The sequence below is a fragment of the Scomber scombrus genome, chromosome 17, assembly GCF_963691925.1.
Source record: "Scomber scombrus chromosome 17, fScoSco1.1, whole genome shotgun sequence".
NCBI lineage: Eukaryota > Metazoa > Chordata > Actinopteri > Scombriformes > Scombridae > Scomber > Scomber scombrus.
The window spans coordinates 161,785-227,660 of NC_084986.1; the positions used below are offsets into that span (position 1 = coordinate 161,785).

The 65,876-nt window shown below is 43.4% G+C and overlaps 3 protein-coding genes and 2 long non-coding RNA genes across 5 annotated transcripts; 2 read left to right on the plus strand and 3 right to left on the minus strand.

Annotated features, from left to right (window-relative positions):
- Nucleotides 1-9,910: 9,910 nt before the first annotated feature.
- Nucleotides 9,911-19,620, minus strand: LOC133997272 (MAP/microtubule affinity-regulating kinase 3-like). The gene is given in 17 exon segments (XM_062436847.1): nt 9,911-10,656; nt 11,198-11,425; nt 11,512-11,585; nt 11,800-11,978; nt 12,066-12,207; nt 12,209-12,348; nt 12,433-12,532; nt 12,614-12,733; nt 14,364-14,465; nt 15,522-15,656; nt 16,171-16,227; nt 16,302-16,372; nt 16,452-16,517; nt 16,859-16,907; nt 17,874-17,927; nt 18,482-18,655; nt 18,947-19,620. Coding segments are annotated over 17 exon segments (2,175 nt in total). The 5' UTR covers nt 18,998-19,620; the 3' UTR covers nt 9,911-10,223.
- On the plus strand, nt 16,548-16,827 carry LOC133997280 (uncharacterized). Its single transcript, XR_009927283.1, has 3 exons — nt 16,548-16,591; nt 16,635-16,693; nt 16,779-16,827. It is a non-coding gene; the product is annotated as an uncharacterized LOC133997280 (long non-coding RNA).
- Nucleotides 19,621-22,096: 2,476 nt separating the features above from the next.
- On the minus strand, nt 22,097-34,646 carry LOC133997980 (tumor necrosis factor alpha-induced protein 2-like). Its single transcript, XM_062437719.1, has 14 exons — nt 34,617-34,646; nt 33,143-33,266; nt 32,241-32,348; nt 30,659-31,110; nt 29,209-29,420; nt 27,864-27,978; nt 26,822-26,944; nt 26,159-26,253; nt 24,532-24,624; nt 24,336-24,453; nt 24,033-24,158; nt 23,760-23,918; nt 23,405-23,520; nt 22,097-22,286 (listed from the first exon to the last, which is right to left on the minus strand). Exons 1-14 carry the CDS (start codon nt 34,644-34,646, stop codon nt 22,097-22,099), a joined length of 2,061 nt encoding a protein of 686 aa, XP_062293703.1.
- Nucleotides 34,647-37,209: 2,563 nt separating this feature from the next.
- On the minus strand, nt 37,210-45,160 carry LOC133997981 (NLR family CARD domain-containing protein 3-like). The gene is made up of 8 exons (XM_062437721.1): nt 45,149-45,160; nt 43,937-44,207; nt 40,942-42,730; nt 40,667-40,840; nt 40,377-40,550; nt 40,032-40,205; nt 38,554-38,588; nt 37,210-38,322 (listed from the first exon to the last, which is right to left on the minus strand). Exons 1-8 carry the CDS (start codon nt 45,158-45,160, stop codon nt 37,790-37,792), a joined length of 3,162 nt encoding a protein of 1,053 aa, XP_062293705.1. The 3' UTR covers nt 37,210-37,789.
- A 10,682-nt stretch (nt 45,161-55,842) lies between these two features.
- Nucleotides 55,843-56,429, plus strand: LOC133997276 (uncharacterized). Its single transcript, XR_009927277.1, has 3 exons — nt 55,843-55,885; nt 56,186-56,287; nt 56,385-56,429. It is a non-coding gene; the product is annotated as an uncharacterized LOC133997276 (long non-coding RNA).
- The last annotated feature ends 9,447 nt before the right edge of the window (nt 56,430-65,876 follow it).

The following is a 65,876-nucleotide window of genomic DNA, read 5'->3' on the forward strand; positions in this document are numbered from 1 at the left end:
ACTCTCTAAGCATTCTGGGTAATCTGGACTCAGATCCTTCTGCATCTTCTTCAGCTCGTTCTTCACAAACCTGCTGATGTTCTCCTCCAGCAGCTGGAACAGAATCAAATGTAAATGTAACTGGTAGAAGTCAACATCAGATCATCAGTGACAGACTGAAAAGCTGCTGGTCTACAGAGTGCAGCATGGAGACTGTTAGGACCAGAATGATAGTTTAGTATTTAGTCTGTGGCTGTTGTAGTTAGCAGTAGTAGCTGTGCTTTACATTTACACAGCATAAATATGGAGTCCAGCTGTGTTTGATGCTGCTGGACAGACTGACCACTGAGAACCTCTGAGCTCTGCTGATGAACTCTGTGAAGAAAAGATGAAGTCTCAGAATAAATAATGACACTCAGTGTTAAAGGTGTTGTGTTCTATCACAGTGGATCCAGGTAAAACACTCGGCTGTTCTGTCTGACCTCTGATCATTTGTCTCTGTAAAGACTTTGTACCTCTGTTTAAAAACTGTTATACACATAAAGTTTGTGGTTTTAGTAAAGTGTTTGTAGGAGTGTGTGTGTTTGTATTAATGAGGACATTATGTGTAAAAATTGTTTCAGTCAATCAAACTTCTTCTTATGAGAGTTGGATAATAACAGACAAACACTTTACAGTCTGACCTCTGATCAGCAGACTGATGTCCATGTTTGAAGTTAACAGGTCGATCATTAGACCGGTCACTCTTCATGGACACACAGCTGGGTTCAGGAGAATCTGGTCTCTGCTGATGGATCCTGATGGAAACACAAATAATGTCTTTGAAAACCACACTAAAAACAGATGCAGTATCCACTGGGAATAGGTTAAAGGAATGACACCCAGGTGTGATTTGTTGAGAGAAGGTTGTCTCTCTTTATTATACAAAGATGCTGGAACTATGTTCTCTCTTATAATGTGAGTGACAGTTTGATTCCTGGCTCCTCCATTGGTGTGTATTTTTGCAAGTTACTACTTTTGACATGTATGACATCAGAATCATACCACTGTGTTTATAACTGTAATACATTACACGTTGAGAACTTTGCAAAGCCACTCTGACAATGAAAACAAACTTAGAAAGTTCTGTGTAAGCTTGCATAAGAGAACAATTTAAGAAGTCATCCCTTGTCTCATTTTGTAAGGTCATAAGTGCGAGGGGAAGATCTTCTTCTCCATCCTGGCCAAGAGGCTGACCAGCTACCTCACAAGCAACGGGTACATTGACACCAGCTGCCAGAAGGCAGGTGTGCCTGGCTTCCCAGCGTGCGTGGAGCACTCAGCGGTGATATGGGAGCAGATTCAGAGGGCGAAGAGAGAGAGAGAGGTGACTTGCATGTAGTGTGGCTGGACCTTGCCAATGCATATGGGTCCGCCCCCCACCAACTCGAACCTATACAGCAGAGCTCTCTGACAGGCAGATGGGGGAGACGGTGAGGAAGCAGATCGCAGACGGCCTGGCTAAGATCAATCAGAGCCAGCTCCCTGGCAAGTATAAGGTATGGAGTTACCAGTTCATACTGTACCCAAAGGTGATGTGGCCTCTGACGATGAGCGACATCCCCTCCTCAGTGGCAAGCAAGATGGATGGGCTGGCAAACTGGTTCATCAGGAAGTGGCTGTGGCTGCTGAGATGCCTCTCAGATGTAGGCCTTTTCGGCAGGAACACGCTGCAACTGCCACTTCGATCCATCAGCTTGGGGTACAAACAGGAGAAGGCTCGGATGGTGCTGGAGCTGAGGGAATCCACTGACCAGCTGGTGAGAGCAGCGGGCACCCAAATAAGAACGGGAAGAAGGTGGAAAGCCCAGGAAGAGGTCGACATGGCAAGGCTGAAGCACCGTGAGGTAGTTGGCAGGAGTCCAGGAGGGTCGAACAGGCCTTGGGAGGGGCAAGACCCCATTGTTCTGGTCGAAGGCCTCCAAGGAAGAGCGGAAAGCCAAGGTGGTGGCAGAAGTGGCGAGGACTGAGCAGGAACACCTCAACATCAAGGCGGTGTCTCAGAGCCGGCAAGGAGGTTGGACATCATGGGAAGGAGTCACAGACAGACCTCCACCAATGGTTCAGTGCCGAAGAGACCTGTCCCCTGTGCAACAAGATCAATGCTAGCCTCCAGCACATTCTGTCAGGATGCAAGACAGCGTTGTCCCTAGGCCGATACAGGTGGTGATATGATCTTGTGCTGAGGAAACTGGCAGAGGTGGCAGAGTCGTGCAGACAGGAGGCAAATAGCAGACCTTCCGCTCCAGTGAGACATCCCATCCTGTTCGCGAGGGCTGGAGAGAACATTAACCCCCCCTGGCAGAGATAAACAGTGAAACTCCTCTCACCCGGCAGTGAGTGGACCATGAGGGTCGACCTGGGGAAACAGCTCCAGTTCCCCAGGGAGATTGTTAAAACATCGCTCTCGCCGGACCTAGTCATGTGGTCAGAGGCTCGCAGGACGGTCCTGCTGTGGAGCTCACTGTCCCGTGGGAGGAGGGTATAGAGGCTTCCAACGAGCGGAACCAGTCCAAGTATGCAGACCTGGCGGTGGAGTGCAGGGAGGCAGGCTGGGAGGCCATTACGTGCACCATCAAAGTGGGGTGTCGGGGGTTTGTCGCCTCCTCAACTGCTCGGCTACTCCGTGACATGGGATGCACAGGAGGGGGGCATCGGAAAGCCATCAAAGAACTGGCTGAGGAGGTGTAGAAAGGCAGCTTCTGGCTGTGGCTACTGTACTGGGGTTAAAGGAGCGAAACATCCATGACTGGTGGTCCACAGCTGATGACCCGCTTAGGCCCTTAGAGGTGTTCTTAGGAGCAGACCTGCATAAAAGGCACCGGAGGAGGTGCGTCAGGCAGCAATGCCCAGCAGGTAGACCATCAACCTGTATCATGATGATGCTGGAACTTTGTTCTCTATTATAATTTGAAAAAAACAACAAAGTTAGCTGATCTTTTAGGCTTCAGATCATACTGTGTGTCTCTGCTTCTTTTCTGGCTCTGGTGGCTGTGGCTCAAGAGGTAGAGCAGTCATCCACCAACCGACGGTTCGATTCCCGGCTCCTCCAGTCCACATGTCGATGTGTTCTTGGCCAAGTCACTTAACCCTGAATTACTCCCGTTGCTGTGCCAACGGCGTGTGAATGTTTAGTTTCCTCCTGATGAGCAGGTTCCTGCCATCAGGGCATGAATGTGTGAATGAGACGTGTAGCGTAAAAGAGCTTTGAGTGGTCAAAAAGACTAGAAAAGTGCTATAAGTCCAGTCAATTTACTATTTACCATTCAACATGTGCTGCTTTAGGTCCGTTTGGTCGTTTTATTTCTCTGTACAACATACAGCAGTAACAGCTCATCAACATCTATTTTCATTAGTTGCAGACACAGCTGGAACCAGCAGCTGTTTACAGGACGTTATAGTTCATATTGTGGATGCTCACATCATTATTATAGTTTGTGTTGTTTTACACTCCTTCCATATAGCAGCAGTTTTATCTAGTGTTCTGTTCTTCTAGTAAAATCCAAATCTCTTCCAAACTTTGAATTTCAGACATGAAGCTGCTTCATATATTGTGTAGGTGTTGTCAGCAGAGCGCTGTCTTAACCTTACTGTGTTTATGGGAGAGAGAGCTGGAGACACATCATCATTAAACCAGTTCATGGTACATTGATATTGATCTAGGGCTCTGTGTGAAGTTTTGTACTTTATTCATATGTTGACACCTGAGCAGGGTTTATATTCACTGAGGAAGATCATGGATTACAACAGAAAGTTCTGGGATTGTTAAGTGTTTTTGAATATTTACCACAGTTATGTGTCAAGAATTCATTTCTACATTAATTATACGTCTTCCTATGAGAGTTTGTCTGACCTCTGATCAGCAGACTGATGTCCATCTTTGAAGTGAATAGGTCGACCCATAGACCCGTCACTCATCATGGACTCACAGCTGGGTCCAGGTCCAGGTTCAGGTCCAGCAGAGTCTGGTCTGTGCTGCTTATTTGTCCTTCAACACAACACACACAGAGCTTTGAGTGTGAATAATGATGGTGGAGTGATGTGAGTGGAGAACAGTGATGGACAGCAGTGGCGGCTGGTGACAAAAATGTTTGGGGGGGCGCAGTTTGATGGTTGGTGGTCCTAGGGTTAGTGTCAAATAAGCCGTAGCACCACTTCATACCGCAGCAAAAAAATATAAATAAGAAAGAAAAACTAATCTAAAAACAACACAACATACTATAATGTCCCCTGGTTTGTCCCAGTATAGTATCTCAGACCCACAGAGAGAGGAATAAAACATTATAACCAGACATGATAAAATGCCCATTTCACTCACATCAGCTAAAGATACCAGCAGTTAAAGCAGAGTTACCAATAAGGTAATATGCTTAAAAAGAGACACTACCATATATATTTTAGTTATTGTGTCTTCAGTCCTGATTTCACTGTAATCTGTTAGTTGTTGCAATACCTAAACATGACAATAGATGGCGCATTAAGCACTATACACTGCTGTGATGAAGCATAATTTATTTAACTTATTTTAATAATGAAATGTACCCCAAATCAACTGTAATAGTCTAAATTACTTCCATCATTTCTTATCCTGCATTTATGCATTTTAGTTTTTTACACTTTATAGTTATGTCTTTTATAAAGTATTTTTTAACACTTTACAATATTAATAAGAGGAATGCAGCTACTACCTGATCTTTTATATGTCCTGTTGGAGCTGCTAGATGCAGCCGCTGACTGAATCTATGTTCCTCTTCTGGAGCTTGGCATAGCAGAGGTCCACATGTGGCCAGATGTGGTGAAACAGCTGCAGAAAGAGCTCAGCAATGCTAAGTCTGCTAAAAACAACTTAGCTTCATGCTATTGTCTCGATGGCTGCAGCTTTCTGTTTGATTTTTTTCAGAGAGATGTTTTAGGTCTCGTTCCCCTGTCGTTGTCCACAACGTTTCGGTGCTGACACTTTGAAACAGCAAACAGATAAAGCAATAAAAGGAATAACTCACACCACATCCAGCTAGCCAGCTCCGTTTATCATAACAGCAGCAGGAGAAACTCTCAGCTCCTCCATCACCTGCTGCTGCTTTATCCTCTTTCTCTCTTCTAGTGAAAGTCTTGTGAAATTATGTTTTTGTAAAGAAATAACAAAATAATCTTCTTTAATTTCCGCGGCTCCACTTTAACGTCATCTCCTGAACCTACCGTCAGCAGGAGTTTGGGTGACAGCAGCTGACGGGAGGGCGTGAATGACAGCCGGAACTGTCCAATCACAGTAGATTAAAAAACATGAAACAACAACAATTCGCTGCCAATAAAAGTGGGCGTGTCCGTGGGAAACGTGACGCAGGCCAATGAGAGAGCAGCCTCAGGTCATGTGCTTGTCAAAAGTTTGAGGGCTTGCATTGACTCCCATTAGGCCGGTGCCCCGCATACAGGAAGTACATATAGAAATTAATAAAATACCATTTGGAATGGATTTATAATGAATGCTGACAGGTGCTGAGAGGCTAACAGGACCATCTTGCTAACAAATACTATTTATTTCATAATTATTTAGCATTATCTAATTCATTTATGTTTAATATGTTTAAGTAGATTTTGGCCAGATATTGGATGGGGGCGGCGCCCCAGCGCCCCGCATTGACCGGCCGCCACTGATGGACAGTTAGAGATCCTCATCTCACCTCTGAGCTTTGGTCTGGCTGTCATGTTCCCCACACAGAGAGCTTTTAGAGGGAGGGACTCCCTCCTCTCTGTCCTCACACTGATCCATAGCAGAGAAACACCTTCACACAAACACAACAACATGCTCATTCATTACAACCAGCTGCACATCACACACACACACACAGTAGTTCTTATTACTGTCAATTACATGTTACAAATATTCAGTCTGAACTTTGTTGAGTCACTAAAATAACTCCTGAGTTTGTTGAACAGTCTCATTGTTAAAAATGACTCATTAATGATTTTAAAACTACAAATGTCACTGTTACGTTTCCCAAAGCTGGAATTTATACGTCCTAAATGTTTTTCTAACAATCCACAAATTTAGCGAATCAGCTGAAACCAGCCCCAAAGTATTAAACCTCATTTCTTTTAAAATGAAAAATATATTGTTATACATGATCCTAATATTTGAGACTCAACATTCATTTGGTTACAGTCATAAAAATGTAATGATGAGCCTCCAAATGTGATATTTGTTATAATTCTCAGAGTTGTTTTAATATCCAGATTTGGTTCTTTGTTATATCCTGAAACAATAAAATGTGCTGTTGGGATTTAAGTTTGTTAGTGAGAAAAAGAAGGTCTGTGTTTTAAAGCTTTATATTTATCTTTAAATATTTAAACTATGTTCTCTTAGTTTGGGGCCCCTGATGTCTGAGGGGCCCTAAGCAGCCTCTAAGGTCCCTTACAGCTGGCTCTGGTCCATCTAGAAAGGATTCTGCAGCCTTTGACAGTTGAGACATGAACTGTGTTAAATGTGCTTCAGTTAAACAGAATCAGTCTCAGTGTTGTAACATGGAAGTTAAAAAATGAACCTCAGCCAAGTTGACCAAAGCTGTTTAACCAGTTCTGACACTTCCTGTATTTTTCACTGATGATGAGATTAAAATCAAACTGCTGTTGTTTTTCACTAACAGTCATACATGTAAATCTTTATAATATAAATGTAGTTTAACCTCTTTAGAATATCTGGAGAATATTTATACCAGCAAGCATCAAACAGGTATTTTAAACATCCAATCAGCATGAAGAAACATTTGAGCTGTAGTCAAACAGTGATACAACACAATGATCAAAGTGATGGTGTTCATCAGACATTTACAGAATTCTCTGGTAGGATTCTCACCTGCTGAACTCACTTCAGGTCAACTTACAGACACTTTCCACCTTCATGTGTAGAGGAAACACTGGGAGAGAAGAAGCTGCTCATTCTCCCTCGTCAGTCCTGCTGTCTGTGTGCATTTGATCTGATGACGCTGTCACGTCCTCATAACATCACAGTCCAAATCTAAACAACATCAGAGTGACGTGAAAACCAGAGAAATCACACATCACATGTAGTTCTGCTATCTGTCCACTAGATGGTGCTAATGAGCCATGTGATCATCTACAGATCAGAACAGCTGAGCTCAGATGTGATGAAGCAGCAGCAGTTTGATCACATGTGAGTCTCTGATCAGTCAGTCTGAGGTTTGGACGTGTTTTAAATGAAGGATTTTAAAGTCTCAAAAATGTGTTGAGATCATAGACTGTATATATAATGGACGTAACATCCGTGACGTCACCCATTGGTTTGTGGACTGCTGCTCGGAGGCCAATAGTATCGGATCTGAGCAGCGCCATCTTGAAAATTTCCCATTAATTCAGGATGTTTCCTAGCTTTGGAAATTATCAGAATGTCTTCAGGACAAAGGGCAATGAAAATATGATTGTTTTTTAAAAGGTGGTCTTGTGTCTCACTTTACCCCATCTTAGGGGTAAGCTGAGACAGACCAGAGAAATCAAGGGGGTAAAGTGAACCAGTTGGGGGGGGTAAGCTGATCCACTTTAAAACTACCATAACAACACATTTTGTAACAATTGGAATCCTGACAGCTAGATTGACAACCACACATTCCAAAACTAATGTCGGATTAGTAACAGAATCATGAGGATTGGTCAATTAAACACTTGAAAGTAACCGAAAGTACTTCAAAAGTATATAAAATACAACATAATATAATTCAAAATGTTATAATTAACATTCACAGTGTGGGACTCAGAGCAAAGGACCATCAGAACCAGCTAGTACAGAGTCTGGGGGTCAGAGCAAAGGACCATCAGAACCAGCTAGTACACAGTCTGGGGCTCAGAGCAAAAGACCATCAGAACCAGCTAGTACACAGTCTGGAGCTCAGAGCAAAGGACCATCAGAACCAGCTAGTACACAGCCTGGGGCTCAGAACACAGGCTAGACCCACCTGGATTAGAACATCAGCCTCATACTCTATAACAAGGCCTACTCTTCATTCCAGCCCTGAAGGTTACAGGGAAAGGTGAAGAGTTGCTCTCTCCGTGTGGTTCGTCCAGGCCTATTAGGTTGAGGCAGCTTCTTCACCACATCACCTTTAGGAACATGTGCCACATCATTTTCTTTTATAGCAAATGTGGGTCTCTCCCACTCTTTCTTGTATTACAATATTACACTAACCCTAACCACATTAATATTACACTAAAATATGTTTAAGACTCAACTTAACTTGTGTTTCATGGTACAGCCACCTTTTTAGAAAAAACAACATATCTTAGCAATTCAGGCTAATCTTCAACTAGCATCAATCACATGGTTTTATATGTTGGAAGTTCATCAACATGTATGATGAAACATGTTCTACCTGAATCAATTTGCTTTGACACAAGAGTTAATTAAGTTCACAGCAAGAAAATTTACTTTTACATGCAAAAAACACATTTTTATGTAAAAACCTACTTAGCACAGCACCAGCACCAACTTCTCCTCCCTGGCAAGGGGGAAGGGGAGGGGCTTGAAAACATAATGGTCACATGACCACAAATGTGTTCCGTTGCCTAGATACAGGGGGTGTCTCACATTACCCCGCTCTCCCTATATGGGCATCAGGAGGAGCATGAGGCGCCCTCCTGAACCTGTGAACCAATCAACCTGTCAATCACCACGTAGCCACGCCCTAATGCATACCCTGCTTTATCGTCACATATAAAATCAGGGAGGCCAAAATGTCCCAAATGAACATCATACTGCATTGAAGAAGGCTTTAAACTAGCGATTGAGACCATAAACACATTTTGAAAACGTTTACTGAGGTTAGAAATCAAGTGAGAAGTTGGTGAATTCTCCATTGACTTGTAAAGAGACGGAAGTCCTTTTGACACCAAAACGGTCGCCCCCTGGTGGCCTTTTGATAGAATGCAGTTTTAAGTTACTTCCTGGTTGGCCTCATTTCAGAGGACCGGAGCTCCCCACCTGGTTGAGATGGAGTTCACCTTTCCAGACTTCAGCTGCTCCACTACTGACACCTGCTGGCTGACACAAAGCACAGCAGGCAGTGATGAGCCCGGTCCAAACATCTAATAACCTCCTCACTGCTTCAGCAGCAGCGGCTCTGAGTTCAGTTCTGATCAAGTATTGATTGATCATATTGGATCCTGCTGTTCTTACAGATGAAACATACCTGTCACATGTTCCTTCAGGCTGTACATGGGTCAGTGAGGTGTCTCTGTGTCCATGTGGTTTATTTAAATTTAAAGGGTTAAAATGATAAAATAAACGTATGAATAACTTAAACACATTGTTTTTTTGTGGACCCAGCATCAAATTTCTGCTTTTAATCCATTTAGAGAGAATATATTAGAGGATTATGGCAAAAATGTCTAAGTGGTGTAACCATAAAAACTTTGTACCAAATAATTCAACTTGCTTAAAAACAGTAAATTGTCAATAAAACACCATATCAACTAGTTTGGCATGATCTTACATTATAACTTTATATTAAATAAAGGTAATGGAATACAATTGTTCTAAATATTACATTTACTCTGGTTACCATGGAGACCAGGAAACATTTACATGTTTTAAATGAAGTCATTATTAGTATAAGTCCACTTAAACACACTGTAGGTGATAATAATGTAATTCTGCTGTTTAAGAATGATTCATTTTCACTGACACTATAATGTGTCTGTATGGTGCAGCTCTGCCGATCAGCTGATCAGAGGTAAACAAGAAAAACAAAGGTGAGAACAAGTTGAACAAACTTTATTTACAAACACTGACTCCTCACTGTGTCCATGTGACTGATCGCCATGGTAACAGCAGAGTAACAAACACTTCCTGACTCAAAGGTCCATGATGCTTTGCAGCCGTTAGCCATGTTCATACTGAGCTGTGACATCATCAGTGTGCAGAATCAACAACCAATCAGCAAGCAAAGAGAGAGAGAGACGGCTGTTCACCTGTCTCTCTCTCTCCACCTGTCTCTCTCTCTCTGTCTCTCTCTCTCCACCCGTCTGTCTCTCTCTCCACCTGTCTCTCTCTCTCCACCCGTCTGTCTCTCTCTCTCTCTCTCTCTCCACGTCTCTCTCTCTCTCTATCTCTCTACCTGTCTCTCTCTCTCTCTCTCCACCCGTCTCTCTCTCTCCACCCGTCTCTCTCTCTCTATCTCTCCTCCTGTCTCTCTCTCTCTCTACAGTTTGAGTTCATCAGCGATCTTGGAGGCGATGTTTTTGAAGTTGATTGACGTTCCAGAGATCCGTTTGAATCGGACGCCGTTGAGCGAGAGGCGGGGCAGTTTGCAGACCTCCATCTCCCATTGGACGAGGCTGTCGGCGTGGCCGTCGCCATGGACGCAGAGCAACAGGAAGTTCTCGCGCTGCTCATAGTCGCAGTTGTTGGCGTCCAGAACTTTCCGGATCTCCTTCATCATGTCGGCCGGCTCCAGAGACGACGTGGTCTTCATGCTCCATGTGAAGCGCAGGGAGCGAGGCTTCGACTCCTTCTGCTGGGGAGGAGACGCAGGAGACGCAGGAGGCGCAGGAGATGCAGGAGGCGCAGGAGACGCAGGAGGCGCAGGAGACGCAGGAGACGCAGGCTCCTCCCTCTGATCAGACACCGGCCGACTGGAGGAGGAGGAGGAAGAAGAGAGGAGGAAGAGGAAAGGAAGAGGAGAAGAGAGGAGCAGGAGGAAGAGGAGAGTAGGAGGAGAAGGGATGAGCAGGAGAAGAGAGGAGGAGAAGAGAGGAGGAAGAGGAGGAGAAGAGAGGAGAAGAGGAGGAAGAGGAGAAGAGAGGAGGAGGAGATAGGTGGAGGAGCAGAGAGGAGGAAGAGGAGAAGAGAGGAGGAGGAGATAGGTGGAGGAGCAGAGAGGAGGAAGAGGAGAATAGGAGGAGGAGGAAGAGGAGCAATCATAGTGTTAATATAATAATCACACATTCATTCAGAGCGTTTTTTCTGTGACTAAAATCAACTTGATTAAAATCAATCTTTAGTTTCTTTTCTTCTAAATTACAATCTGAACATGAACGTGATGCAGGTTGGTTCTGCTTCCTCAGGGCCCGGTTCTGTTAACTTGTTAGCTTTCTTTGAGTCAGCAGGATGTCTGGTCCCAGTCTATCAGACCTTTACTCATCAACATGGACCCGACCAGGACCAGGAGCGTACCTGCGGCTCAGTCTGGAGGTGAGTTTGGAGAACAGGAAGTTGGCCCCTCTGGCCCGTGACTGGTCATGTGACCCGTTGTAGGTGGCGGAGCGGCGTTCTCTCAGCTGGCCTCCGTGGAACGTGCTGCGGCTGGCAGAACCTCGAGGGAACCGGCCGCGGTCCGGAGGGGAGCTCACACTGTGGGTCGAGGCCCCGCCCACCGAGCGCTGGGGGGGCGTGGCTGTTACACTGGGGGGGGGCAGAGAGAGAGGGGGGGGGTTACATCACTGAACCGGGTCTGAGCTCAGATCCAGACTACCTGTCCCCTCTGGTACCTGGTCTCCTTCCCGTTCTGGACCGCAGAGTTCCTCTCGCTGCAGACGGTGTTCCTCCTCGTCATACCCGAGCTCTGAAACACAGTCTGAGGTTTAAAGCTGCTGCTCCTGGATCAGCTACCAGAACTCAGCTGTGTCCTGGATCAGCTACCAGAACTCAGCTGTGTCCTGGATCAGCTACCAGAACTCAGCTGTGTCCTGGATCAGCTACCAGAACTCAGCTGTGTCCTGGATCATTATATATATATCTATATATAGAGTGACAGCTTTAGAGCGTCTGGTACTCACGGTTGGAGCGGCAGACTTCTTCCTGCGCTCCGGGATGTCGGCCATGTTGGGGTTGTTGGCGTTCCCCAGAAGTGGACTGCCCGACTCCACTGGACTGGACCTCCTGCTGTGACCTCCGACCTCCTGCTTCACCTCCTCTGTAGCGGTGTGACTCCTCCTGGGGGGGGCGGCCGAGGACCCTGCAGGAGAGGAGAGGAGAAGTTAAAAAGAGATCTGCGGTCCGGGTCCCGGTCCGGTCCCGGTCCGATCCGGGTCCTGGAGCTCACCGTGGTCGCTGCTCCTCTTCTGTTTGGAGGAGGAGGCGCGCTGGCCCAGGAGGCGCGCAGGAGACGGGCTGCTGCCGGTCTGCCGAGGCTCCACCTGCGGGAGACATCGTGTTATCACAGCTGATCTACGACAGGAAGCTGAACCGAGCGGTTACCACGGCGACGCTGACCTCAGCAGAGCGGCGTCCCAGCAGCAGGTAGGTGGCCGTGATGTCATCGTACTTCCTGTTGGTGAGCGAATCGTTGATCTTCTCCCTGCTGTAGCCCATCGCCACCATGCGCTCTGTAACCATGGAGACACAAGTTAGAGCGAAGCCGCTTTCTGGAGCTTCTGAGCGTCAGCGGGGACGAAGGCGGGTCTGAGTACCGATGGTGTTCTGGTCTCTGAGGTCCTGCTCCAGCTCCAGAAAGGGTTTCAGGGCGTCGCTGTCGTAGCCGGAGTTGATCCAGCGATCCTTCATGATTTGCTGCGGAGGGAAACGGGAAGGATGAAGGATCAGAGAGTCTTCCTCAGTATAAAACATGCTGCGTGTTTGTCAGGTTCTGACCTCCAGAGTTCCTCGCTTCCCCGGGTTCAGAACCAGGAACCGCTTCAGCAGGTTTTCACAGTCAGTGGACATGTAGAAGGGGATCCGGTATTTACCTCGCAGCACTCGCTCCCTCAGCTCCTAAAACAGCATGACGATGAGGAGGATGATGAAGGTTATTATGAAGCTGGTTTCATCCAGTGTTTGACTGTCAGCACACTGGGTCAACACAGAATGTTCCCTAATGTTCCCTAATGTTCTGTAATGTTCCCTAATGTTCTGTAATGTTCCTAAATGCTCCTTAATGTTCCGTTATGTTCCCTAATGTTCCCTAATGTTCCCTAATGTTACTTAATGTTCCTAAATGTTCCCTTATGTTCTGTAATGTTCCCTAAATGTTCCATAATGTTCCCTTATGTTCCCTAATATTCCTAAATGTTCCCTACGGTTCCCTAATGTTCCGTTATGTTCCCTAATGTTTTGTAATGTTCCGTTATGTTCAGTAATGTTCACTAATGTTCCCAAAATGTTCCGTAATGTTCCGTAATGTTCCATAATGTTCCATAATGTTCCCTAAATGTTCTGTAATGTTCCATAATGTTCCCTTATGTTCCCTAATGTTCCTAAATGTTCCCTAATTTTCTGTAATGTTCTGTAATGTTCCCTAAATGTTCCCTAATGTTCTGTAATGTTCCTAAATGTTCCCAAATGTTCCCTAAATGTTCTGTAATGTTCCATAATGTTCCCTAAATGTTCCCAAATGTTCCGTAATGTTCCCTAATGTTCTGTTATGTTCCTAAATGTTCTGTAATGTTCCCTTATGTTCTGTAATGTTCCCTAATGTTCCGTAATGTTCCTAAATGTTCCCTTATGTTCCCCAATGTTCCGTAATGTTCCTAAATGTTCCCTTATGTTCTGTAATGTTCCCTAATGTTCCCCTATGTTCCCTAATGTTCCGTAATGTTCCGTAATGTTCCGTAATGTTCCCTTATGTTCTGTAATGTTCCCTAATGTTCTGTAATGTTCCGTTATGTTCCCTAAGGTTCCCTAATGTTCCGTTATGTTCCCTAATGTTTTGTAATGTTCCGTTATGTTCACTAATGTTCCCAAAATGTTCCGTAATGTTTCATAATGTTCCCTAAATGTTCCCTAATGTTCTGTAATGTTCCATAATGTTCCCTTATGTTCCCTAATTTTCTGTAATGTTCCATAATGTTCTGTAATGTTCCATAATGTTCCCTAATGTTCTGTTATGTTCCTAAATGTTCCCTTATATTCTATAATGTTCCATAATGTTCCCTAAATGTTCCCTAATGTTCACTAATGTTCTGTTATGTTCACTAATGTTCCCAAATGTTCCCTAATGTTCACTAATGTTCTGTAATGTTCTGTTATGTTCACTAATGTTCCCAAATGTTCCCTTAAGTTCTGTAATGTACCCTAATGTTCATAAATGTTCCCTAATGTTCTGTAATATTCCCTTATGTTCCGTTATGTTCCCTAATGTTCCTTAATGTTCCCTTATGTTCCCTAATGTTCCCAAATGATCCATAATGTTCCTAAATGTTCCCAAATGTTCCCTTATGTCCCCAGATATTCTAAAATGTTCCCTAATTTTCCCAAATGTTCCTAAATGTTCCCTAATGTTCCCAGATATTCTAAAATGTTCCCTTATGTTCCCTTATGTTCCCAAATGTTCCTAAATGTTCCCAGATATTCTAAAATGTTCCCTAATTTTCCCAAATGTTCCCAGATGCTTTCATTGTCGGACCTTCAGGTTCTGTCCATCAAACGGCAGCGAGCCGCTGACCAGAGTGTAGAGAATCACTCCCAGACTCCAAACGTCCACCTCTGGACCGTCATACTTCTTCCCCTGAAACACATGAACACATGAACGCTGACAGTCAGCTGATGAACACATGAATGGGTGACAGTCAGCTGATGAACACATGAATGGGTGACATTCAGCTGATGAACACATGAATGGGTGACAGCTGATGAACACATGAACACTGACAGTCAGCTGATGAACACATGAATGAGTGACAGTCAGCTGATGAACACATGAATGGGTGAAAGTCAGCTGATGAACACATGAACGGGTGACAGCTGATGAACACATGAACACTGACGGTCAGCTGATGAACACATGAATGAGTGACAGTCAGCTGATGAACACATGAATGAGTGACAGTCAGCTGATGAACACATGAGTGACAGTCAGCTGATGAACACATGAGTGACAGTCAGCTGATGAACACGAGTGACAGTCAGCTGATGAACACGAGTGACAGTCAGCTGATGAACACATGAACACATGAACACCGACAGTCAGCTGATGAACACATGAATGAGTGACAGTCAGCTGATGAACACATGAACACCGACAGTCAGCTGATGAACACATGAACACCGACAGTCAGCTGATGAACACATGAATGAGTGACAGTCAGCTGATGAACACATGAGTGACAGTCAGCTGATGAACACATGAGTGACAGTCAGCTGATGAACACGAGTGACAGTCAGCTGATGAACACATGAACACATGAACACCGACAGTCAGCTGATGAACACATGAATGAGTGACAGTCAGCTGATGAACACATGAACACTGACAGTCAGCTGATGAACACATGAACACCGACAGTCAGCTGATGAACACATGAATGAGTGACAGTCAGCTGATGAACACGAGTGACAGTCAGCTGATGAACACATGAACACATGAACACCGACAGTCAGCTGATGAACACATGAATGAGTGACAGTCAGCTGATGAACACATGAACACCGACAGTCAGCTGATGAACACATGAATGAGTGACAGTCAGCTGATGAACACATGAACACTGACAGTCAGCTGATGAACACATGAACTCCGACAGTCAGCTGATGAACACATGAATGAGTGACAGGGTGAAGGTACCTGGAAGAGTTCGGGAGCTGCATACGGAGGAGAACCACAGAACGTGTCCAGTTTCCCACCGACAGTGAACTCATTACTGAAGCCAAAGTCTGCGATCTTTATATTCATGTCTGCATCCAGGAGGAGGTTCTCTGCCTGCAGGAGGAGGAGGGGGAGGAGGAGGAGGAGGAGAGAAGAGGAGGAGGAGAAGGGGGGAGAGGGGGAGGAGGGGGAGGAGGGAGAGAGGAGCAGAAAGAGAGGAGGAGGAGGAGGAGAGAGATAGGAGGAGGAGGGAGAAAGAAGGAGAGAGAGAGAGGGAGGAGGAGGGACAGAGGAGGGGGAGGAGGGAGAGAGGAGCAGAGAGAGAGGAGGAGGGAGAAAGGAGGAGAAGGAGGGAGAGAGGAGGAGAGAGAGAGGAGGAGAAGGAGGGAGAGAGGAGGAGGAGGAGGAGGGAGAGAGGATGAGAAGGAGGGAGAGAGGAGGAGGAGGAGGAGGAGGGAGAGAGGAGGAGAAGGAGGGAGAGAGGAGGAGGAGAAGGAGGGAGAGAGGATGAGAAGGAGGGAGAGAGGAGGAGGAGGAGGAGGAGGGAGAGAGGAGGAGGAGCAGGAGGTGTTATAGTACTCTGATGGTGTGTTTAATGTCAGCTGGTAAATCAGAGCTTCAGTGTTACCTTCAGGTCTCGGTGGACGATGCGTCTCTGGTGGCAGTACTGAACCGCAGACACTATCTGGAGAGACAGACAGTATTATGGGATGCAAGAGTGTTACCATGGTAGCAGCAGAGAGTGTGTGTGTGTGTTACCTGTCTAAACTTGGCTCTGGCCTCCTTCTCCTTCATCCTCCCGTGAGCTACGAGGTAGTCAAACACCTCACCTGCACACACACCCACAGGTCAGAGGTCAGAGGTCAGAGGTCAGCTGGACTCACAGGTAAAGATGAAGCTGTGACTCACCTCCACTAGCGTACTCCATCACCAGGTACAGAGTCTTCTCTGTCTCTATCACCTCAAACAGCTTCACTGCAGACACACAGGTGAGACAAGTGAGACAGACAGACAGGTGAGACAGACAGACAGGTGAGACAGACAGACAGGTGAGACAGACAGACAGACAGGTGAGACAGACAGACAGGTGAGACAGGTGAGACAGACAGACAGGTGAGACAGACAGACAGGTGAGACAGACATACAGACAGGTGAGACAGGTGAGACAGACAGACAGGTGAGACAGACAGGAGAGACAGACATACAGACAGACAGGAGAGACAGACATACAGACAGACAGGTGAGACAGACAGACAGGTGAGACAGACAGACAGGTGAGACAGACAGACAGGTGAGGTGTGTGTTGTGTTACTCACCAATATTTGGATGATTTAAGATTTTCATTATTCTGACTTCTCTGAAGAGCTGAAAGACAGACAGGTAAGGGTGAGACAGGTAAGGGTGAGACGGGTAAGGGTGAGACAGGTAAGGTGAGACAGGTAAGGTGAGACGGGTAAGGGTGAGACGGGTAAGGGTGAGACAGGTAAGGTGAGACAGGTAAGGGTGAGACAGGTAAGGGTGAGACGGGTAAGGTGAGACAGGTAAGGGTGAGACGGGTAAGGGTGAAACAGGTAAGGGTGAGACAGGTAAGGTGAGACAGGTAAGGTGAGACAGGTAAGGGTGAGACGGGTAAGGGTGAGACAGGTAAGGTGAGACAGGTAAGGTGAGACGGGTAAGGGTGAGACGGGTAAGGGTGAGACAGGTAAGGTGAGACAGGTAAGGGTGAGACAGGTAAGGTGAGACAGGTAAGGGGGAGACAGGTAAGGGGGAGACAGGTACTGATCAGTATCAGTTATTGATCAGTATCAGTTATTGATCAGTTATTGATCAGTATCAGTTATTGATCAGTATCAGTTATTGATCAGTTATTGATCAGTATCAGTTATTGATCAGTATCCGTTATTGATCAGTTATTGATCAGTATCAGTTATTGATCAGTATCCGTTATTGATCAGTTATTGATCAGTATCAGTTATTGATCAGTATCCGTTATTGATCAGTTATTGATCAGTATCAGTTATTGATCAGTATCCGTTATTGATCAGTTATTGATCAGTATCAGTTATTGATCAGTTATTGATCAGTATCCGTTATTGATCAGTATCAGTTACTGATCAGTTATTGATCAGTATCAGTTATTGATTAGTTATTGATCAGTATCCGTTATTGATCAGTTATTGATCAGTATCAGTTATTGATCAGTTATTGATCAGTATCAGTTATTGATCAGTTATTGATCAGTATCCGTTATTGATCAGTTATTGATCAGTATCAGTTATTGATCAGTATCAGTTATTGATCAGTATCAGTTATTGATCAGTAGTTTCTCACCTTCTGCAGGCTCGTCGGGTTCAGTTGAGTCTTATCAATGATCTTTATCGCCACCTATCAGAAAACAATCACTGATCAATACTCCTGTTAGTGGTGCCTGTCTGTCTCTCTGTACCTGTCTGTCTCTCAGCCTCCTGTCTGTCTCTCAGCCACCTGTCTGTCTCTCAGCCTCCTGTCTGTCTCTCTGTACCTGTCTGTCTCTCAGCCTCCTGTCTGTCTCTCTGTACCTGTCTGTCTCTCAGCCACCTGTCTGTCTCTCTGTACCTGTCTGTCTCTCAGCCTCCTGTCTGTCTCTCAGCCACCTGTCTGTCTCTCAGCCTCCTGTCTGTCTCTCTGTACCTGTGTCTCTCTGTACCTGTCTGTCTCTCAGCCTCCTGTCTGTATCTCTGTACCTGTTTGTCTCTCAGCCTCCTGTCTGTATCTCTGTACCTGTCTGTCTCTCAGCCTCCTGTCTGTCTCTCTGTACCTGTCTGTCTCTCAGCCACCTGTCTGTCTCTCAGCCTCCTGTCTGTCTCTCAGCCACCTGTCTGTCTCTCAGCCTCCTGTCTGTCTCTCAGCCTCCTGTCTGTCTCTCATCCACCTGTCTGTCTCTCATCCACCTGTCTCACCTCTTTTCCTGTCTTGATGTGTCGTGCTAGCTTCACTTTAGCAAAGTTTCCCTTCCCGATGGTTTTCAGCAGTCGGTAGTTTCCAACGTGCGGCGTCTCGTCTGCGGCCGACGACGCTTTACTGCGGGCGGAGCGGGTCGCCACGGTAACACGACCATCGTCTGTTGAGGCATGCTGGGTAAAAAAAACAGACAGTCATATTCTCAATCAGCTGATCACCTGTATACACACGTACACACACACACACACACACACACACACACACACACACACCTGGACACAACACACACACCTGGACACAACACACACACATCTGTACACACACACACACACACACACACACACACACACACACACACACACACACACACACACACACACACACACACACACACACACAGCTGTATACACACCAGTAAACCGTGAGGAGGTGAGACAGGTAATGCAGACTCTCCGGTAACTCACCGTGTCTCCGTCCCGCTCTCTGACGGTGGGCAGCGGCGTCCTGGAGGACATGATCCCGGTCAGAGTGACATGAAGCCGGTCTGAGCGTCCGGTTCCCCCGGCATCCCCGGCTCCAGGCCGGGCAGAGGACCGGAGGGTTACCGGGACCGGAGGACCGGAGGGTTACCGGGACCGGAGGACCAGAGGGTTACCGGGACCGGAGGGTAACCGGGACCGGAGGGTAACCGGGACCGGAGGGTTACCTGGACCGGAGGACCGGAGGGTTACCGGGCAGACGACCGGAGGGTTACCTGGACCGGAGGTTAACCGGAACCGGAGGGTTACCGGGCAGCGGAGGGTTACCGGGCAGCGGACCGGAGGGTAACTGGGACCAGAGGGTTACCGGAACCGGAGGGTTACCGGGCAGAGGACCGGAGGATTACCGGGACCGGCTTGGTTCAGTGAGGACCGGACATGGACCCGCAGGAAGCCGAGCAACAGTTCCTCTCTGCGGGGAAAGTTATCCGGATGTGCCGTTCTATGCCCGGTGAGCCCGCAGCGGGTCCCGGTCTGTGTGCCGGTGTCCGTCTCGGCTCGGCTCGGCTGGACTCGGGGAAATGTCCCGCTTCGGTTCGGTTCGGTTCGGATCGTCCTCTCCGAACACTCAGTGCTAGCTCCGTTAGCCACATCCAAGATGGCGGAGCAACCAAACCCTGCCGCTGACGGGAAGTGACGTCAGGCACAGCGTCAGAAGTGATAGGCTTTACGGGCCGAGCGGCGGCGTCTGTTGTTGCTAGGGTGATTCCGGAAGTTTAAAAACGTTCATAATTAAATATAACACATTAAATCATAAATTAATTACTGTTTATAATTAATTAGATACGTTAATTTAATATATTGAATTATCAATTAATTACTGTGATTAATGTCATGACAGAAATACATACAACTATACAAAATAAAGATAAATTATAAATAAAGTCTTTGTGTTACTATGGTTACAGCACAGCTCAACAGGGAAACACTAAGAGGGAATCTGATGCTAAACAGACTGTAAATGTGTCAGATATCACTTGATATGACTAACTCACACTGATGAAGCTCAATAGAAGCTGAGGCGGGAGATGCAGAGAATGAGCTTCACTGCTGAATCCTGCAGGTGTTTACCTTCATATGAACAGTCATTAGTGCAGGTGAGTCACATGACCAGCAGGGGGCAGCAGAGTGTGTCTGACATCATTAGTGCAGGTGAGTCACATGACCAGCAGGGGGCAGCAGAGTGTGTCTGACATCATTAGTGCAGGTGAGTCACATGACCAGCAGGGGGCAGCAGAGTGTGTCTGATATCATTAGTGCAGGTGAGTCACATGACCAGCAGGGGGCAGCAGAGTGTGTCTGATATCATTAGTGCAGGTGAGTCACATGACCAGCAGGGGGCAGCACGGGCTGATAGATGCTTGTGACACACTGATGGGATCAATATTCACAGATGAATTGAATCAATAATGATTATTTGATGCTTATTAACAGTGATGGACAGACAGCTGTGATGAAGGTGATCTCTGATAAATTACATTCTTTTAAAAATTAGTTTCAGGGAATAAAAGACGATTTTTCAGGAGTGTCTGAAACATTAAAACAGTTCAGTTTGTTTTGTGTCTGTGTGAAAGTTGATTATTGATTATTAATCAGCTGATCGAGCTTCATTTTGTTCTGTATGAGTTTATAAAGACATAAAATAACATGATTAACAGAATAATCATTACTATTAACTCACCAATGAAGATAAAGGTAACGTTCAGTTTAATCAATAAACTGTGATGATGACTGAGAATTATTCATTATAAATGATGTAAAGTATTAATTAAAGCGCAGAGTTGCGCAGCAATAATAAATATTTAAATAGTTTTATGTTTTATTGAATTAGTTTATTCTGTCAACCACAATCAGCTGAAGAAGAGAAAAAAATTAAATCTGTTTGATTTTATTGATTTACATTATTATTTTTAATTCAACATAAACATATAAGGGTCAGTGATGTTTGTTAGTGTCCATGTGGTTTAGTTTAAATTTAAAGGGTTAAAATGTGAAAATAAACGTATGAATAAGTTGCACACATTCTTGTTTTGTGGACCCAGCATCAAATTTCTGCTTTTAATCCCTTTAGAGAGAATATATTAGAGGATTATGTTTCAGTGGTGGTTGATTATTGATTATTTATTACAATTCAAACTGTAACATGAAGAAGACATCACGACTCTCAGCTGACCGCCCTCTACAGATGTCACCGTGATGTCACCGTGATGTCATCGTGATGTCACCGTGATATCATCGTGATGTCATCGTGATGTCACCGTGATGTCACCGTGATGTCATCGTGATGTCACCGTAATGTCACCGTGATGTCACCGTGATGTCACCGTGATGTCATCCTGATGTCATCGTGATGTCACCGTGATGTCACCGTGATGTCATCGTGATGTCACCGTGATGTCATGACCACAGACCATCATCACGCTGACTTCACTCGATGATTTTAAAAAGAAGGGAAAAAATGAGTTTTCAAGTTTTTCTTTTATTTGTTTTTGTTGTTTTGAACATTGTTTACATTATTGATTATTGATCAGACGACACAGATCAATCACTGAAATTTAGACTGAGCTGAAAACAATCAATCAATCAATCAGTTAATCAGTCTGATGGATTCAATCAGCTCGTTGTGGTCAGATAAAGTTTCTGTTTCCGCGGGCGGCTGTGGATCAGGAGGTAGAGCGGTCGTCCTCCAATCGGAAGATTGGCGGTTCGATTCCCGGCTCCTCCAGTCCACATGTCGATGTGTCCTTGGGCAAGACACTTAACCCCTAATTGCTCCCGTTGCTGTGCCATCGGTGTATGAATGAGGTGAATGAGTTGTAGTGTAAAGCGCTTTGAGTGGTGGAAAAGACTAGAAAAGGCGCTATATAAGTACAGACCATTCACTGCTGCACAAAGGATTTGGCAATAAATAAAGTCATTGATTGGTCAGGTGTGTTACAGATAGATTGATAAAGGAACTTCACATCTTTTTACTGAATGTTTAACATGTGTTGCCTTCAACATGGCCGCCTGTTACCATGGAAACGCACAACACAGTTTACCGATACTGATTTTATGCTAACGTGCTAACGTGCTTCAGGTCTTCAGCCCGATCTGATTGATCTTGTTATTGATCCATTTGACTTTGACCATGGAGAAGAACGGCGGGCTGTGATTGGAGGAGGCGTGGAGGGGGCGGTTCTCCTCCACGCTGCGCCTGATGGAGCGAACGTCAGCAGCTGATAGGCCGGTTTTCAGAGAGAGGAGAGCCGACACGTGAGCGTCACTGAGGAGAGAAAGTGTGAATGTCTTTAAAACTATAAAACAGAGAAAGTCTCACAGGTGAGTTCATACTGTGCTGTTTTTATATATATATACACGTATATATTATTTATCACAGCAGGGTTCTCATACTCTACCTCACACAGATGGAAACATAGAAGACAATGTGATAATTTACTCAATAAATAAATGAGTGTATTGAATGTTTGTGTCTGGTTAGTTTAACTTCTTCTCTTCATTTAGTTTTAGTGTATAAATCTAAACATGTTTTACATCATTTATACAGAAATAGACAAAACTGAGACTGTCAGCAGCTCTGATGTGACCTGCTGCTGCTCTTTGTTAACTTGACTCCTCTCAGTATTTTTCCAGTGACTTCACACCTGTGACACCTGAGCCCCGCCCGGTCTCACCTCCCGTCTCCCATGGCAACCAGGTGGTTCTCACATAGCCGATGTGGGTCACATGTTCAGTGTTTGCATGTGATAGCACACACTGACCTGAAACCTGATCCCCACAGAGCAGGACCAGGAGGTAATGTCACCAAAACCTCAACCATACACACACACACACACACACACACACACACACACACACACACACATATATATACTGTTGCTCATAAAGTTGGAATCATGTACCAGGTGCAATGACAATATAAACTTCATCTATCAAGAAAGAATCATTTCATGAGAAGTAAAACTTATTTTATTCCAACTTTACGAGCAACAGTGTAAATATATATATATATATATATATATATATATATATATATATATATATATATATATTTATATATATTTATATATATATATTTACTGTTTATTTCCCCTAAAAAAATGATTCATTAAAGAGAGTCTGAACTCATCCAATCATTGTCTGTCTGTCTGTCTGTCTGTCTGTCTGTCTGTCTGTCTGTCTGTCTGTCTGTCTGTCTCTCACCTGTCTGTCTGTCTGGCTGTCTGGCTGTCTGTCTGTCTGTCTGTCTGTCTGTCTGTCTGTCTGTCTGCCTGTCTGTCTGTCTCTCACCTGTCTGTCTGTCTGGCTGTCTGGCTGTCTGTCTGGCTGTCTGTCTGTCTGTCTGTCTGTCTGTCTGCCTGCCTGTCTGTCTGTCTGTCTCACCTGAGGTCGGGGAACGTCCTGCTCAGACAGACCATCTCCAGTTGGACACTTCCAGGATCTTGTAGACGCAGAATTTCAGCGATGTTGCAGAACATCGAACAGAGCCAAGAAGAGTCCTGAGGACGCAATACTACAACCTGTAATACTGTAGTACTACTGTAGTACTACTGTAGTACTACTGTAGTACTACACTGTAATACTGTAGTACTACACTGTAATACTATAGTACTACTGTAGTAGTACTGTAGTACTACACTGTAATACTGTAGTACTACACTGTAATACTGTAGTACTACTGTAGTATTACATGTGTGAGCATGCACGTGTGTGAGCGTGCACGTGTGTGAGTGTGCACGTGTCTCACCCCCTCAGTGAAGAATTCGTTGATCTTTTGAGCGTCTTCAATCATCCGCTGAGCTCCATCCAGCTGCTGCTCTCTGCTCTTCTTCCTGGTCTTCATCATCCTCTTCACATACTGAAGACTCACATCCTGATGGAGGACAGACAGCACGGCCTGCAGGAAGACAGGTACAGAGAGACAGGTAACACACAGACAGGTAACAGACAGACAGGTACAGAGAGACAGGTAACAGACAGACAGGTACAGAGAGACAGACAGGTGTCTCACCTGTCTGCAGGCTGGTTTGAGGTCAGTGAGGTCACTCAGCTGTTGGTTCAGAGAGTCGAGCAGAGAGTCAACGACAGGAAGTGACCCGTCCAACCAACCAGACGTCCACAGCTGACTGCAACACACCTGAACACACACACACACACACACACACACACACACACACACACACACACACACACACACACACACACACACACACACACACACACACAGTGTGTTTAAGCTTCAGTACCCTGCTGTCAGTGACTGAGTGACACTGTCTGTTTCTCTGTGTGCTGGGACAGAGTGAGACAGGTGTACCTTCAGCTGGCTGGGACAGGTGAGACACCTGTACCCACAATCCTTCAGGGCAGACAGAGTGTCCAGACAGCGGCATCTCTGTGGCTCCGACACACTTCCTGTTCCTGTGATGTAATCCCTGAGGACAGGTACAGGTGAGTTTTATTGGTCAGGTCTCTGCAGGTATCTCCATGACAGGTACAGCAGCTGATCTCACCTGAACTGCTCCTCACAGGCCAGGTGAGCCTTCATCACCGAACGGACGTTACCGTGGTTACCCTTCACAAAGTCCTCCATAGACGTCTTGTAGCTGAAACACATGACACACCTGTCACACCTCTCACACCTCTCACACCTGTCACACCTCTCACACCTGTCACACCTCTCACTTCTGTCACACCTCTCACACCTGTCACACCTCTCACTTCTCTCACACCTGTCACACCTCTCACACCTCCCACACCTCTCACACCTCTCACACCTGTCACACCTGTCACACCTCTCACACCTCTCACACCTGTCACACCTGTCACACCTGTCACACCTCTCACACCTCTCACACCTCTCACACCTGCCACACCTGTCACACCTGTCACACCTCTCACACCTCTCACACCGTTCACACCTCTCACACCTCTCACACCTCTCACACCTGTCACACCTGTCACACCTGTCACACCTCTCACACCTGTCACACCTGTCACACCTCTCACACCTGCCACACCTGTCACACCTCTCACATCTCTCACACCTCCCACACCTCTCACACCTCTCACACCTGTCACACCTGTCACACCTCTCACACCTGTCACACCTCTCACACCTCTCACACCTGTCACACCTCTCACATCTCTCACACCTCTCACACCTGTCACACCTCTCACACCTGTCACACCTGTCACACCTCTCACACCTGTCACACCTCTCACACCTCTCACACCTCTCACATCTCTCACACCTCTCACACCTGTCACACCTGTCACACCTCTCACACCTCTCACACCTGTCACACCTCTCACACCTCTCACATCTCTCACACCTGTCACACCTCTCACACCTCTCACACCTCTCACACCTGCCACACCTGTCACACCTGTCACACCTCTCACACCTCTCACACCGTTCACACCTCTCACACCTCTCACACCTCTCACACCTGTCACACCTGTCACACCTGTCACACCTCTCACACCTGTCACACCTGTCACACCTCTCACACCTGCCACACCTGTCACACCTCTCACATCTCTCACACCTCCCACACCTCTCACACCTCTCACACCTGTCACACCTGTCACACCTCTCACACCTGTCACACCTCTCACACCTCTCACACCTGTCACACCTCTCACATCTCTCACACCTCTCACACCTGTCACACCTCTCACACCTGTCACACCTGTCACACCTCTCACACCTGTCACACCTCTCACACCTCTCACACCTCTCACATCTCTCACACCTCTCACACCTGTCACACCTGTCACACCTCTCACACCTCTCACACCTGTCACACCTCTCACACCTCTCACATCTCTCACACCTGTCACACCTCTCACACCTCTCACACCTGTCACACCTCTCACACCTGTCACACCTCTCACACCTCTCACACCTCTCACACCTGTCACACCTCTCACACCTGCCACACCTCTCACACCTCTCACACCTCTCACACCTGCCACACCTCTCACACCTCTCACACCTCTCACACATGTCACACCTCTCACACCTCTCACACCTCTCACACCTGTCACACCTCTCACACCTGTCACACCTGTCACACCTCTCACACCTGTCACACCTCTCACACCTCTCACACCTCTCACACCTGTCACATGTACCTGCTGAAGAAGTTCTCCAGGTGAGCTGTGATTCGCTCAGCTTTGCTCTGCTCTCCAATCACACACCTGAACTTAGCCAGGAAGCCGTCTATAACCTGGAAACACAGACACCAGAATATATCCATCACCCAAAACTGGAATATACAGATAAACCTGCCACACACCTACAGAGCTAATGACCCTGTCTCACCTGTATCTCACCTGTAATGACCCTGTCTCATCTGTAATGACCCTGTCTCACCTGTAATGACCCTGTCTCACCTGTAATGACCCTGTCTCACCTGTAATGACCCTGTCTCACCTGTATCACACCTGTAATGACCTGTCTCACCTGTAATTACCTGTATCACCTGTATCTCACCTGTAATGACCCTGTCTCACCTGTATCTCACCTGTAATGACCCTGTCTCACCTGTAATGACCCTGTCTCACCTGTATCTCACCTGTAATGACCCTGTCTCACCTGTATCTCACCTGTAATGACCCTGTCTCACCTGTAATGACCCTGTCTCACCTGTATCTCACCTGTAATGACCCTGTCTCACCTGTAATGACCCTGTCTCACCTGTAATGACCGTGTCTCACCTGTAATGACCCTGTCTCACCTGTAATGACCCTGTCTCACCTGTAATGACCTGTCTCACCTGTAATGACCTGTCTCACCTGTATGACGTCGACAGCCAGTGGACTGAAGTAGTAGTGGTCTAAGAGCTCAGGTGTCTTCCCGCTCAGCCAGCTCTCCTCTTCTTTCTTCAGCGCTGTGCTGAGACACGACTTCACTTTGTCCTGAAGGAGAAACAGATCAACATGTTTGTGGCTTTACGTTCGACACAATGACGCAGACGTGAAGAACAAAGTAATATCAGCTCAGTCATTTCCTTCTCTGACTGCTCCACACATTAGAAATGAAGCTCTATATGAGAACAGATCATCACAAAATATACCAAGAAGAAAACCATAACTTTACATTTCCATCAGACAAACTTTTTAAGACCGTAAACATTAATATTGAAAATTCATCTTTTTCCAGCTGTTATATTGTTTGTTTCTATATGTCGTTATTTTACACCATAAACACTTCAGTGTTTAACCTTCCTGTCGTCCTCCCGGGTCAAATTGACTGTTCCTTCTTTCCTCCCTCCCTTCCTTCCTTCCTTCCTTCCTTCCTTCCTTACTTACTTCCTTCCTTCCTTCCTTCCTTCCTTCCTTCCTTCCTTCCTTCCTTCCTTCCTTCCTTCCTTCCTTCCTTCCTTCCTTCTTTCTTTCCTCCTTCCCTCCTTCTGTCTTTCTTTCCTTCCTCTCTCCTTCCTCCTTTCCTCTTTTTTCCTTTCTCCCTCCCTCCTTCTTTCCTTCTTTCCTCAGTCCTTCCTTCCTTCCTTCCTTTCCTTCCTCCCTTCCTTCTTTCCTTTCCTCCCTTCCTTCCTCCCTCCTTTCCTTCCTTCATTCCTTCCTGACCTCCTTCTTTCGTCTCTCCTTTCTTCCCTCCCTCCTTTCCTTCCTTATTCCTCCTTTCCTTCCATCCTTCCTTCCTCCATCCTTTCCTTCCTTCCTTCCTTCCCTCCTTCCTTCTTTCCTTCCTTCCTTCTTTCCTTTCCTCCTCCCTTCCTTCCTTCCTTCCTTCCTTTCTCCCTTCCCCCCTCCTTTCCTTCCTCTCTCCCTCCCTTCCTGCCTTGACTCGAGGGTTAGTGTGAGCTGGATTGGTCACCTCAGTGTGGGTCAGGTACTGTTCCTCCAGCTGGGTCAGGTTCTCCTGCAGCAGCAGAGAACCCAGACAGGCCGTCTTTATCTTCCCATCCAGTTCTTCATGCTTTAATATTTCACTGAAGGAACAAACACACGGTTGGACGTCAGAAGGAAACATCTGGAGCTCTGCACAGTTCACATGTAGATTCCTATCATGCCACAATAATCAGAAGCAGACCTGTGAGTCTCTGAGTTGATCAGAGATTCACAGAGAAACAGTCCATCTATTTTACATGTTGTAGAATCAGATATTATCTGCTGATCAGGATGTGTGGAGCTGCTCTGTGTAGCAGTCTCAGTTCAGAAGTTACAGACTGTTAAATAAATAAATAAATACTGTGAAAGAGTTCTACTTCAATCTGCTGAAGCTTCATATTAACTTCAGATCAACTTTTAAATCCATGTTTCCACAGAAGGAGGACTGTGGGTTTAGTCCTCCATCACTTCCATTGTAAACATGATGAAGGGATCTTCTAATGGTCAGTATGAACAGGAGGAATCATTACAGTAAACATGATGAAGGGATCTTCTAATGGTCAGTATGAACAGGAGGAATCATTACAGTAAACATGATGAAGGGATCTTCTAATGGTCAGTATGAACAGGAGGAATCATTACAGTAAACATGTTGAAGGGATCTTCTAATGGTCAGTATGAACAGGAGGAATCATTACAGTAAACATGATGAAGGGATCTTCTAATGGTCAGTATGAACAGGAGGAATCATTACAGTAAACATGTTGAAGGGATCTTCTAATGGTCAGTATGAACAGGAGGAATCATTACAGTAAACATGATGAAGGGATCTACTAATGGTCAGTATGAACAGGAGGAATCATTACAGTAAACATGATGAAGGGATCTTCTAATGGTCAGTATGAACAGGAGGAATCATTACAGTAAACATGATGAAGGATCTTCTAATGGTCAGTATGAACAGGAGGAATCATTACAGTAAACATGATGAAGGGATCTTCTAATGGTCAGTATGAACAGGAGGAATCATTACAGTAAACATTATGAAGGGATCTTCTAATGGTCAGTATGAACAGGAGGAATCATTACAGTAAACATGATGAAGGGATCTTCTAATGGTCAGTATGAACAGGAGGAATCATTACAGTAAACATGATGAAGGGATCTTCTAATGGTCAGTATGAACAGGAGGAATCATTACAGTAAACACACGGACTGGTTTAAGACTAACTGGAAACACTGTGAACTCTTCCTTTAAAGCATCTCAGCAGCTAACAGAGGGTTTAAGTCTTTAACTCAGGAGGTATAAACAGCTACAGCCAGACTCTCACAGTGGGTAACAGTGGTTGACCCAGAACAGCAGGTAGGTGCAGTCGTCCGTCTGGAGGCCCGACGCAGCGAGCTGAGTCAGCCGAGTGGAGAATCTCTGCTGGTAGAGTCCGGCGTAGATGTTCAGGATGTCCATGTGAGGAGGGTAACAGTCCATCACCCTCCTCACCACCGTCAGCAGGTCCTCCTTCACACGCTTCCCCAAACGACACACCTGCACAGGTAGCACAGCGACAGGAGCTCAGAGGACACATTCACACCATCACAGACTTCACTGAGAGCTTATAATAATAATCAGGGTCTTAGTATTACCCTTCCCTCTCGTGGGTGGGTTAGGGTTGGTTTGTGTGGAGCTGGCAGAGGTTCCTGCACTGCTCACCTGTTCACCTGTTCACCTGTTCACCTGTTCACCTGCACACCTGCACACCTGCTCACCTGCTCACCTGCACACCTGCACACCTGCTCACCTGCTCACCTGTTCACCTGCACACCTGCTCACCTGCTCACCTGCTCACCTGCTCACCTGCTCACCTGTTCACCTGTTCACCTGTTCACCTGTTCACCTGCTCACCTGCTCACCTGTTCACCTGCTCACCTGCTCACCTGTTCACCTGTTCACCTGCTCACCTGCTCACCTGTTCACCTGCTCACCTGCTCACCTGTTCACCTGCTCACCTGCTCACCTGCTCACCTGTTCACCTGTTCACCTGTTCACCTGCTCACCTGCTCACCTGTTCACCTGCTCACCTGCTCACCTGCTCACCTGCTCACCTGTTCACCTGCTCACCTGCTCACCTGTTCACCTGTTCACCTGCACACCTGCTCACCTGCTCACCTGCTCACCTGCTCACCTGCTCACCTGCTCACCTGTTCACCTGTTCACCTGCTCACCTGCTCACCTGCTCACCTGCTCACCTGTTCACCTGCTCACCTGCAGGTCCTCAGCTCATCAGACCTCACAGTTAGTAGACCCGCTCTTGTTTTTCTTGTGTAGATTCCCAGTTTCCTGATTCCTGTTGCTTTATTGGATCCAGAACGCCCCCACGGACCCCCCACATCCCCCCACCCTCCCCAGACCCGGGAACCCAGCTCCACTCAGCTGGACTATTTATATTTAGACTCACTTGTAAAATAAATCCCATTCTTATTCACAGTAGGACTGGTGTCTGAGGTTCATAATGTGACGATTGAAGGATCACAAAGCCATTCTTTAAAGGTGAATAAATGATAAATGAAATAAATGAATGTAATGTTGACTCCTTCAAACAGTCAAACTTACATCAGTTCTATCAACAAATGAAATGAGGATATTAATCCTTTGTTCAGCTTCCTGAACGTGATGCAGCAGCAGGTCACATGACTGCACTGACTTCCTGTTCATGTTAAAATGTGTTTAACATTTCTGTCTCCCAGACAGAACCATGACAGGAAGTGATGTCACTGAGGACTCACCTCCTTCTTCACAGGTGAGGAGAGCAGGTCTGCTCCTCCTGCCTCCTCCTCTGCAGCCTCCTTCAGTCTGGACTCCACCATCTTACTCAGCAGCTCGTTGTGACTGCTGAGACACTTCTGAGGTCTCCACGCTGGGACTGGACCCTCACCAGCACCCGCCCACCGCCGGTCCTGCTCCTCCTGCTGCTGGATGGAGGCCACGGCGCTCCGCAGGGCCCACACCTCCCCCGAGGAGGAGGAGGAGGAGGTGAAGGTGTTGTGGACAGTCATCAGTATCTGCAGCCGCAGAGCCTCCAGCTCCCTCTGCAGCTGGTCCTGCTCCTCCTCAGGAGAGTCCTGACTGAACAGCTGCTCCTCCCTGATGATGAGCTTCCTGCTGATCTCCTCCAGCTGCTCCTCCTGCTGCTCCTCCTCCTGCTGCTCCTCCTGCTGCTCCTCCTGCTGCTCCTCCTCTGCATGAAGCACAGCAGATTACTCACCTCAACAACATGTTGAAAATGACAGCATGGAGCAGCAGAACCTGATCAGACACCACAGAGGTTCTCCTGGTTCAGATCAGCAGGAGAGTTCTATCTGAGGTTCTGTTGGTTCTATCTGAGGTTCTGTTGGTTGTATCTGAGGTTTTGTTGGTTCTGTTGATTCTATCTGAGGTTCTGTTGGTTGTATCTGGGGTTTTGTTGGTTCTGTTGGTTCTATCTGAGGTTCTGTTGGTTCTAGCTGAGGTTCTGTTGATTCTATCTGAGGTTCTGTTGGTGGGGTTGGTTCTATCTGAGGTTCTGTTGGTTGTATCTGAGGTTCTGTTGGTTCTATCTGAGGTTCTGTTTGTGTGGTTGGTTCTATCTGAGGTTCTGTTGGTTCTATCTGAGGTTCTGTTTGTGTGGTTGGTTCTATCTGAGGTTCTGTTGGTTCTATCTGAGGTTCTGTTTGTGTGGTTGGTTCTATCTGAGGTTCTGTTGGTTCTATCTGAGGTTCTGTTGGTTCTATCTGAGGTTCTGTTGGTTCTATCTGAGGTTCTGTTGGTTCTATCTGAGGTTCTGTTGGTTGTATCTGAGGTTTTGTTGGTTCTGTTGATTCTATCTGAGGTTCTGTTGGTTGTATCTGGGGTTTTGTTGGTTCTGTTGGTTCTATCTGAGGTTCTGTTGGTTCTAGCTGAGGTTCTGTTGATTCTATCTGAGGTTCTGTTGGTGGGGTTGGTTCTATCTGAGGTTCTGTTGGTTGTATCTGAGGTTCTGTTGGTTCTATCTGAGGTTCTGTTTGTGTGGTTGGTTCTATCTGAGGTTCTGTTGGTTCTATCTGAGGTTCTGTTTGTGTGGTTGGTTCTATCTGAGGTTCTGTTGGTTCTATCTGAGGTTCTGTTTGTGTGGTTGGTTCTATCTGAGGTTCTGTTGGTTCTATCTGAGGTTCTGTTGGTTCTATCTGAGGTTCTGTTGGTGTGGTTGGTTCTATCTGAGGTTCTGTTGGTTCTATCTGAGGTTCTGTTGGTTCTATCTGAGGTTCTGTTTGTGTGGTTGGTTCTATCTGAGGTTCTGTTGGTTCTATCTGAGGTTCTGTTGGTTTTATCTGAGGTTCTGTTGGTTCTGACCTGCATTGTGGTTCTTCTGTTTGCGGTTCTTCCAGATCTTTCTTGGGATCTTCAGTTTGGGTCGCCTCCTCCTGTCTCCTCCTCGGTTCTCCTCAACCTCGTCGCCTCCTGCAGAACATTCAGCACCAACATGTTTATTATATTTATATTATTATATTTATATTATAACATGTTTATTATATTTATATTATAACATGTTTATTATATGTATATTATTGATGTTCTGTAGAACAGGCTCAGCTGGACCTGAACAAACATTCATTAACTCCTGTTTCTGTGACGTCACAGTTGGTTTAATAACAGTCTGATTATTAAAACTTACAGATTTAACTTCATGAATCTGAACGTTGAGCAGAGTTTAAAGCTTCCTACCTTTCATCTCTCTGGCGCTGGATTCTCTGACGGAGCTGCGCGGAGGAGGGGCGGAGTCACCGGCGTGACGGGGCGGAGTCACGTGACTGACTGACTTTTACAGGACCTGCTGCTCCTCCTCTCCTCTCATCCTCCTCTCATCCTCCTCCTCCTCTTCTCTTCTCCTCCTCCTTCCCTCTTATCCTCCTCCTCCTCCTCTCTTCCTCTTCCTCTCCCCCTTTCCTCCTCTCTTCCTTTCCTCCTCCTCCTCTTCCTCTCCTCCTCCTCCTCTTCCTCCTCTTCCTCTCCTCTCCTCCTGACTGTTACAGGAGCTGTTTCTCCTCCTCATGGTTACGTGTTATCAGTTTATTGATTCTTTCTTTCTTCTTATTGATTGTTTTTTTCTTTCGTTTCTGACTCATTTAAAATATAAATAAATAAATAAATAAATAAATAAATAATCATCTTTAGTTTGGATTTAATAAATATTTAAATATATTTATGAAACTGACGGATAATAAAATATATAAACAGTTTCCATCATGACTCACCGCTGATGCTCTGCTGCCCCCTGCTGGACAGAAAGGACCACATCAGGACCAGAACCAGGACAGAAAGGACCAGGACTGAACCAGAACCAGGACTGAAAGGACCAGGACTGAACCAGAAACAGGACTGAACCAGAACCAGGACAGAAAGGACCAGGACTGAACCAGAAACAGGACTGAACCAGAACCAGGACAGAAAGGACCAGGAATGAACCAGAACCAGTACAGAAAAGACCAGGACTGAACCAGAAACAGGACTGAACCAGAACCAGGACAGAAAGGACCAGGACTGAACCAGAAACAGGACTGAACCAGAACCAGGACAGAAAGGACCAGGAATGAACCAGAACCAGTACAGAAAAGACCAGGACTGAACCAGAAACAGGACTGAACCAGAACCAGGACTGAACCAGCTGCTGCAGCATCTCAGCTGATTTTAAACACTTTCACTTTCTGTTGGAGCTCTGACATCACTGCATCCATCCAGCGTGTGTGTGTGTGTCTCTGTGTGTGTCTCTGTGTGTGTGTGTGTGTGTATGTGTGTGTGTGTGTGTGTCTGTGTGTGTGTGTGTGTGTATGTGTGTGTGTGGGTCAATGACGTATAAGTATTTAGAACAACTCAATTGTAGAATAATAAAAGCAGCATATCTAATGCAGTAGTTCAAACATTCAGAATGTTGTGAACCTGAAGATTCATATTATACTTTTGAAATTAAGTGATTTTAGTGGGTTTTTCAAGATTAATTGGCACTGGCCTTAAAAAGAGTCATGTGGTGCGACCACGATTCATCTTGAAATAAATTAATTTACTTAACACGCTTCACATCTTTTTTTTACAAGTTTTCAGTAATATAAAGTGTTTGGAAACAAAGTATTTATATTTTTTTTAAGATATTTCAAGATGAATCGTGGTCGCACCAAATGACTTTTTTTTCAGGCCATTGCCAATTAATCTTGAAAAACCCACTAAAATCACTTTCACATTATAATATGAATCTTCAGGTACACAACACTCTGAATGTTTGAACTACTGCATTAGATATGCTGGTTTTATTATTCTAGCATTGAGTTGTTGAAAATCCTTATACGTCATTGACCCGTGTGTCTCTGTGTGTCTCTGTGTGTGTGTGTGTGTGTGTGTGTGTGTGTGTGTGTGTGTGTGTGTGTGTGTGTGTGTGTGTGTTGCATTGCACACATCAGTCACCATGGCAACACAACATGAACAACAGAGGAAGTTTTTGGGGTTTTTTGTTCTCTGCAGCCGTTGAGAATGTTTTAATTGATCTCTGATGAGAACTGAGAGCTTCTCGTTATACAACCCCGATCCCAATGACGTTGGGACGTTGTGTAAAACGGAAATAAAACAGAATACAATGATTTGCAAATCCTTTTCAACCCATATTCAATTGAATACAAAGACAGATATTTAATGTTCAAACTGATAAACTTTGTTGTTTTTTTGCAAATATTCACTCACTTTGAATTTGATGCCTGCAACACGTCCCATGTTTACCTCTGTGTTCCAACCTTTGCTTTTAACACTCAATAAGCGTTTGGGAACTGAGGACACTAATTGTTGAAGCTTTGTAGGTTGAATTCTTTCCCATTCTTGTTTGATGTACGACTTCAGTTGCTCAACAGTCCGGGGTCTCCGTTGTCGTATTTTGTGCTTCATAATGCGGCACACATTGGGAGGCAGGTCTGGACTGCAGGCAGGACGGTCTAGTAGCCGCACTCTTTTACTACGAAGCCACGCTATAATATTGTCTTGCTGAAATAAGCAGGGACGTCCCTGAAAAAGACGTTGGGTGCTTGGATGGCAGCATATGTTGCTCCAAAACCTGTATGTACCGTTCAGCATTAATGGTGCCTTCACAGATGTGCAAGTTACCCACTAACACCCCCCATACCATCACAGAGGCTGGCTTTTGAACTTTGTGCTGATAACAATCCGGATGGTCCTTTTCCTCTTTGGCCCGGAGGACACGACGTCCATCATTCCCAAAAACAATTTGAAATGTGGACTCAGACCACAGCACACTGTTCCATCTCAGATGAGCTCGGCTCAAAGAAGCCGGCGGCGTTTCTGCGGTTGTTGATATCTGGGTTTCACTTTGCATGGTAGAGTTTTAACTTGCACTTGTAGATGTAGCGACGGACTGTGTTAACTGAAAGTGGTTTTCTGAAGTGTTCCTGAGCCCATGTGCTAATATCCTTTACACACTGATGTCTGTTATTAATGCAGTGCCGCCTGAGGGATCGAAGGTCACAGCATTCAATGTTGGTTTTCGGCCTTGCTGCTTACGTGCAGAGATTTCTCCAGATTCTCTGAATCTTTTGATGATATTTTGGACCGTAGATGATGAAATCCCTAATTTACTTGCAATTGTTCGTTGAGAAACGTTGTTCTTAAACTGTTGGGCTATTTGCTCACGCAGTTGTTCACAAAGTGTTGAACCTCACCCCATCCTTGCTTGTGAATGACTGAGCCTTTCAGGGATTGCTCCTTTTATACCCAATCATGACACTCACCTGTTTCCCATTAACCTGCTTACCTGTGGAATGATCCAAACAGGTGTTTTTTGAGCATTCCTCAACTTTCCCGGTCTTTTGTTGCCCCTGTCCCAGCTTTTCCGGAACAGGTTGCAGGCATCAAATTCAAAGTGAGTGAATATTTGCAAAAAACAACAAAGTTTATCAGTTTGAACATTAAATATCTTGTCTTTGTATTCAATTGAATATGGGTTGAAAAGGATTTGCAAATCATTGTATTCTGTTTTTATTTACGTTTTACACAACGTCCCAACTTCATTGGGATTGGGGTTGTATATCTACATTATTCATTTGCAAACTTTTAAAGATGAATCTTTTTTGTCTTTATTTGACAGTGGGGCAGAGAGGCTGACAGGAAGTGACCTGCAGCAAAGGTCTTTTATGCACTTCAACCACTCAGCTACCAAAGTTCCTCATTTGCAGTTTTCAGGGTGCAGATTTGTTTGATATTTTAGTATTTTAGGTTGTTGGTTAAAAAGTCTTTAATGAGCACATTTCCTGTTTATCACATGACTTCACAGTTACACAGCAGCGGCTGTTTGGACATTATTAATAAATAAAACTACACACTGAGGATTTTCTCTGTCAGTTCAATTATTGTTACGAATCTGATTTATAAAGACTTTATGTCTTTATTCAAATATAATGAGATGACACTTATTAACTAAACCAACTGAACACTTTGTTTTATCTTCTAACTTTAGTTTAAAATGAAAAACAAAGTCCATTAAACAATACATTTCATAGCAGAATATCTCATGAATTACATCAAAGTGTTGAGTCCATGACTGAATATGTCTTTTAGATTTGACTCCAGCATTTGATACAGTGGACCATGAGATCCTGATTGCTTGTTTGGAGCAGTGGGTGGGCATCAGTGGCACAGCACTGGTTCAGGTCCTAGCTGTCACACCTTCTGTGTCCTCCACTGCTCCTCTCTCATGTGGGGTCCCACAGGGCTCGACTCTCTACTCCCACTTGGTTCCATCCAACATGGCATTTCTTTTCACTGCTATGCGGATGACAGTCACATCTATGTTCCCCTGCTAACCCTAACCCTAACCACTGCTTGATTGATTGATTGATTGATTGATTGATGGATGTCTTGTGGACCTTTTTTTGTAATTTACTTTTTATTCATTTTTCTTTCAGAATACAAAACAACTTGGCACAAAAAAAATTAACATGGGGAGGATCAGACAGTAGAATCAACATAAATACAGTATACACACATAGACCCTTACTCATCTCGACAGCACAGTCACTTTACACATAGTAATCACGTTTAGACACATATTCACTTATATACACACCATACCCACTCCTACTTATACAGCATGCGTCTTTGTATACTACATCTTTGTTTTTGCATGAGCACACACATCTAAAAAAACAAAGATTCTGCACTTGGGAAAAGCTTTCTAAATTTGGAGGGTATGACCTTACTATTGATATACCAATTATACAAAATCACGTCTTATAGTTGACACATAAATGAGCCATTTTGACCAATTTTCTTCAACAATATCAGCTTTGTGTTTTAGTTTAAATGTGATCCTCTCAATCACGTATATAGTATAGATTATATCAATCAATTAGTTTATTGTTGGTTTGTCCTTCTTAAGCCATTTTCTGGTAAAGGCCCTTTTTGCATCCCACTAATAAAACTCCTAACAGGTATTTATCCTGCTTTGCATATTATAGTCCGTTCAGATAACCAAGATACATGATTTTAAAGTTTAAGTATATTTTCTATTTAAAAACCGCTTCCAGGACCCCGTGGACGCCTTTCCAAAATGGAGCCACAGAGGGACAGCCCCAAAAAATATGATAGTGGTTTGCTAATGTGTTTGCCACATCAATTCAGTCCAGAGGAAATCATTTCACTACTTCTAATAGAAACTTTATTCTGACATTAAAGCACAGTCAGTGATCCAAATGAAACCACAGTGAAACCTTGTCCACCATCAACATTTAAACACAGGAAGCTGCTGTCATTTCCTGTTTCTATTGTTCACTGGTGAACAGAGTGAACAGTGATTTCAGCAGCTGTCTTCAGTCAGCAGTGTGACTGTTTGTCTCCACAGGAGGAGACTCTCACTCAGACAGAGGACACACATACACTGAGGAACCATAAGACCCAAACCCAAACCCAGGATACAGAGGTTCAGTGAATGTGGTGTAGAAGGTGTGGAGGTGGATCAGTGTGTCAGAAGAGACTCTGTAGAAGGACAGAGTGCCAGCAGGACAGTCCACATACACTGCTACTCTGCTAGAGACAGAGGAGGAGGGGACATATGTTCTTGTCTTATTGTGATGGACAGAGTAACCACCAGCATTGTACCACAGACTCCAGGACTGATCATTATATCCAAACAAACAGTCGTCACTGTCTCCTTTCCTGCTGATTCCTCTGTAACTCACTGATATATCAACTGTTCTACACTCGACCTCCCAGTAACAGCGACCAGTCAGACCATTACTACACAGCACCTGAGGCTTGTAGTCAAATCTGTCTGGATGATCAGGATATGACTGATCCTTTCCCACATGTGTCACCTTCCTGTTGTTGTCAGACAGTTTGAGGTAATAGTTTACTGTGTTTGTGTCCAGTGTGAGTTCACAGAAATCTGATGAAGAGAAGAAGAAACAACACAGCAGCAGTTTATCATCTGACACACCTGATGGATTTATTCTCTGTTTAACTTCTGATCTGTTGTTCATTTCTATAAAGTTTCATGATGACACATTTTGTCAGTAATGTTTTAATGAATAAATACCACAAAGACCAACTTTGTATTTAAAGAGAAACTGACTGTGTGTGGTTTAGTTGTCATGAATCAAATTCAATCCACACTTACACTTTTTTATCCACTGCTCTCCACCATGGTCCACCCTGGAGGAAGAAACACAGTCAGAATGATTTTCTATCCAACATGAGTCCTAACTGCTGTTCACCATATCTGTCTTTTAAAAGCCTAACTAGGGACATGAGATGGGAACTATCAATAGCTATAATCTCAATATGCAGAACATTAGTTACTACAGCCTGTATGTAAAAAGCTGAAGTTGTAGTATGTTAATTTGCATTGTCCCAAACAAATAAATTAAATAAATAAATGTTCGCCGCCGAGTGTGAACAATGTTCGCTGCCGAGTGTGAAGCTGCCAGGATGACCATCAGCACCTCCAAATCCGAGTCCATGTTGCTGAGTCGGAAAAGGGTGGAGTGCACTCTCCGGGTCGGGGATGAGATCCTGCCCCAAGTGGAGGAGTTCAAGTACCTCAGGATCTTGTTCACGAGTGAGGGAAGGATGGAGCGGGAGATCGACAGGCGGATCGGTGCGGCGTCTGCAGTAATGTGGGCTCTGCACAGATCCGTCGTGGTGAAGAGGGAGCTGAACCGAAAGGCAAAGCTCTCGATTTACCAGTCGATCTTCGTTCCTACCCTCACCTATGGTCATGAGCTTTGGGTAGTGACCGAAAGAACGAGATCGCGAGTACAAGTGGCCGAAATGAGTTTCCTCCGTAGGGTGGCTGGGCTCTCCCTTAGAAATAGGGTGAGAAGCTCGGTCATCCGGGAGGAGCTCGGAGTAGACCCGCTGCTCCTCCGCGTTGAGAAGAGCCAGATGAGGTGGCATCTAGTTAGGATGCCTCCCGGATGCCTCCCTGGTGAGGTGTTCAGGGCACGTCCCACCGGTAGAAGACCCTGGGGAAGACCAAGGACACGCTGGAGAGACTGTGTCTCTCGGCTGGCCTGGGAACGCCTCGGGATCCCCCAGGAAGAGCTGGACGAAGTGGCTGGGGAGAGGAAAGTCTGGGTTTCCCTGCTTAGGCTGCTGCCCCCACGACCCGACCCCGGATAAGCGGCAAGAAGATGGATGGATAGATAAAAAGTTATAATGTAAGATCAGGCCAAACTAGTTTTATTGATAATTTACTGTTTTTAAGCAAGTTTAATTATTTGGTACAAAGTTTTTATGGTTACACCACTTAGACATTTTTTACCATAATCATCTAATATATTCTCTCAAAATGGATTAAAAGCAGAAATGTGATGCTGGGTCCACAAAAAAAGAATGTGTGAAGTTATTCATACATTTATTTTCAGATTTTAACCCATTTCAATTTGACTAAAGAACATGGAAAGCATCATGTCATTGACCCATATGTGTATGTGAGAATCTGCCTGGGTGTAAGATAGCAGTGAAAATGTGGAATGGAGTTGCATTGATTTGGGCATTGTCTCAATAATATATTGCCCATGTTTAGGATGACTTATTTGTTTTTTTCAGAGGTTTCAGTCACATCACATGATCTTCAAACTGTTACATCCATACCTGAGAGTGTCCAGTCTCCAGTGTGGATCCTCCAGTCCAGCAGACAAAAGCTTCTCTCCTGAGTCTCCTGGATGATTGTAGCTCAGGTCCAGCTCTCTCAGATGGGAGGGGTTGGAGCGCAGAGCTGAGGCCAGAGAAGCACAGCCTTCCTCTGTGATCAGACATGCTGACAGGCTGGAAATATAAAAAGGTTGACAACACAATGGTTTTGATCATATGAATACCAGAATCCTACAGATGATGTCCAGAAAAATGACATTAACCTGAATGTAAAACAGCATGAAAAAGATTGACTGTATAAAAAGTCTCAGAATCAGTTTTTTTATATAGATGCTCTATCCTGACCTGAGAGTTTCCAGTGTACAGTGTGGACTCTCCAGTCCAGCAGAAAGCTGCTTCACTCCTGAATCCTGCAGGTTGTTGTTACTCAGGTCCAGCTCTCTCAGATGGGAGGGGTTGGAGCTCAGAGCTGAGGCCAGAGAAGCACAGCCTTCCTCTGTGATCTGACATCCTGACAGACTGGAAATCAGAAGATAAAGTTAACTCAGTGTTTTAGAAAGTATATTTTAACAATAAAATCCTACAGATGTTCACAATATTTTCCCTAAAGCAGGATGAAACATCTGAATCCTGACCTGAGAGTTTCCAGTGTACAGTGTGGACTCTCCAGTCCAGCAGAAAGCTGCTTCACTCCTGAATCCTGCAGGTTGTTGTCACTCAGGTCCAGATCTCTCAGACTAGAGGACTGGGAGCTGAGAACTGAGGACAGAGCTGCACAGCTTCTCTCTGAGAGGTTACAGTGATTCAGTCTGAGGAAAGTATTAGTAATGAACACAAAATGTTTTATTCATCATATTTTAAATTAAACATTTTTGAAATTGTTCAAATATCCAGTGTTTCATCCACTTACAGAACTTTATTTGAAGCTTTGACCACTGGCAGCAGCCTCAGAAGAACCTCCTCTGAAGCAGAGTATTTCTTCAGGTCAAACACGTCTAGATCTTTTTCTGATGACAGTAAGATGAAGCCAAGAGCTGACCACTGAGCAGGAGACAGTTTATCTGTGGAGAGACTTCCTGATCTCAGGGACTGTTGGATCTGCTCCACTAGAGAACGATCATTCAGTTCATTCAGACAGTGGAACAGATTGATGCTTCTCTCTGCAGACACATTCTTACTGATCTTCTTCTTGATGTACAGGACTGTTTTCTGATTGGTCTGTGAGCTACTTCCTGTCTGTGTCAGCAGACCTCGTAGGAGAGTCTGATTGGTCTGCAGTGAAAGACCCAGGAGGAAGCGGAGGAACAAGTCCAGGTGTCCATTTGGACTCTTTAAGGCCTCGTCCACAGCTCTCTGGTAGAAATGTGTTGATTTGCCTCTGAAGACTTCAGACCACCAGGATGTTTTTTCTGCCAGCAGACTGACTCCAGACTTGATGAATGTCAGATGGACATGAAGAGCAGCCAGAAACTCCTGAAGGCTCAGATGGACGAAGCAGAACACCTTGTCCTGGTACAGCCCTCTCTCCTCTTTAAAGATCTCTGTGAACACTCCTGAGCACACTGAGGCTGCTCTGATATCGATGCCACACTCTGTCAGGTCTGATTCATAGAAGATCAGGTTGCCTTTCTGCAGCTGCTCAAAAGCCAGTTTTCCCAGAGACTCAATCATCTTCCTGCTCTCTGGACTCCAGTGTGGATCTCTCTCAGCTCCTCCATCATACTTGACCTTCTTCAGTTTGGCCTGAACCACCAGGAAGTGGATGTACATCTCAGTCAGGGACTTGGGCAGCTCTGTTCTCTTTCTTCTTTTCAACACATCCTCCAGAACTGTAGCAGTGATCCAGCAGAAGACTGGGATGTGGCACATGATGTGGAGGCTTCGTGATGTCTTGATGTGGGAGATGATGGTGCTGGCCTGCTCCTCATCTCTGAATCTCTTCCTGAAGTACTCCTCCTTCTGTGGGTCAGTGAAGCCTCTGACCTCTGTCATCATGCCGACACACTCAGGAGGGATCTGATTGGCTGCTGCAGGTCGTGTGGTTATCCAGAGGCGAGCAGAGGGAAGCAGTTTCCCCCTGATGAGGTTTGTCAGCAGCACATCCACTGAGGTGGACTCTGTAACATCAGTCAGGATCTCAGTGTTGTGGAAGTCCAGAGGAAGTCGACACTCATCCAGACCGTCAAAGATGAACACAACCTGGAACTCTTCAAACCTGCAGATTCCTGCTTCTTTGGTTTCAGTAAAGAAGTGATGAACAAGTTCCACCAAGCTGTACTTTTTCTCTTTCAGCACATTCAGCTCTCTGAAAGTGAATGGAAATGTGAAGTGTATGTCCTGGTTGGCTTTGTCTTCAGCCCAGTCCAGAGTGAACTTCTGTGTTAAGACTGTTTTCCCAATGCCAGCCACTCCCTTTGTCATCACTGTTCTGATTGGTTTATCTCTTCCAGGTGAGGCTTTAAAGATGTCTTCTTGTCTGATTGTTGTTTCTGGTCTGTCTGGTTTCCTGGATGCTGTTTCAATCTGTCTGATCTCATGTTCCATGTTCACCTCTCCAGTTTCTTGCATTAGTATGTAGATCTCGGTGAAGAACTCTTGTAGAAGTTTGGAATTTCCTGCTTTTGTGATTTTCTCAAACAAATTTTGAAATTTCTCCTTCAGGTTGGATTTGACTTTATTCTGACACATGGCAAGAATCTCTGAAAGAATGCAAGAGACAAAATACACAAGAGAGTAATGTCACATTAAGTTCTAATAGTTTTCTGATAATTGTGCAGATTTCTGATTTATAACAAAACGTTAAGTTAGATTAAAACATGTTTCATACTGTGATGAATCACTTAACAGTCATACAACCATTAAGACTACAACATTATCCTGAATTTAAGGCATGGTTTAAACCTCCTCTCCACTACTCTCACACTGGTTTCTGTCTTAGCCTGAGTAATGTGCCTCCCAAATCATTGGAACACAACATCTGGTCTTGTGTGTCACAGTGTCCAGAAGCTTAAGTCCTTCTGGCCTCCCGGTACCCTTCAGCCTCTTTGGGAATCCTCTGGAAGTAATAGAGGATTCACCAAGTCTGAAAGGACTAACCCCTCAGGTAGGAACCAACAACCTACTGGCCAGAAGTCCGGACAGCTGCTCCTGCAATGGAGGCTTTGAAAATGTCCAATGCCGTATGTGCCAAATCCCCCCAAATTGTGGGAAAACACAGCAGTGTTCAACATAGGTTGATGAGTAATCCCACACCCATGCCTGTCAGCCTGGGAAAAAAACTGGGACTTCCGAACAGGACCTACCCATGAAACAAGGTTTCATACAACACACAATCAGGTGTCTGCAGACCCAGACCCAACCTATAAATGCAATAATCTGTTACTCCACCAGGACTTACAGGAATGTATGCTTCTAGATCTCCTGCATTCCTTCAGTAGAAGACAGAGACCACAGTTCAGTTTGGGTCAGGTGGAACTGTTGGACAAAAGGACTACACCTGATCCATCTGCCACCAACCTGCACTGTGAACTCACTATGCTGACAGCTCACCTGTCTTTCTGGTAGAAATTATGGCTTCTAAGGACTATGTCCAGGTCCCATGGAGGGACTGATAATGTAGTCAACTAGGAAATCAAAGAAAAGATGTCTTCATTCACTGAAAACAAATCTCTGTGATTGCCGCCACCTCTTCTATTTAAGAAGAATCTCTAAACTCTGAAAGTTCATATAAATGGGACATGTAAAACAGAAGGGAGATATGACAAACAGTCAACATATGATAAAGAGTTTTGTTAAATTAATTGCAGGGTCACACTGCCAACCTGGATGAACTATAGAACTGAACCTCTATGGTCACCGTGTTTCATCACTGTCATGTGAGATTTATCAGTTTAATCATGACTTACGTTTAGAGATGGTGTGTGAGCATTGCTTATTCATCTTCCCCAGAACCTTTTTGGTCACCTGCAGAGTGTTTTCACTGTAGGTCTGAACCATCAGATCCACTGTGTCCAACTGGTCCGCCTTCTCCAGTCGACTCTTTGGGATTGTTGGGAGGTCTTCCAGAACCTCAGGCTGCTCCAGGTACCACTTAAATGTTTTAAAGTCATTTTCTCCCAAATTCTGTAAAGTTCTCAAGAGATCCTCTTTAGGGATAGAATCCACTGTTTTTCCTCCCTGTATGAAAGAAAGAAAACCTTTTAAACCTTAAACAAAAATACAGTTCATCACATCCCATCTCATCACTCTGCTGCTCACTGTTTCCATTAAAAGTTTCCAAATTCATGTTTAACATCTCTGTAGGAATCTGTCTACCTTTATTGACAGCAGCGTTACAGTGACTTGAATTAATCAGTGAACCGTCAGAGCGGTGAGTAGAACATGACTGTTGTTGGAAATGGATATTAACCTGACTTTATCACACAACAGATCAATATGAAGGATGTGCTGAGTTCAACAGAAGCACTTTAGAAAACAGAAATGTTTTCTAAATCTTAAAAACAATGCAGGACACTTTATAGTAATCCCAACTGTTGACTTCTTATCTGTGAAACACCACAGCTGTTATTTTATACCAGGAAACACTTCAAAAACTAAGGTTGGGCTTTGATAGCAGCAAATCAACAGCTCAGTTAGGAGCTGGTTTGGTTATTCATAATAGTTAATAATTATTAAAGATAATTATGAATTAAAGCTGCAAGCAGTGATGAACGGGCCCTCGCACCCCCAAGCATGTCTTTTTGTGGCGCATCATGCACACGTAGATGTCTTCAGACCTGGGCAACAATAAGATACAATATTGATCAACCATGAGAAATTTGGTGCAGGTTGGAACATGTCTGTTAAAGTTACAGCAACTTCCTGTTTCACAGTGAATCATCAGAGTTTGTTGTGGCGCAACGATCAGAGCCTTTCATCACTAAGGTTTTGTGTGTATGAGCAGAGGGGAGAGTCTGAAAACACTACAGAAGAAAAGATTTACTTTTATTTCCACAGAAATGTGATGTGTGAATGTCCTTATTCAGCCACTGACTCAGCCTGAATCATGAGAATAAAAGGTTTGTTCCTCTCAGAGCTCAACAAAAACTAAAAACATCAAACAGCTGTGATGTTCTTACCTGTTCATCCATCTGCAGACGTTAACCCTCGGTGTCTCTGTGCTTCTGAACGTCTGCTGTCTCTCTCACCCTCGATATTCAACCATCTGATGACATCACTCTGACAGCAGAGAACAAGTCTGTGGGATAAAATGATCTTCAGTAAAACCATTTAAACTGACTGCATATCAATAATAATGGTAATTATTATAGTTTGATCTCTTTAAAACATTCACGGTAACAATTTCTGTTAACCCCAATGTTTGTTATATAAACATGTATTAAACACATTGTAATGTAGTTATAAACTAACTGTTAAATGTTTGTCTTTATGTAAAGCACATCCAGTTGTTCCTGGGTATGAAATGCGGTCTATAAATAAAGCTGCCTTGCCTAATAACTCATATCAGGAAGTCACTTACACTGTATCATCAATAACAGGTTATTACAGCTTAAATATCAGTTTTCCTCGTTAGGTGAGAAAGGTGATTAAATACCTGAGACTCTGTGTTCTGCAGTCCGACGGCTCTCAGTGAATCTTCCTGAACTCTGACCAGCTCACACACACACTTTATACTTTCAGCCACCGCCCAACACACCCGTTAACAGAAGTTTTTACTTCATCACATACACACATCATGTCCAGTAACATTTCACTGTCTACAGACCTGTTGCACCATATATGGAGTCATGCCTTCCTGTTCAGCTTCCTGTTCTTACATTCAGTTCCTCCTTCTAACAAATACTTCTTAAAATCATCATGTGAACTTTTCTGTTTCTTCCTTCCTAACAGATGAGACTCATTTCATCTCCACCAGACAAACTGCATGAACTTAGTGAGACATCTGACTTAAACCAGAACAATGTGCTAACAGCATTTAATAACAATCCAGATGTTCAAATTAAACATAAACCAATAATAATTATGGAAACAAACAGATTTTACACAGACGGGTCACTGATATGAACCTTAAACAGAGGTGTGATATCAGTGATAACAGCTTCCTGTAATACTCACAGCTGAAATACTGTCTGAAGGGTAAACTTAACCTATCAAACACTCTTCATCCACCTCCAATAATCAACTCAGATAATTAACTTGAGATTTAACCTGCAAAATACTGTCAAACACTGATGATAAAAGCTCTCCATTCAACCCAAAACTGGGAAAAAGACGAGTTCACATCCATTTATATTCATAATGCTGCGTTCAGTAAACATGAAAACATAAACATAAAGTTAAACTTTCTCGCTGTGTGATCTCAAGACATCACAGGTCTCCTCTTCTCATCATGAGTTCAACCCACCTGTCTCCAATCACTCATTCATTCATAGGATCTGTCACTCCCACCTCCCTACCACTGATGTAATACTTATTAATGGACAGCAGGGGGAGACCTTCAACCACACATATCCATAAATAATATCTAAATAATTAGATGAGTACTCTTACAGCCATCAAGGTTATTAATCAAACTATAATATCATAATATAATAAAGTAAATCATAATGAAATAAAATGGCTCAAACACAGACTCTGTCAGATGAGAACAATAGGTATGAAAGAAGGAAAGAAGGAAGGAAGGAAGGAAGGAAGGAAGGACGGAAGGAAGGAAGGAAGGAAGGAAGGAAAGAATGATGGAAGGGCGGAAGGAGGAAGGAAGGAAGGGAGGAAGGAAAGAAAGATGGAAGGAAGGAAGGAAGGAAGGAAGGAAGGAAGGAAGGAAGGAAGGAAGAAGGAAGGGAGGGAGGAAGGAAGGAAGGTAGGAAAGACTGATGGAAGGGGAGGAAGAAGAAAGGAAAGGAGGAAGGATGGAAGGGAGGAAGAAAGAAGGAAAGGAAGGAGGAAGGAAGGAAGGAAGGAAGGAAGGAAGGAAGGAAGGAAGGAAGGAAGGAAGGAGGGAGGGAGGGAGAAAGGAAAAGAGGAAGGAAAGAAGGACAGAGGAAAGAAGGAAGGGAGGAAGGTAGGGGGAGGAAAGAAAGATGGAAGGGAGGAAGAAGGAGGGAGGAAAGAAAGAAGGAAGGGAGGAAGGAAGGAAGGAAGGAGGGAAGGAAGGAAGGAGGTTAGTAGATGTTTGGACTGAGCTCATCACTGCCTGCTGTGCTTTGTGTCAGCCAGCAGGTGTCAGTAGTGGAGCAGCTGAAGTCTGGAGAGGTGAACTCCATCTCAACACGAAGCCTTTAAAATCATAATAAAGTCAAATGTCTCTAACACAGCTGACATCCTCAACTGTTTTTAGCAAACCCAAAAATATTCAGTTTACTGTCACAGAGACGAAAGGAACCAGAAAATATTCACATTTAAGAAGCTGAATCAGAGAATTTGGACTTTTACCTTTTTCTTTTTTTACAAAAGTGAATCTTAAAGATGAATTGATGATCAGAATAGTTGCAACTCATCAAATAATCAACTACTCATTGCAGCTTTAGGAGAGTGTACTTTTCTTCAGGATGTAATATTTGATATGACTGTACTGCAGTGTTTTCACTCTATTATTGTGATGTATTTATGAGACATACTGTATATTTATGTGTTATGTGTTTTATGTTGTTTGTCTGTAATCATCTGTGTTGCTGCCACTCTGAGCCAGGACTCTCTGAAAAAGAGCTTTTTCATTTCAATGAGCTTTTCCTGCTTAAATAGAGTTTAATGTTTGTCTGCAGTGTGTATGAGGACACATGATATAATAATGAATCATGATGATGAAGACACAAAGAACTATTTATTCATCATGTTTTGCACATATCACAGAGACCAAACGTTATGATCCAGCTGATAAAGATTAATATCTGTTAATGTTTGACTTTTGTTCCAGATTCTTGGTTCCAGAGTTCAGAGCTGCTGTTCTGTGTTCAGATTCCCTTAAAGAAGACTTCAGGTTAAAGATGAATACAGAGAGTTGAGACCTTAATAACCTCCTGTAAAGTAAAAATCTTTTGTTACACCAATGATACACAATACCTCCTTTGAAAAAAAGAAAAAAGTTCTCGGCACATAAAATAGGAGAGTTTTCCTCTTTTGTTAAAAACCTGCACTTACACACCTGGACAATGTCAACACCTATGTCAGGATGCTATTTGTGGATTTCAGCTTTTAATACTGTTATTCCTCACAAACTGGCACAGAAGTTGAGCAACCTTGGCCTGGGCCGTTCACTGTGCTCTTGGATTCTGGACTTCCTCAGCAACAGACCACAGAATGTCCGAATGGGAAAGTACACATCATCAACTCTCATCCTCAACACAGGCACGCCTCAGCCCCCGACTGCTCTCCCATACAACCCTCTAACACCATCGTCACCACCATAGTAGGACTGATACCAAACAACAACGAGACAGCCTTCAGAGAAGAGGTTCAGCATTTGACAAACTGGTGTCTTCACAATAACCTGGACTTAAACACCTCTAAGACCAAGGAAACGATAGTGGACTCAAAGCACACTGTGCACTCTGCCCTCTCCATACACAGGGAGGACAGAGAGCTTCAAATTCCTTGGTGTCCACATTTGGGCCGACCTCACCTGGACCACGCACATCTCCCACGAGGTGCAGAAGGCCCAACAGAGACTGAACCTCCTCAGGAAGTTAAAACACGTCCACCTCCCTCATCACCTGCTCACCAGCTTCTACGGGTCAGTGATTGAGAGCTTACGGACCTGCTGCTGCACTGTGTGGTTCTCCAGCTGCACAGTGGAGAACAGAGAAGATGTGCAGCGGGTGGTGAGGACAGCGGAGCGCGTCATCGGATCATCACTGTCCTCACTTACAGACATTTACACTGGCACACTGAAAAAGAAAGCCAGTTGTATCTCCAGAGACTAACACACTCTCTGTCCTCTCCTCTGTCCTCTGGGAGAAGATACAGGACAATAAAAACCAGAACAAACACACTGAAAAACAGCTTCTACACACAAGCTTTCACATCCATCACTCCATACTGCAGCTGACTAATGATTGCACTACACTGACCTGACTGACTTCTATTCTATTTGATTCTATTTATTTATTTTAGTTGATGAATGAATGTTTGTTATTGAACTTTGTCTGAGTTCTGTTTTTATTGCACTGCTGAAGCTGCCAAACTGTTTAGTTTTTAACAATGACAATAAATTCTATCTAACTTCACTTTTAACTTAATTTTTTATGTTATTTCATTTATAATTTGTCTTTTCTGTATTTCAGCTGTTCCTTTATAACAGTGTAATGATCTTGGTGTCATGATGTTTGTTTAAATAAAAACTGTTGTATAAAAAAATCTCAAGAGACTTCCTGGTTAAATAAAGATTTTTTTAAAACAAACCCCTCCCGCTGTCAGTCTCATGCTTGTTCCTCTTTTGTTCAGTTTCCTGCTTGAAGCTGCTGATTCATTTCACCTTCACTCATCAGCTTGATTCAGATGATTTTCAGCATCTAAAGGTAACGTAACCAACAGTTTCATCATGTTTGTGTCAGCAGCTGTTAAAATGATCTGATAACAGTACAGATGGAAGTTATACTGATGACTTATGTTCATTTCTTAACTGTATTCTTAAAAAGTCTCTAATCCAATAATCTGAATTTTATGCTTTAAAATGTTTGAAACATGATTTTTTTTGACAGATTGATTCAATTATAAAGAAAATGTTACTTCTATAAAGTTATTTTAACTTCAGTTTCTCTTTTAAATGTGTGACGCAGTTACAAAACGCAGCAAATAAACTTCTCATCAGAAGTGACTGTTGGAATGAGGAAGTGAACAGGAAGTCATGACTCCATATATGGGGGTGAAACGTGTCTGTAGACAGAGAAACATGTGACTTGTGGTAGCTGCTGTGTTGGGTGGAGACTGAAAGTATGAAATGTTTGAGCTGTTTCCAGACTGCAGGACAGAAAAGAGTCTTAACTGGCTCCAAAGGGACCAAAGGAGGTCCAGGTTGTTGGTGCTTTGGTCTGTGGCTTTAAAGATTCCCTCCAGATCAGCTTTAAGAGGTATGTAAAATACTTTGAATAAGAATTTGTGTCTGATGTGATTTTGATACAAAACAAATCTAAATCATCTTATTAAAATCCTGAAAATGTATGTATGTATATATCGGGCTCTTAAATGGTTCCTGTTTTCGGTGCCAAACTGGTTGTGCACTCTTGACCGTATGTATGTTTTCTACGCTGTAACCACATTGTTGTGGTTTAAGTCAGATGTCAGAAGGATGCATCTCTGCAGTTAGTGAAATGTGACTATACATGAATGTGTACGTGACAGATTGAACACTTGTGGTAGCTGCTGTGTTACTGTGGCGTACACAGACTTTTTGAAGGGCAGGGGCGAAAAGAAAAAAAAGGGCACATACAGCGCGTTCACGCCACTGAAGAGGGAACTTTAGTGTATTTTGCCAACCAGGAGGGTTTTTTTAAACATTTTGTCTGGCATAGACACCTTTATTAAGCAGTAGACAGACACGAAACATGGGAGAAAGAGGGGGGTGTGACATGCAGCCGGGATTCGAACCAGGGTCAGCTGCGTATATATGGCTCTAACCACTCGACCACCTGCGCGCCCTAGAGTGCGTTTTTCAACAATTGGGCCACGAGGGGGGGCCGACTGCCCCCCCTGCCCCCCCCCCTTGTGCACACCACTGGGTGGAGACTGAAAGTGAAAAGTTCTTGTGTAGTTGGGTTTTTTAGAGAAACTTTCCACAATGAGATGAATGTGAAAACAAACGTACATCATTCTGCACAGAGAACAGAACATTTAACTGAAGGAACAAGAAGAAAACATTTTTTAAGTGGAGGGGAAGAAAAAAAGATGATGATGATGATTATGATTAATCCAGTGTAGAAATGTGTTGAACTGATCAATTTTGCCTTCAAAGAACATGATGACCTCTTGACCTTATGTATGTTTTATATGCTGTAAGCACATCGTTGTGGTTTAAGTCAGATGTCTCACTAAGTTCATGCAGTTTGTCTGGTGGAGATGAAATGAGTCTCATCTGTTAGGAAGAAACAGAAAAGTTCACTTGATGATTTTAAGAAGTGGCTGTTAGAGCGGGAACTGAATGTAAGAACAGGAAGTTGTACAGAAAGACATGACACCATATATGGAGTTGTTATTGAGCATCTTACAGGAAACGTATCTGAGGACAGTAATATGTGACTTTACATCAATGTGTACGTGACAGATTGAACTCTTGTGGTAGCTGCTGTGTTGGGTGGAGACTGAAAGTATGAAATGTTTGTGTGAGCTGTTTCCAGACTGCAGGACAGAAAAGAGTCTTAACTGGCTCCAAAGGGACCAAAGGAGGTCCAGGTTGTTGGTGCTTTGGTCTGTGGCTTTAAAGATTCCCTCCAGATCAGTTTTAAGATGTAAAATACTTTGAATAAGAATTTTTGTCTGATGTGATTTTTATACAAAACAAAGTTAAATCATCTTATTAAAATCCTTAAAATAACATCTACTCATTCTCCCTCAGTAAAAACTCTCAAATCTGTCAATATGTACATTTTAACAGCTGAACTCAGTGAAGTAGGAGATGAGACAGACAGTTAACGTTACTTTAAGTTATTTTAACTTCAGTTTCTCTTTTAAATGTGTTTTTTAAATATTTGTATGACGCAGAAACAAAAGTAGAAACCAAACCAACAAACAGGCGTCTGATGAACTTCTCATCATACAGCTGAGCATATTTATTCAGACTATATCAATGATCATTTACTATTTTCAGCTGCTCCACTAACATTGTAATGTCTGAGCTGTGCATTAAAATGCTCCTTGATGTGAGATAATTCTGATTATTCCTGAATAACATTAAAACTACATCAGCTAGTGGTGAGAAAAGCTCCCAGTAGAACCAGTGAGTGAAATAAAGTGGTGGGACTGGAGTTAGTTTGAGGCTGTTTGTATTTTGCTGCTCTTATTAGACTGTGAAGATGCTCTTTGTGAGTATTGAGAACAGCAGCCTGCAGGTTTAACAGGATTTATGACGAGTAGTCTGCAACCTGCTTTCATTTTAAGCTCTGTAATGTTTTTATGAATATAATTTAAATATGAAATCTCCATTCTTTGATAATGACTTCCTGTCCTGATCCACACAGTTAGTCTCTCAGCAGTGTAACTCATCTAGTCTAGAGCAGCAGGCTGTTTGTGACTTCATCAACAGGTCAGGTGGTTTAGAGATGCTCAGAGTTGATCAGAGTTCAGCCAGCCAGTGTGTCTCAGTTCAGGAGTCACAGCCTCCAAAAACTGAGGTGTTCACATTTTTTTGTCCCTTTGTTTTCCATCACTGCAGTTCTCTTAAAACGTGTCTGTTCAGAACAGCTGATTGTTTGTCCTCCAGCTGCTGATCAACACACATGATAGAAATAACAGGCTGAGTACTCTGATAGTAAACACATGATCCTTTCTCATTTAGAGTAAAATAAGTCTGTGTGGCAGGTACCAGGCACAACCGTCACTTTCGGCATCAACCTGCCATTTATTCTGATGGTAAAAGGAGTGATATCCCACAGTCAGTCTCTCACATGGACTGCTTAAAATGCACAGAGACGGCATTCACACACTGTAACCTGAGTTCAGGGCCCACCCCCAAGTCTGCAGGGGCCCAGCAGGGGGCGCTGCACTCATATTACTCTCATAGTCTCTGTGGAGAAAATAAATAATAAAATACATAACACAAGGAAAATGGACAAACGACCAATAATAAATTAAAATCAGTGCAAATATATATTAAAATCAGGACAGTTAGAAATGGCAAGTGGAATCATTAACTCTGTTACATCTGCATTCAAAATAAAATAAAGTGGATGGATCATATTGGGCTCTTCCTGTTTTCTGAGCCACAGATTTGTCCTTTAGCTGCAGTGATGCTTCATAATCTCCAGTCTCAGAGCAGATGAGACTAACTGGTGCACTCTTCACCTTATGTATGTTTTATAATATAAAAGTGGTTGTTAGAAGGAGGAACTGAGTGTGAGAACAGGAAGCTGAACAGAGACACATGACTCTGTATGTGGGGGTGAAACGTGTCTGCAGACAGTGAAATGTGACTTTACATCAATGTGTACGTGATGGATTGAACTCTTGTGGCTGCTGTGTTGGGTGGAGACTGAAAGTATAAAAAGTTTGAGGAAGTTGTTTCAAACTTTCCACTTTAAGATGAATGTGAAAACAAACGTACATTATTCTGCACAGAATTTTTTTTCATCTTTATTGTGTTGTTATTTTAAAAAAGCAACACATAAAACAATATAAAAACATAAAACAGTATAAAACAACACACTCACTCGTCCACAAAACAATATTGCACACAGTCCTTAAAGTGCATATCCAGTATAAGACAGTGTAAGACAGAGGTGATGTGTTATGTGAGTCGCTGGCTGTATCGTCTGCCTGATGGAAGTATTGTATCTGTGGTGTGATGAGTCCTGTAGGATGGTGTCAGAGGGCAGCCGATGGTTTTCTTTAATGATTAATAAATAAGGATGATCGAGCAGCGATAGAAGGAAACCAGCAACTTTTTGTGCCTCTTAAGATCCCTCAGGTCACGTCCGCCATCTTGGTTTCAGTGCTTCAAACCTTCACTGTTCATGTTTTAATGTTAATATCTCAGATGGTGACATCTGACTGTTTACACTGTTTGCTTATTGGTCCCTGGCCTCAGGGTGCTGCCCAATTATTATTCATTCAAACTCATAATTGTATTGATTTCTGATAATGATCTTCAGTGATTATTACTTACTGCTGATAATCAAACCTACATACATGAATATGAAGATGAACTGTGTGCATCAGTAGATCAGACTCATGTGATTGGTCATTACTGTCGTGACTTTACAGTCATTTCAAATAGAAACCTTCCCCCGAATATACAGACCCGCACACAGCTGTTACTGGGAGTTAAAGGGTTAAAGTACAATACATTGATTTTTACATGTTAGTGAATTAAAATGATAAAATAAGACAGTTAGTTGTGTTGAATGTTGCTCAGTAACAGTGAACTATGTTGTTTAAATGCTTTGCAGTCAGTTCATTTATTGATCATAAAACAGTAAAAATCTGCTATAATTACATTAGCAACAGTATCACTAGCTAGCAAACCAATCAGATCAATAAACAGTTTGATTAGCTTTCAACACAACACTGACTGTTCTGTACAGACTGATGTGATTATGTTCTGACACATTTGACATGAAATCAACTCAAACTGTTTGTTTTTCTAAAAGCTTTTCTTGTGTTGCATTAATGTCCTTGTTAGAGAAGTTAGGAGACAGTATGGAGTCTCCTCCTTCATCACCTTTAAACTGCTGCACATTTTAATCAGCACTGTCACTCAGTCAGTGAGGGACATTCACTGTCCACCGTCCAGCACAATGCAGCCTGCTTACTGATGAACTGTAATAAAAAGTCATAAATATGTTACAGTCAGAGATCTCTGACAATGTTTTAGTCTCAGAAATACTGAAATCATCTTTTCATTGATGATATTCAGTTATTTAACCAGCTGAGAGCTGCAGCAGCAGCAACATGTTTCTACTGTAGCTCTGCATTTACTGTTTAGTTTCACACATTTTACATGAACATCATGTTTACACATGTTTAATATCAAGGTTCAAAGTTCTGATCATTCCACCATATAATCCTCTGATATAACATCCTTATTGTCCAACACTGACTAAAGGGCAGAAACATGATATGAGTATAGAAGCTCTGTTTAATGTGTTTATGGGTCAGTTTAGTTTAAGATTAATAAGATATCATAAATATAACTGATAACTTTTATCTACAGTGATATTTATTTTATAGCATCAGAGTCTTTATGTGTATTCAGTAAATGATTGTGAGTGTAACATGTACAGTCAGGACTGTTTTTAGACAAAGACGAGCTGGTTGTTTAGCAGCTGGAAGAAACCAAAGAGGAGGAAATATTTCATATGAATGTCAGACGTCCAGTCTGCTGTTAAAGTCAGTCACTGATGTCCAATGTAAAGCTGCTCACTGCTCCCTGCAGTAAACAGCTGATACTGAGACTAAAGGCTCACTGTCCTATCATTAACTGAAACTGCTGATACTTAATAAACTAGCTGGCAGTTCATTTGTTCACCTCATCATGTAAGAATCATGTATGAGTAGCAGGTTACTTGTTCCTTGTAAACATCATCATATCCTCCTCATAGATAATAATCATAACCAGGATATGGATGATATGTGTCCTCAACTCCATAAAACAGCCTGATGATAAACAACCATCTACATCCTGAAATTAAAGGGAAATCATTTATTTACTGAGCCAATCACATCAAAGATTTACAATCATGTCAGCATTTAACATATCCTGCAAAAATGTTTGTATCGTAGTTTAATAAAAAGTTACAGCCTTATTTTAATAACATAGTGTGAACTGTTGATGTGAAAACTGTGAAAGACATTTCTTCAGTGTGTGTTCAGTTCTTTGGGGTTCTGTTTCCATCAGACAGACAACAGTGACATTAGTTTGTGGACAGATGAACATGAGTTTCCAGTGAAATCTGTCAGATTGTTTCATGTCCTCACAGAGAGTCTTGGCAGGTTCCTCCTGTGTGTTTGGAGCTGAACTCTGCTGCAAGCTTCACTGCTTTAATATCATCTTGATGCTTTTGGACTTTGACTGTGAAGTTATGAGAGTGTGACAGCGTCCTCAGATTGATGATGAAGGACTGATGAAGGAGAATCAGCTTCTCTCTGTGTTTCCTCTACAGGTGAAGGTAGAACCACTCTGTGACCACATGTGGATCTGAATTCACCTGGTGAGTATTTTCTTCTTTCTGACACAAAGCTGGATGAAAATATATGCATGTCATCAGTTTTAAACACAAGTGAACTATAACTTGCTGCATATGAGCTCAAAAATACAACTGTATAAAAAGGAATCTAGTTAATGCAGTTTCTTCAACATGTATCCACAGTGGAAATCTTCCAGTAATGACTAACTGTGGCGCCATCTGGTGGTAGAATAAAGAATGACAGTGTGATAGACAGCAGTGTGTGTGTGTCTGTGATGTGCAGCTGGTTGTAATGAATGAGCATGTTGTTGTGTTTGTGTGAAGGTGTTTCTCTGCTATGGATCAGTGTGAGGACAGAGAGGAGGGAGTCCCTCCCTCTAAAAGCTCTCTGTGTGGGGAACATGACAGCCAGACCAAAGCTCAGAGGTGAGATGAGGATCTCTAACTGTCCATCACTGTTCTCCACTCACATCACTCCACCATCATTATTCACACTCAAAGCTCTGTGTGTGTTGTGTTGAAGGACAAAGAAGCAGCACAGACCAGACTCTGCTGGACCTGAACCTGAGAAGTTCAGTGATGAACATAAATCTGCTGATCAGAGGTAAGAATGTAAAATCTTTGTTTCTGTTAGTTTCATCACACCTCAGAAAATGTTGAAGCCTTTGTCATGACGTCATGAACCACTTCTCATTCTTTCTCTGTAGTGTTAAAAACATGAACTACAGCACCACATCATCAGATCTCAGTATGTTTTAAGGTTGATATGATAGTTCTGACTGATTGTCTGACTGCAGGTTTCTGCTTACTGATGTCACTGTGGTTCCACATTTCAGAGTTAATTTAATGAGCCCAGTGTTGTTAGTTCTGATAGAAATGAGACAAAACTCAGAGAATAAGACCAAACTCATAGCAGGAGATCATGTTTGAGCAGACTGTGTCCTGGGAAGATCACTGTGCTCTCTAAGCTAGTTAGCCAAGCTAATCTTCAGGATCAATACTGTAGTTACACTTGTTTTATCTCTTCTCTGTTTCCATCAGGATCCATCAGCAGAGACCAGATTCTCCTGAACCCAGCTGTGTGTCCATGAAGAGTGACCGGTCTATGGGTGTACCTCTTACCTTCAAACATGGACATCAGTCTGCTGATCAGAGGTCAGACTGTAAAATGTTTGTCTGTTATTATCCAACTCTCATAAGAAGAAGTTTGATGACATTGAATTCTTGACCTCAGTGATACATAACTGCAGTAAAAACTCTAAACAGTTTTACTAACTTAGTTCATTCCAGAAACTTTCTGTTGATATCAGAAGTATCATGTAGGTATCATCATGTCAGATATGAATGTCCTCTTTGATCTTTCTCTGGCTGTCTATTGACTGCTGGTTAATGACCTTTGACCTCTTCTCAGTGGAGACTGTAACTGGTTTTGTTCTGGTTTTCAAAGACTAGTTCTACTATAACTCGACCGAAGTTCTTTGTTTAAAGGATCATTCTGCTGGTTTTATATATTTGTCTTCATGTTTGGATCCAAACCAACAAACTGATCTACTAACAAGTATTGTTTGTGTATTAAAGTCTGATATATCTTATTCTTCCACTGTTGTCCAAAACTATAAAAACACATCAGTGAGCCACATCGCTGCACTGGTGTTCCTTCATTAATAAAGAGCCCAGTGTTGTTAGTTCTGATAGAAATGAGACAAAACTCAGAGAATACGACCAAACTCATAGCAGGAGATCATGTTTGAGCAGACTGTGTCCTGGGAAGATCAGAGATGCATCTGTGCTCTCTAAGCTAGTTAGCCAAGCTAATCTTCAGGATCAATACTGTAGTTACACTTGTTTTATCTCTTCTCTGTTTCCATCAGGATCGATCAGCAGAGACCAGATTCTCCTGAACCCAGCTGTGTGTCCATGAAGAGTGACCGGTCTATGGGTCGACTTATTACATTCAAACATGGACATCAATCAGCTGATCATAGGTCAGACTGTAAAATGTTTGTCTGTTATTATCCAACTCTCATAAGAAGAAGTGTCATGTCTAAGTTGTTGTAACACAAACATGTTGAACAGAATGAACAGAATGACTGGATGGGTGTTTTTAGTTCAGATATTTTTAAGATGATATAAGCCACCATTAACACTGTTTACCTTACAAAGTAGTGAAAGCAAAGAGTACAGAAGCACAAGAGATGAAACTCTGATGGTTTTCCACTAAATGGTAGCGTGGTAGCGCTGCTGCCATTTTGGACTGTAAACACCTTCACATTCATTCAAATGAATCACATCTTATGGACAAAGAATCAATAAATCTCACAGCCAACTCAGAGGTGTAATAGAACAATTTTCAAATGAAGTCATCAGTAAATTGTATGAAACTTACAGTATATAGTAGTGACTTCACCATGTGAGAGTTACACTTAAGTTCCACCACTCTTAATACCTGATTTGATACCTCGGCAAAATCAGAAATCCTGTCATGGACACTCTCTTCTTTTAAACATTTTTTAATACAAATTAGTAAATGATCAGACTCTTTGTGTTTCATTATTTAAGCACACAGGCTGGATTAGAATAAAAGTTACAAACTAAATATTGGTCTGTAGCCTTCAAGCAAAGCAGCCCAAAAAGAGTCATTTCAAGTTGGAGGAACTGTATGAAATGTGATGATGTAACAACAAATATAACTGTGTGATTATGTGCTCTCATGTTGGTTTGCTGTCTCCAGGTGAGACTGAAACTGTAAGAGTTTCATTATTTAAACAAACACACTGTGGCTGTATAACACTGAGTTATAGAGTGAGGTGTTGATGCTACTGATAATAACACTGGTATTAATATCATTGTCTAAATGCTGGTATTGATTTGGTATCTGTGTATTGATTCGTAGTGTGGTTAACGAGTGGTTTAGAATAACGGTTCCCAGACTGGCATCTGGGGACCAGCAGGGGTCTTTGAGAGGACTGCACAGGGTTCCCAGCTAAAAGAGATTCATTTAACTGTTATAACTCTAGCTTTCAGTGAATGGATCTTCTTAGAGGAGATTCTTTCAGACTAAATCCTCTCAAACACGTGTCTGTGGTCTGTTGTGAATCTATTCTAGAGTCTTTGACATGAAAACGTTTGATTCTGCCTGTTTCTAAAAAACCCCAACAGTGCTGGATTTTTTAAGCTTCCATTTTATGTCCATTCCTCATTTTTTCTCCTTTGAGAAACAGAGCAAAAAGTGTTATTATGTTAAATGATGTTATGTTATGTTCCTGGTGTCATTAACTTCTTTGGTTAATACGTTAGTCACCTTCAGTCCAAAATGACAGAGGTGTAGCTCTGCTTTTGTTCATAGATGTTACAATGGAACAAGCAATTAGCTTTCACTTATTCTCAATGTGAGTTCTTTGGTGAAATTAAACATTAAACAAAAAAGCGTCCCACACAGAATGCATTGCAGTACTACTGTGTCCTGTATGGGACAAACAGCAATATTTGCTGAATTCTCAGGAGAGTAGACAGCACAACAGTGACACCCGGTGGCTCATGTAGGCTCTGCCTTATATCTGATTCTGATTCAGATTCAGATGACTTTATTTATCCCAGAGGACATTTTAGTTTCACCATCTACCAGACCTAACATAAAACAACAAACACACAACAAACACACACTGGGCTGTGGCAGAGATAACAGATGAGGACAGATGTGTGCACATACTGACTCACACAAGGTCAGGCAAGTAAAACTGAGATTTGTAGCATAAAGAAATAAATAAAAACATTGTGAGATATATTGCACAATGACCACACCAGCCTTGTAGAAAAGGTAGAAACACAATACAACCCACCATTTTGGTTCAGTGATGAACATAAATCTGCTGATCAGAGGTAAGAATGTAAAATCTTTGTTTCTGTTAGTTTCCATCACACCTCAGAAAATGTTGAAGTCTTTGTCATGAAGTCATGAACCACTTCTCATTCTTTCTCTGTAGTGTTAAAAACATGAACTACAGCACCACATCATCAGATCTCAGTATGTTTTAAGGTTGATATGATAGTTCTGACTGATTGTCTGACTGCAGGTTTCTGCTTACTGATGTCACTGTGGTTCCACATTTCAGAGTTAATTTAATGAGCCCAGTGTTGTTAGTTCTGATAGAAATGAGACAAAACTCAGAGAATAAGTTCAAACTCATAGCAGGAGATGATGTTTGAGCAGACTGTGTCCTGGGAAGATCACAGATGCATCTGTGCTCTCTAAGCTAGTTAGCCAAGCTAATAATGTCAGTTTGTTGTAGCTGTGTGGATCAGTTTCTTACTGCACGTTTATGTAGAAACACCTGATGTGTCGTAGCTGTCGTCCAACAAAACACACAATCTTCAGGATCAACACTGTAGTTACACTTGTTTTATCTCTTCTCTGTTTCCATCAGGATCCATCAGCAGAGACCAGATTCTCCTGAACCCAGCTGTGTGTCCATGAAGAGTGACCGGTCTAATGATCAACTTATTGACTTCAGACATGGACATCAGTCTGCTGATCAGAGGTCAGACTGTAAAATGTTTGTCTGTTATTATCCAACTCTCATAAGAAGAAGTTTGAGTGACTAAAACTGTTTTTACACACAATGTCCTCATAACACTGAGTGTCATTATTTATTCTGAGACTTCATCTTTTCTTCACAGAGTTCATCAGCAGAGCTCAGAGGTTCTCAGTGGTCAGTCTGTCCAGCAGCATCAAACACAGCTGGACTCCATATTTATGGTGTGTAAATGTAAAGCACAGCTACTACTGCTAACTACAACAGCCACAGACTAAATACTAAACTATCATTCTGGTCCTAACAGTCTCCATGCTGCACTCTGTAGACCAGCAGCTGTTCAGTCTGTCACTGATGATCTGATGTTGACTTCTACCAGTTACATTTACATTTGATTCTGTTCCAGCTGCTGGAGGAGAACATCAGCAGGTTTGTGAAGAATGAGCTGAAGAAGATGCGGAAGGCTCTGAGTCCAGATTACCCAGAATGCTTAGAGAGTCAGAGTGAGGGTGAGGAGGAAGAGCAGAGGAGGAGCAGCAGAGAGGCATTTCTGAAGATCACACTGCACTTCCTGAGGAGAATGAAGCAGGAGGAGCTGGCTGAGCGTCTGCAGAGCAGTAAGAGGATTTTAACAGATTTAACATGATGGAGAGGAAATGGAGGCAACATGGAGAGGTTTATATTTCAAACTCTGCTGTTAATATGATGCACACATCTGCATCAGATCTATGAATTCTTCTGAGCTGAAAATAGTCAGAAACTGTTTGTCATCAACTGATGAGCTGAATAAATTTCATAGTGGAGGAAAATATAAACATCTGCAGTTTAATGTTTACATTCTACCAATTTACTGTAGAATCATCTGATTGATTTCATTTGTTGTTTGTTCATTCAGGAACTTGTGCTGAAAAGTGTCGACGTAAACTCAAGTCTAACCTGGAGAAGAAGTTCCAGTGTCTCTTTGAGGGGATCGCTAAAGCAGGAAACCCAACCCTTCTGAATGAGATCTATACACCGCTCTACATCACAGAGGGACGGACTGCAGAGGTCAATGATGAACATGAGATCAGACAGATTGAAACAGCATCCAGGAAACCAGACAGATCAGAAACAACAATCAGACAAGAAGACATCTTTAAAGCCTCACCTGGAAGAGATGAACCAATCAGAACAGTGATGACAAAGGGAGTGGCTGGCATTGGGAAAACAGTCTTAACACAGAAGTTCACTCTGGACTGGGCTGAAGACAAAGCCAACCAGGACATACACTTCACATTTCCATTCACTTTCAGAGAGCTGAATGTGCTGAAAGAGAAAAGGTACAGCTTGGTGGAACTTGTTCATCACTTCTTTACTGAAACCAAAGAAGCAGGAATCTGCAGGTTTGAAGAGTTCCAGGTTGTGTTCATCTTTGACGGTCTGGATGAGTGTCGACTTCCTCTGGACTTCCACAACAATGAGATCCTGACTGATGTTACAGAGTCCACCTCAGTGGATGTGCTGCTGACAAACCTCATCAGGGGGAAACTGCTTCCCTCTGCTCGCCTCTGGATAACCACACGACCTGCAGCAGCCAATCAGATCCCTCCTGAGTGTGTCGGCATGGTGACAGAGGTCAGAGGGTTCACTGACCCACAGAAGGAGGAGTACTTCAGGAAGAGATTCAGAGGTGAGGAGCAGGCCAGCACCATCATCTCCCACATCAAGACATCACGAAGCCTCCACATCATGTGCCACATCCCAATCTTCTGCTGGATCACTGCTACAGTTCTGGAGGATGTGTTGAAAAGAAGAAGGAGAAGAGAGCTGCCCAAGACCCTGACTGAGATGTACATCCACTTCCTGGTGGTTCAGTGCAAGCTGAAGAACATCAAGTATTATGGAGGAGCTGAGACAGATCCACACTCCAGTCCAGAGAGCAGGGAGATGATTGAGTCTCTGGGAAAACTGGCTTTTGAACAGCTGCAGAAAGGCAACCTGATCTTCTATGAATCAGACCTGACAGAGTGTGGCATCGATATCAGAGCAGCCTCAGTGTACTCAGGAGTGTTCACAGAAGTCTTTAAAGAGGAGAGAGGGCTGTACCAGGACAAGGTGTTCTGCTTCGTCCATCTGAGTGTTCAGGAGTTTCTGGCTGCTCTTCATGTCCATCTGACATTCATCAAGTCTGGAGTCAATCTGCTGGAAGAAGAACAAACAGCATCCCAGATACGTTTCTACCAGAGTGCTGTGGACGAGGCCTTAAAGAGTCCAAATGGACACCTGGACTTGTTCCTCCGCTTCCTCCTGGGTCTTTCACTGCAGACCAATCAGACTCTCCTACGAGGTCTGCTGACACAGACAGGAAGTAGCTCACAGACCAATCAGAAAGCAGTCGAGTACATCAAGAAGAAGATCAGTGAGAATGTGTCTGCAGAGAGAAGCATCAATCTGTTCCACTGTCTGAATGAACTGAATGATCGTTCTCTAGTGGAGGAGATCCAACAGTCCCTGAGATCAGGAAGTCTCTCCACAGATAAACTGTCTCCTGCTCAGTGGTCAGCTCTGGGCTTCATCTTACTGTCATCAGAAAAAGATCTAGACGTGTTTGACCTGAAGAAATACTCTGCTTCAGAGGAGGCTCTTCTGAGGCTGCTGCCAGTGGTCAAAGCCTCCAACAGAGCTCTGTAAGTGGATGAAACACTGGATATTTGAACAATTTATGAATACGTTCAATTTAAAATATGATAAATCAAACATTTTGTGTTTGTTACTAATCCTTTCTTCAGGTTGAGTGGCTGTAACCTCTCAGAGAGAAGCTGTGCAGCTCTGTCCTCAGTTCTCAGTTCCCAGTCCTCTAGTCTGAGAGATCTGGACCTGAGTAACAACAACCTGCAGGATTCAGGAGTGAAGCAGCTTTCTGCTGGACTGGAGAGTCCACACTGTACACTGGAAACTCTCAGGTTTTATATTCAAATTAAAGTCATTTATTCCGCACAGCTGTAGGATTCTGATATTTATATGATTAAAAACATTGTGTTATCAACCTTTTCATGTTTCCAGTCTGTCAGGATGTCTGATCACAGAGGAAGGCTGTGCTTCTCTGGCCTCAGCTCTGAGGTTCAACCCCTCCCATCTGAGAGAGCTGGACCTGAGTGACAACAACCTGCAGGATTCAGGAGTGAAGCAGCTTTCTTCTGGACTGGAGAGTCCACACTGTACACTGGAAACTCTCAGGTCAGGATAGAGCATCTGTAATTTTGTTGTCCTGAACAATGACAATAAAGCTGATTCTGAGAACCTCTTTTTTTATACTACACAGTACTACTTCATTTGTAGAACATATATCATGAGATAGACAAATTACATATTTTAATACCATTTTAATCAGAGTTTACGTGACAGTCCCCAACCACCTTCCTTACTCAAACAAAAGGTTATTTTGTCCTTTAGTTCTTTCTCCCATCTCTCCTTGATATATGTTGTGGTATTTCCTCTATCCTTAGCAATACCCTGGTAAAGCATTGAAATAGCTGATTTAGAATTACCAGCATATGCATGTATTGTTAATTGTATTATTTCGTTAGGTTCTGTAGATAACTAAGTTTTATATAAATTTCTTTCAATAAATATTGTCTCAACTTTAAATACCTGGAAATGTCATAATTTTCCAAATTGTATTTTTCTCTTAGTGTTTGGAACCTTTATAATGTGTTCTTATCCATTATATTACAGTAAGCAGTGATACCTTTATTCATCCAGTACTTAAATCTAGAATCCATACCATTTGGTTTAAAATCAGTTTCATGTTCAGCCCATCTAAAAAAATGTAATTGGGTCCAAACCAGGTGTGTAATGTAAATGAGATGAGAAGGTTCAAGTGTTCCTGATAAGTTATCATTAGTGTGTGATTATATTGGGATACCCCTTGCATTCTGCCATTTTGCCTCATATTTACTATCACACCAGAAGATTACAGTTATTAATTGGGCAGAATGGTAATAATCCCTAAGATTAGGGAGAGACATACCACCTTTTCCTTACTGGTGGTTAACGTACTGTATCTAATCCTTGATTTCTTTCCCTTCCAAATGAAATTGGCTGATTGGAATTTTTTTTTCACACTTTAGTTTTTATTGATTTTTTACATTTTGTATGCGCATCCGACACACGTACACACCACATCAGATAATACAGAAACCAAACAAAACCACGCTAGAAAACAAAAACAAAATAAAGTCCTGTTGGGAGTTGCATTCCTTCTTGTTCAGAAACTTATTCTTTTTTTCAACTTCTTCCAATAGCGAGTCATTGATCTTTGTTTTCAATGTCTTGATCTGTTAAGTTTTTGAATCGTTTGTATTCTGATATTCCCGTTCAGATTCCCTCAGATTATCTGTATATTTTTTGTATGCCTCTAATTGAACTCTTTTTACAAGTGCCGTTTCAGCTGTCAGTTTCCCCCTAATGACAGCCTTAATGGCATCCCATAATACCTCTCCATTGTTATTTTCCTCAATATATCTTTTTATTTCTGCTTTTACTTTCTCTTTTCTTTGGTCATTATTCAATATTCCTACATTGAGTCTCCATACTATGTGTCTTTTCCTGTTGTTTATGTTAATTTTCAGGTAGAGAGGGTTATGGTCTGGCACATCTGCCCCCCGATCTCACATTCCTTCACTCTGAAGCTGTCACTCTGATTCACAAGAAAGTAATCTATCCGTGAATGAACTTTATGTGCAGCTGAGTAGTGTGTGAAATCCTTATCCAGAGGATCTAGGCTTCTCCATACGTCTACCATCCGCATCTCTTCCAGTGATATGTTCATAAATCTCGTTAACTGCCCTTTATTCCTTTTGAGACTTGTCGTGTCCATATTATGATCCATAACAACGTTCAAATCTCCCCCACCTATTAAGATTCTCTCTGCTTCAACAGCTATGACATCAAACAAAGATTTGAGATTTGTTCCTTCCTCCCCAAATCCCCGTAGGTGGGTGAAGGTCCTCATCTTTAAGAAAGGGCCCCTTCGTAGACCTAGAACTGAACCTGACTCACGGTGTTCCATAGTGTCTAGTCCAACTCCCATAACCTAACCTCTCCCAGTCGGTTCTTAATAGCTTTAAATAAAAATAAATAAAGAAGCCTGATCAGATATTCCCACTGTGGATCCATTTTTCTGAATTAGTCATTTTAATCCAAGCTGTGGACAAAGTCCCATTCAATAATCTACAGATAATGTTTGCTGCATTTAAGCCTTTTCATCATCTCCTTTCCTCTGTCTAATCGTGTTGTTTGTCATTGTCCATACCTGTTTTGACTCAAGTTCTCAGTGTTGCCTCTTTTTTTCCCCCCAGCAAAGCCTCTTTAAGATCTCCATTCAAAATCTTGTAGTTTTTGTCTCGTTCGGTGCGCTGTATCCTGGCTCCGGTGTTGCCCCATAGTATCCACGGTGTATCCTCTCTCCTTCATGTCTCGTGCGGCTTCTCTGGCCCTCCCAT

What these genes read in the sequence shown, in the direction of transcription:
- LOC133997980 (XM_062437719.1), bottom strand. Translation starts at nt 34,646, where the DNA reads ATGGGACGTGTTGCAGGCATCAAATTCAAA. An exon ending in ACAGAAGAACCACAATGCAG is followed by an intron (nt 31,111 to 32,240) that starts GTCAGAACCAAC and finishes TGCTTCATGCAG; the next exon opens with AGGAGGAGCAGCAGGAGGAG. An exon ending in TCACTGAGGGGGTGAGACAC is followed by an intron (nt 23,521 to 23,759) that starts GTGCACACTCAC and finishes TTGCGTCCTCAG; the next exon opens with GACTCTTCTTGGCTCTGTTC.
- LOC133997981 (XM_062437721.1), bottom strand. An exon ending in CTCACACACCATCTCTAAAC is followed by an intron (nt 42,731 to 43,936) that starts GTAAGTCATGAT and finishes GCATTCTTTCAG; the next exon opens with AGATTCTTGCCATGTGTCAG. An exon ending in TGTACACTGGAAACTCTCAG is followed by an intron (nt 40,551 to 40,666) that starts GTCAGGATTCAG and finishes TCTGATTTCCAG; the next exon opens with TCTGTCAGGATGTCAGATCA.